Source organism: Centruroides sculpturatus, unplaced genomic scaffold, assembly GCF_000671375.1.
Source record: "Centruroides sculpturatus isolate CEXI.00-Female unplaced genomic scaffold, Cexi_2.0 scaffold237, whole genome shotgun sequence".
Taxonomy (NCBI): Eukaryota; Metazoa; Arthropoda; class Arachnida; order Scorpiones; family Buthidae; genus Centruroides; species Centruroides sculpturatus.
This window is the reverse complement of record NW_019384532.1, coordinates 715,265-787,353: the sequence shown is the minus strand read 5'-3', so window position 1 is coordinate 787,353 and position 72,089 is coordinate 715,265. Positions and strand designations below refer to the sequence as shown.

Sequence of the window (72,089 nt, the reverse complement as noted above, 5' to 3'; positions counted from 1 at the left end):
TGCTACATTTTGAAATTGTTTGTTTTTTATATCATTTTTAATGTTACTTTGAAAAACCAAAGTAAAAATAATCCATAATTTCAATGTTAATCTTCATTTTTTCTTTTAAACATGTCAACTATCAGGCCAGTCCATAAGTTCGTGTGCATTTTTATCTACAAAAAAAAGCAACAAAAAATTTTAATTAAATTTTATTTCAATCTATAATGTATTCACCATTATTTTGTACAATTTCTTGCCATCTTGATGGTAGCTTTTTAATCCCGTCTTTGTAAAATGATTTCGGTTTTGAATCAAAATATTCAGAAATAGCCTTTTTTACATTGTTCTCATCCTCAAAAGTTTTTCCTTTTAAAAAATTCTGCAAACTCCGAAAAAGATGATAATCACTGGGAGCAATATCTGGCAAATATGGTGGATGAGGTAAAATTTCCCAGTTGAAGCTTTTGAGTTGAGCAGTTGACGTTGTTGTCAGTTAGCTATTGACAGTTCATGTGGTATCCATTTTCCTAGCTTTGAAACTTTTCCGATTTGTTGTAGATGTCTATGAACAGTTCCATGGGATGAATTTAAACGTTCCGCAATTTCATCAACTGTTAAAGATGGTTCTGCTTCAACTAGTGCAGAGAGAGCATCATCATCAAAGTCAACAGGTCTTCCAGTACGAGCCTTATCCTCCACACTAAAATCATTATTTCTAAATCTTTCAAACCACTTCTGCGCAGTCCTTACACTAATTACAGTTTGATTATGAACAGTATTTAATTTTTTGGCTGCATTTGTAGCATTCTCATCACTTAAAAATAAAAAGTATAAAACACGTCTCTTATATTCATCTGTTACTTCCATTTTAACGAAACTAAACAACTGAAATGTTCCCAATTCTGAACAGTATTATATGAATGAGATCCAATTTAACACTTCAGTGTAAAAAGTATCACATTAGACTGGCATTTTTAATAGCAAAACAAGATTTTTCTCAAGATCATAAAATACCCACGAACTTATGGACTGACCTGATACATATAGTACATCAGTGAGTATTGAATAATTATAAGTCTCAGGTTATCTAATGAGAACATTGAACATGTTTGAAAACTACATCTATTTTTGTTAGTTGGTTTTTTACAACAAACATTTGCTTTCATTGTGGCATTGACAAATTTAGTCCTTTTTCCTTTTGATTGTCTGTTAATAAAATACTTCTGTTTTATTTAACTTTGCATAAATTTGTTCCATTGTATTTTAAATAAATATTCATAAAGGTTAAAAAATTTCATACAAATGATGAGGAAATTAATTCTTAGTAGAGCAGTCTGTAATAAAACAGTTTACAGTGGTATATTTTAAAAGATGATAATTATATTTTTAAAGCAATATTGAAAGTAAATGGAAAATATTTTTTAAGTACTTTCAAAATATTCACATGACATTAGGTGTGAATCTTTTGAAAAGTATATAATAAAGATAAACTAAATTACTGGAAATTGAAGCGATATCAATTTAAATAGTAACAACAGCATAGCTAATTTTAGTTAGTTGTATATGATATAGATTACATGTTCTTAATAATTAATTGTTTTATTAATTTACTATTTCCAAAATGGAAGTAACTGAATGTGATGTTAAATGTGTTCTGTTTTCAGTAGAAGATTGGTTTGTAGGTAGTGACATCACAGATTCATTTACGGAAATGAACTTTTATTGTCACTTGAAAAAAAATTATTATGTAAATTTGTCTATAAAATACAGTTGAATAGGTTTGTAGAATATTATATAAATAAAAAGAAAAAGTTATGAGAAAGATGAAATTTGACATCATCATGAATTCAAACATAAATGTGTCTACAAAGTCCTCGTACATATATGATGCCATAAACATACAAACAAAATTTCCCTTTTATTTATATTAATAATTCCTTACTTAACTTTTTTATATTGTTTTTATTTTGAGGAATAATAAATTTTATTGTTGTTTATTAATTCTAGAATTGCTCTGACAAAATTGGATATTTTAGACACCTTTGAAGAAATTCAGATTTCTATTGCTTACAAATTAAATGGAAAAAGAATGCTTTTTCCTCCAGGTAAGCAAAGATCATCTGTTAATTTTTTTTACTAATTAAATGTTTGGATAATTTCTAGTAATAAATATTGTTGCCATCTATTGACAGTTAAATTTTACAAATAAGAATTAGGAATTTTATAATTATTTTCTTACTTTAATTTAGTGCTGCTATCTATTAGTATTCATAAAATCGAGTTGTCTAATTTATTACTTATCTCAAGTATAGATTTGATTTTTGATAAATTAACTTTTAAAATGTTTAAATTTATAAATCATTTAATTTTCATTAGAAATGGTGAAACATTGATTGATTTAACAGTAATTAATTCATTCTAAATTTAAAAGTAGAAAGTGTTTAGACTTTATATATTTTTTTAATTCATTCTAAATAAATCATTTAATTAGTAAATTATATTTGTATTCGTTCAATATTTTTCAAAATTATAGTATCAGGTATAGCAATTTTATTGTAAATAACCAAAAGATTTAATGAAATTGAACTTTAAATTTATAAAATTAAATTTGATGTAAAAAATAAGATGAAAATCCAATTTTAATAAGTTGTCTTTTTGTTTAGCATCTGCTGAAGAATTGGGCAGAGTGGATGTTGAATATCTGACACTTCCAGGTTGGAAAGAATGTACTGAAAATGTTAGAAAATTTACTGATCTTCCAGAAAATGCACAACAATATGTTAGAAAAATAGAAGAATTATTAGAAGTTCCTGGTAAGAATTATTATTATTTTTTTAAAATAAATATAACAGAACATATTAAACATGATCCAATATTGAATATGTTCATTAATTAATTCAATTAGCACATGCATGTGTATAGAACTTTCAATGCCATTATGAATATGAATTTAATGTCTTAATATATTTGCAATTTTTCAGCTATATATTGATATGATTGAGAGATTACAAATATAAATTTTGTAATATTCTACTGGTAGTTCTGTATAAAAGCAGCATGTCATGTAGTCACCTAAAATCAATGTTTAAGATTTGAGGCTGAACATCAATTTGGCACTATTTTTATGGAAAATTGTTTAAAATACAGAAAAATAAATTCAAATAATACCAAAATTGTTACTGTAAGTCAGGTATCTCCCAAACTTTTTGAGAGTAGGATAATCTGGCAGTTTCTAAAATGTTATGATGGTACAAGAAAATATAATTTATTAAATTATTACATAATCAAACATTTACCAGAAAGACAAAAAATATATATATAGGCCTAAAAAACAAAGGAACACAAATCTCAGTCAAACATAGATTAATGTAGATAGTAGGTCTGTTCACTGAGAGTTGATTTATTTTAAATAAACATTATTTATTTGCAGAAATACTTGTTCATAAGGATATTTTGGGAATTTTGTTTGATTTGATGTGTTTGATGATGATGACAAAAGAATGTACTTCCAAAATAGAGAGTAATTTTTAGAAAAACTTTATTACTAGAATTTGAATTTCCAAAATTCATTGGAGTTTCATTTTAACATGATTTGAATTAGTGGCTTATCCAAGGGTGGTACTATAGCAAAGCACCAATCAGTTTTATTACTTTAAAATAAAAATATATGTAGTAACATGTATCACTTGACTTCAATAACAGAAAGTAATCTTGTTCAAACAGAAAAAGCAGAAAAATTTAAACTGTTATTTCTCAGAAACAATGTCAAAAATTGTGGATCACAGACTGAAGATAATTATATAAATTCAAAATAAGTAATTTTGATGATTTTGAGTAGAAATAAGAAATGTAATGATTTTATACAGTTTCTATTTCTCCTGTAGAATCTTACCAAGTATAAATTATACTGTAATTTGTATAATTTATGATCAGTCTAACAAGCCAAATTATCAATTATCTATTTTTCATCATACGTTCAACAATTTTTAAGAAGGTAATGAGAAAAGAGTGATGTTAAAAGTTAGGTAACTAAGGTAATTAAGATAATTAAGTAACATTTCTCCAAAAACAATAGTGGACAAGTGCCTTGATGACCTGCTTGAATCTATTTTGAGCAGCATTTATATTCTCAAAATTCTGATATATCATCTGCTTTGAAATTTTGGATCAAATTAAAATTATATAACACTGATTTAGTCTTGTGAATTGTGTACTTAAATAAATTTTTGTATTTTGTTGTTTATTTAATAATTGGATTTGTTTGCAAAATTGTAATATGTAACAACTGTATAACAACTGAAGAGGGACAATATTAGTCCAAAATGCATTTTGTTAAAGGTACTTAAAAAGAATAAAAAAAGAGAGTTGTAACATACAAAAGTTGTTGTGATAAGTTTGAGAAAAACAACACTATTGGGTTGCTGAAATAATTTGAAGTTTTTTTTTCTAATTTTATGTTTGAAATATTTGTAATAACTAATGATGGCAACAAAAAATAGGGTTTCAAAACTGTTTTTGAACAAGCAATGAAATCAGTATGCATTCAGAGAACAGATTGTTTTATAAGCCAGTTCAAATTATCATTGTTTTTATTTCATCCTCTAATATTGAATGCAAAAATTATACAGAAACTTAATGTCAAGTGATTTTGTATTCATTTACGATACATACATGTAGTATTTTCCTATTACACATAATAGATAATGTAAAATAGAAAGTAATACAAATTTTTTATATCTATAGTATCCTAAATCATTGTTTAACTATTTGTAAAAATTTCCTTCCAGAGATGAAAAACTTGAATAACTTGTCTTACAATCCCATTCCTATTTATTAGAATTTATATAAGATGAAAAAAATTTATTTATACAATAAAATCTGTTTAAACCAGAATTGCACTATATCAAATTTTTTTCTGTTTGGCAGGGCTTTTGTTTTTTAACAAGTTTTTTTTTTTTTAATTTCAATTAAAGACTGGAATTAAAGCTAGTTGAAATTAAATTGGATGCAAGAATTCGGGAAGAATGAGAACCTTTGTTCTCGTTCTTCCCGAAGTTGAGAGTTGGTGGATCTTCCTGAAAAATTGTGTTAGGTATTTGAATATTTCTCGGATCCTATCTCAGTAAGCTCATACAACTAATAAGCCAATTGGAGTATCCAGAACAAGTCTTGTTCTGCCTCGGAAATTATAATCACGTTATGGGAATAGAGATTAAATTATTGTGATCTGAATTCTTGAGAAATTTCAATACTCCAATTAATTGTTATTTGATTCTCAGTTTTTAAAAAAATTACAATCTTCCCTGTGGGCACTAAGAGGGCCTTTTTAGCAAGCCCATTATGAATTTGGCCTGGTGAGATACAGAGCCTGAGATATCAGGATGGATAGAAAATTTCTGGGATTTTTGACCTGTCTGGATTCTGTATCTGATCCCCCACAGGGCTGTCAACTTAGTCACTTGGCCATTAGGCCATTGTTCTCTGTAATTATCAATACTAACAGTGTTAATCAACTTGTTCTCAGAAACTTATTCAATTCTGCTCCCAGTTAATTATAATAAAGACTAATGTAAAAAAAGACTGTCTATATCTCTTCTGGTCATGCTGATCTTCGTTTTTCTGAATAGTGTCATGCTCTGCAATTATACTTACTGTTATGCTTAGAGATGATTTTACTTATTTGTCTACAAGTGGAGTTAATTTTTTGCTTTATTCAGTTAAGTTACATTCTTTGCATCTTCCATTTTCGCATAAGACAGGTTCTGGCCTATAGTAAAATTTAACTGAAAATCACTCAATTCCGACATTTTTCTGTTTAGATAAATTTGTTTTATTTGGGTTTTACCATATTAAAAAAGAAGTATTTAAAAAACAATGTGCATTATTTTCTGAATTATAGGAAAAAAAATTAATCCATGATATGGATTACGTAATTTATCTAATTGGCGATAAATCATGTAATCAGTTTCTCGGCCTGTTTATTTAAGATAAATATTTTTTCTACATAATTTATTTTTTAACATATGATTGAAATTGAATTTCTGATTGTTTTTACATCTCTTTTCCCCATATTAGAGTTAGGTTAAATCTCAAGTTATTGATAAATTGCTGTTCACCAACTCTAAATCTTGAGTCAAACACTATTAGTGTTGGTAAATAGCAATTTACCAATAAAATGCAATTTTTAACTATTCTAAATTATTTTATCTCTTCTTAAATATTTCTTAAAAATTATAAATGTATTTTCGATATTTCCCATAGCAAAGTGTGATACAATTAGTTCAATTTGTAAATTTAATTATTTAATCTAGGTCACTACAACCTGTTAGCTTTTTTACATTCTTATTAAAATTTCTATATATATATATATATTTAGCCTTAGAACAAATAGGGTTGGCGTCAGAAAGGACATCTGGCCATAAAACCTATGCCAAAATTACATGGAAGTAAGCTATAACTGTGTTAGGACATCCCCCTGAAGCAATGCATAGTCATGTCGCCCAAAAACTATGTCAAATGAGCTGGGGCTACCAAACTAAGAAAGGGTTCAGATAAAGAAGTTAGTCCGGATAAGTTGGAAGTTAGAGAAGAGGGAGAAGACAAATATAAGAATATCCAACGTTTAAAGTAAGAATACTTTAAATGTTGGAACATTGAATGGGAAGAGTTGAGAGTTGGTGGATCTTATGCAAAGAAGGAGAGTGAACATTTTGTGCCTGCAACAGACAAGATGGAAAGGAAATAAAGCTAAAGAACTTGGTGAAGGGTACAAGCTGTTTGTGAGTGGAGTGAATAAGGGAGGAAGGCATGGAGTTTATATCATAATTGATAAAGTTCTAAAAGACAGTGTCTGTGAGGTTAAACGAAGGTTTGATAGAATTACAAGCGTTAAGTTGGACATTGGTGGAATTTTCATTACACTTGTGTGTGTGTGCGTGTGCGTGTGCGTGTGCGTGTGCGTGCGTGCGTGCGCGCTTCTCAGCCAAGTAGTGGAGAAGAAGAAAAGACAGACTTTTGAACAGATTTGACCAAGTTATGATGTGTGTTCCTATGAACAAGAAATTAATCTGTGAGGGTGATTTAAATGGTCATGTTGGGAAGAGGAAGAATGCAGAAAGAAGAGTTCTTGGGAGGTGGAATGTGGGAAAAAGGAATGGAGAGGGAGAAAGACTAGTTGATTATGCTGTGGCTTTTAACCTTGCGCTAAGTTAACACCTACTTTGAGAAGAAAATGAACCAACTGGTTACATACATGAATGGAGGTAGATCTAGCCGGATTCTTGTGCTGCAGGAGACATCTGAGAGAAGTGAGAAACAGCAAGGTGTTAAATGGAGAAAGTGTTGCTGCACAACATAAAGTTTGCCTGGTGGATTGTGACTTTCTTATGGGCCATTGTAAGAATTGTGTTAGCCAGATTGAACAAAGGATCAAATGGTGGAGATTGAAAGAGGAGGAATTAAGGAAAGAGTTTAAGGTAAAAGTGTTAAAAGAAATCCAGTTTCTGGATGATGTGCAAAAATGGCGGTTGCTGAATGATGATTGAATCTTGAAAGTTGGAGAAGAGGTTTGGGAAAAACTTCAGGGAAGAGATCGCCAGAAGGAAAGGAACTTTGGTGGTGGAATGCTGAGGTACAATCTACATTAAACAAAAGAAAGCAAAAGCAAAGAAAAAGGTGGGATTCGATGGGAAGGCCTGAAGATAAAGAAATTTACCATTTGGCAAATAAAATGACTAAAAAGGCAGTGGCTATTGCGAAAGCAAAGGCTTTTGAAGAGGCTTATAAAGTTTTCGAAAGGAAAGGTGGTGAAAGGCAGTTGATGAGAATTGCCAAAGAAAGAGATAATGCATTAAAAGATTTTATCTCTATTAAACTATTAAAGATGATAAAGGAGTGGTATTACAAGATTATGAAAGGGCCAAGGAAAGATGGAAAGAATATTTTAGGAATTTATTGAATGAAGAAAACCCCAGAACATTATACAAGAATGGAGAGACAAATGAAGGAGTGGTGCAAGATATTAGCAGAGAAGAAGTGAGTGGATAGTGTGCTTAGGAAAATGAAGATGGGGAAAGCAGTAGGCACTGATCAGATTCCAGTTGAGACTTGGAGAGGTTTGGGTAAGGAGAGAATTGATATCCTCTGGGACCTTATGAAGAAACTCTGGCAGCAGGAGAAGATCCCAGATGAATGGAGGAAGAGCATTCTGGTGTCAATCTTTAAAGGTAAAGGAGATATACAGAATTGCAGAAATTACAGAGGTATAAAGATATTGTTCCATACTATGAAGATTTGGGAGAAAATTGTAGAAAGAAGGATTAGGCAGGAATCTGAGATTGGAGAGGAACAGTTTGGCTTTTTGCTGGGAAGGAGTACGACTGATGCTATCTTTGCTCTAAAACAGCTGATGGAAAAGCACAGAGAAATGCAGGAAGATTTACACATGGTGTACATAGATCTACAAAAGGCATATGATAGGGTACCAAGGCAAGAGGTATGGAGATGTTTGAGGGAAAAGAATGTTCCAGAGAAATATGTTAGGCTAATTATATCTCTAACTGCATTACTATTTAAAAAACTCCACCAATATAATAGACTGCATTTTAAAGGTATGGTGGAGTTTTTATGTTATGCCCAAGTTAAGAGCAGTGTGGGCACTACAGAAGGGTTCTTTGTTAATGTTGGTTTACATCAGGGATCGGCCCTTAGTCCTTATTTGTTTGACTTGATAATGGACGTGATGTTGTGTGATGTGAAGTGTGAGGCTCCATGGAATATGCTGTCTGCAGATGATATTGTGCTGTGTGAACTTTTCCAAACCAAGGCTGAGAAGAAACTGAAAGATTGGAGGAAAGTTTTGGAAGAAAGGGGCATGAAGATTAGCAGAACTAAAACAGCTTATATGACTCTGAATGGTAGAGACGAGTGTAATATTTAAATCCAAAATGTGCTGCTCCCTTTGGTTCCGAGTTTTAAATATCTTGGGACATTTGTCGAGATAGGAGGAGGATTGAACTCTGAGGTGCAGCATAGAATTCAATGTGGATGGATGAACTGGAAGAAGCTGAGCAGTGTGTTATGTGATAAGAAAGTTAGCTGCAATCTGAAAGGAAAATTGTATAAATCAGTTGTTAGACCTGCAATATTATATGAAGCAGAGACATGGACAATAACAAGAGCCCAAGAAAGAAAGATGGAGGTGGTGGAAATGAGAATGTTGAGATTGATGTGTGGAGTGTCAAGGAAGGATAGGATAAGGAATGATTTTATTAGAGGTTCTTTAAGATGGGCCCCTTGAGCAAAAAGATGTAAGAATGCAGAACATAGAGTGAAGAAGCAACAATTATGTTGAAAGAAGATCGGAAAACTGGTAATAAAAGGAAAGAGGAAAAGAGGAAGACTAAAGATGCATTGGAAAGAAAAGGTGGAAGAAGATTTGAACCAGAGGTTGACTTCAGAGAGAATAAGCCCTTGATAGGGAGAAATGGAAGAAATGTATTAGAAAAGGAAACACTGACCCTATATAATGGGAAAAGGCAAGGATGAAGAAAAGATTAAAATTTAAAATAAAATTTGATCTGAACCTCTACTTTTCATGTTTTGTTTCTATTCAACTTCATATCTAGTTAAAGTTTAAAATTTTAAACGTGGCTTCTGATACTGATGCCATATAAACTTTATTTCATTGATTAAATGGTAAAAAGATTCATACATTTGCTCTCCTTGTTTTTAGCATTAAATACCAATTCTCTAAAAGTAGTAGCCTATAATTCCTAGCCTATAAAGCTATAATTCCAGGATCCTGGGGATAAAGACATTTTATCCCATAAACCCGGGATTGACAAAATGACTCAAAACGATAATCCATGATGTTTAGTTAGCACATAAGATGTATTTCAGCAAAATCACAAAGGTTTTGACATAAGCTCACCCATTCAGTCCAAGAATTTCATAATTCTATGATAAGATTAGTGGTGAATATGAAAATGAAAGTAATTCTTAAGCTAGAGTTAAAAGTTTCAAATATTTATATGATTCTTGATTTGAAACGATGTTGGAGAACAAGGCTGTAAGAAATTAGATGTAATGAAATAGAGAAATTTGAAAGACTTGGTACCGTTTATATTTCTCGAAAGTAAATCCCTTACTGAAATGTTTCATTTACATCCGATTCAGATTTTTGTGACTCTTTTGTAGCTGGATACTTCTTTTTAAAAGTATATCTATTTTATTGAGAATTTTTTTTATTTATGACATTTAATTGTAATACTGTTTTTAATTATTTTCTCTGAATTATATAAAAAAAAATCGAATCCTTCTTCTGTAACTGAGTTTGAGTTTTCTGATGAAAATATTTCTAATATTAATTTAGCAAGCCAAGTAATTTTGCATTAATTTCTTGTTCTGTCCTTTTACAAACACACCAAAACCAATGTTTATATTTGGTTTGTGCTTGTAAAAAGAAGTTTGGAATTTCAGTTTGTAAACAATCTCTTTTTAAATGTTTTCAAATACTACTGTTTCTCGTTCTTTGATTTATATATATATATATATATATTTATTTGTGATTTTTTTCCTCCCCTTCAGAACATCACAAATACGAAATGTTTAATTTCTGTAATATATCGTAAAAATTCTGTAAAATATTTCTTCTATAAAAAGTCATTTACTAGTATTTATTGCATCGGAAAATACTATTAGAATATTTTCCAATGGACAAGTGCGCTACACCTAGATGACACGAAGCTAAAGTGATTGTTTCTGACAAAGAACTTGCCAGTAAGAACCGCCGAAAAATTGATCATAGTTACCTCGAAAATCTTGTGAATGTACGAACGAGGAACAGTGACCTGACTGGGTCTGGTTTCTCTCGTCTAGGATAAACACATCATAAAACTTTGATTAAAAATCTCGAGTTACATTTAAAAATTAATAGAGATTTTTAAGATGTCTTATTTACTTTTTACTTTTAATTTTTATTTACACTCGCTAAAATCAAAATGAAAAGGATTGCGTGGATATTGAAAGTTCAAAGATAATTGCTGTATAGATTATACTGGTNTTTTAAGTTGTTTTTAACGTATTTTTCGTCCTAAACTACACACCCATTTATCCAAAAGAATTTTTTTTTAGTAGCGAATATTATATTGATCAGTCGATGTGTTATGTCCTTTCGGAATATTTTATATGCTTATATTTTTTAATTTTAGCGGCATTGAAATACGCTGTTTTTTTATTTTTGGTAAATTTTTAAAAATTAAAAATAATTTATTTTTTTTCCAGTTTGATTATATTAAAATCATTAATAAGATATGAAATTAATTTAAAAAATATGTATTCGTGATATAGAATAAAGTCCCGTTTTTATCTGTCTGCAGATAACATAATTGACCGGTTTTGCTCTTAATAATTACTACTTCCGCAACATTTTCTCCGTCTAAAGCTGCCCCTTAAATGATATTAAGTTAGTTATTTTAAATGATTATTCTACGTTAATGAATGATTTATATCGTTATATATATAAAAATGTTTTTTCCTTTCAATTCTTATAATAAAAGTAAGGGTTAAAATTGGGTTGTTTTCTTATTGTGGTCGTCTTTGTGTATCATCCCACGCCAAGACGGGTTATGTGATGGAAATTCTGCATTGAACTCTTGTGAGGTCGAGTGACGTGTCGGAAATAATTCCCAGGAAGTGAATGATTTGCTATTCTTTGACTCATCATCTGAGTGATATCGCCACGATTTTCGAGGTAGGAAGTACGTGGAAGCGATGTAAGCGTTTAAAATGGATGCCGAAGATGATGATCTCAAAAAATCAAGTTACTCACTCAAGAACGATTTCTAGTAGATGAATTGAAGTGTACCGAACAAATATAAACTAGATATATTTATTATGATAACATATCTTGTGTTAATATAATTTTCCAACATTTATATCAAATAATATTTGAAAACAGTCATGCGATTTTTATCGTTTAGTGTAATATATATATATATATACATACTGTATATGGAAGTTACATATTAGCATGTACTGTACTGTATGTAACCTTGATTGACGTTAATGCTTCCTCGGTCTAATTTGATATGGTCGGTCTAGTGTTTTCTTAAATTTAGTTGTAACTTCAATATTGGAATTAACTATCAAGGTCTTGCGTTTATATGAAATGCGTTTTCATGATGTACAGTACATGATAATTATTCCTACTGTGTTTTAAAGCCCATATTTGCCAACGTTCTAATAATAGCTAATAATAAAATTGAAGTTTGTTAATAGTGCATCGAAATTTTTACAGTTAATTGAAGGTTTGTAAATGGGTTTATTATGAGTAAAACTCCGTATGACCTGGTTAACGGAAACTTTTAAGAAATATTGATTCACAGCCTGTTCAGTTATCTACCCACGTTGACCTGGTTTCAGTTTGAGAAATTTCGTTTTATTATATTATATTTTTCAGTAACTTTTATTGTCATATTTATATTAGAGAGACGCTTATATAATTTAAGATAAGATCCTTCATCGATTTAACTGTTGCTGCGTGATAAGTAAAATTTAATCCTGGAAACTTTAATTATATAATTTCGAATCATGACATTTACGAAATTTTAGCAATTTAATTTCAGAATTTGAATAAACCGAAAATATTATTATAAATTTATGGAGATAATTTTTTCTGTTCGTGTTAACTTTTTTTTGCTTCGTTCATTAAAGTATGAAATTATATCGTAAAGATCGAAGTTTGTCCAACCGCATCCATTATCTCATTGCGATGACAAACTGTTGCCAGACGAGCAGGTTTGATGGTGAATCTGTTATGCTTTGTTGATCATTTGAAAGAGGCGATTTGTCTTATCTGAGATATAATGATGTAGATCAGCTTTATTAATCTAATTTTTCTTGCTCAGTTTTAAGCAGGTGGAGCTTCATCGTGTTGAGTCAGTCATGTGACTAATAAGACCATATTTCCTCATTTGTACACGAGGAAGTTAATATTTTAATAATTTCTTTTTCTAGTACGCTGGATCGGAGTTGGAAAAGATAGAAATTCTCTGATAGAAGTATTTTGACCAATTTACCGTGTTTTGAAGTATTGTACTTAAAAATTGTTACTCAGAATTAATATTGTGTTAATCATTATTTTCATTATCATATTTTATTGAGGATGTTTCATTTTATTAAATCGTGGGATTGATGAAAATGATTCTATTTTATCTTTATCGCACATTTCAACTTATAGTCAGGTTTTTCATTTAAATTGTCCGTTATTGACATAGGACAAATTCGATTAATTTATCATTTATAATATAATAAAAATTCATTTTTAGGACCAAATAAAAATATTGAACTTGCCACGAATAAGTAAAAATATACATGTTATCGTTTTTTTTTTTTTTGTGTTAGTTGTAAAGTTCGAATCGCTCAGTTTTATGATAAAATCCTGTGTATGTAAATTTAGATTACGGTTCAGAAAAAACAATGTAGATGTACACAATCTCTATTAAAACGAACATAATTTTAAAAGTATTTTGAAGCTTATAAAAGTTTGTAGAAGAAAAAAGGAGAAATGTCTCCTTAAACGTATGTATAAAGTTTTGGAATGTTTAGATCATTTATAGTTTTAAATCAATAAAACGAGAAATAAGTTTCGAGAAATTTGAGCCGATCTTTAATTATACTGTATTAAAAAACTTCGTCACAAACTTTTTTGTAACAAAATATTTTACATTCTGTTAATTTTAAAATGTGCCTTAAGCAAAATTTTATAATAATAATAAAAAGAAAAGTACCGAAAATGTTTCTTGCCTTTTGTAACAACAACTAAATTACATGATGGTTCTAATGTACCGTACTCCCGATATTGTGACTGTGATTGATATAAGTATTGTAACCACTCCAAAATAATTAAACAATTTGCATTTACGGATCAGTTTGTTGATTCTTTGCTTTTATATGTATGAGTATGTACTGTACACACACGCAGACACACGCACATACGCGCACACAAATTTCTTGTTATAAATATTGAATTCTTGACATAAATTCAATCCAAATTATAAAGTATAATACGTATTTTGGAAATTATATTCACTGTCACGCTTTAGATTAACTGTTCGATCGTTATCTTGTTAATCAGTAATGCCAATTCATGTTAAATTATTAAAGCCAAAATTACAGATGTGATGAATAAAATGAGAAATTCTCTTCGGCATCCAATAAATTTCTGTCTAACGTATTATTAGATACATCATCTGAAATGAGAGCAGTCTGCACAGAATCGTCTTTAAATTCGCAAAACACATTCAAATCGATTTTCCTAAAGGACTTAAAACGGTTTTTTAAAATTTTGATTGGCCCCGAAGCCAATAGAATCGCTACTACAATCAGCAATCCAGGCAAAAGAGAATAAACTGCAATCATCTCAACAGAACTGTTTGATTCGTATTGATATGACGGATGTAATTTATACTCGAACTGATAATCTATATGAGTGGATTGTAAATCGACTCTGTTTGCATGAGTTTCGTTGTAAAAGTCGTCCTCTTTTAAATAATCTATTCTTTTCCCTTTCAACTCTTTCGGGCTAGAACACACTACTTTTTCTCGGTTCTGAAAGAGGACTTTTGGCGAATTCATCCATACAGTTAACCATAAGATAGATTTACTACAATGCCATTTGTTAGAACTTAAATTTATATGTCTGAGATGACTTAAATACGAGGACATATTTTTAGGCAGTTTAATTAGATTATTATGAGAAATATCCATGAATATAATCCCGTTCAAATACTTGAATAAAATTTCAGGATTGAGTAAACTCTTGGTAAAAGTTGGATTGTGGCTTATAAAAATCGATTTCAGGCCTCTTAAAGGCAACAAAACTTCCTCTTCGTATTGAATTTCCTCCGGGTTATGTGCAATTTCCAAACGGCTCAATTTTTCTAATCCATTAAAACATCCAATTTCTAGTTTTTTGATTCGATTGTTCGATAATTCCAAAGAAAATAAAGATGTTAAATTTAAGAAAACGTTCATCTTTAACACTTCGATTTTGTTATTTTGTAAATTTAGATGACGAAGTCTGAATAATCCGCAAAAAGAACAAACAGATATATCTTTTATCTGGTTATTGTTCAAAGAAAGTATGATCAGGCTGGATCCTTTTAGAGTATTATCTTGTAAAACGGAAATTTGATTATAAGATAAGAATAAATATCTCAGAAAAAACGGCAGACCCGACGGAATATCTTTCAATTGATTATAACTGAGAATTAAATCGAGCAATGAAGGAAACAATCTTTTGAACAAATTTGATTCGATTTGTTGAATCTGATTATGACCAAAATTCAAAACTTGTATAGAGGAATAGTAAGCCGATAACTTCTCGATATCCTTCCGAGTAATTTCTGTAATATTATTATAAGAGAGGATCAACTGATAAATAGATGCAAAAGTATTCCTCGGTAAAGTAGGAATCGTATCGATTCCAATCTGAGATAAATTTAATTTGACCACGTTTTGTGGCAGACTTAAGAACGTGACATTACTCAAAGGATTACTGCTCAAGACTAATAGAGTAACAGAGGTCATACGATCGAACGAACCCGCATCGATCCTAGAAATTTGATTATAATCCAGACTGATATAACTTACTTGATCGATTCCAATGAACGTAGTATTAGTGATCTGAGAAATCTTGTTCCAAGATAAATCTAAAACTTTCAAAGTTGACAAATTTAAAAATGCTCCATCAATCGATTCCAGTTGATTATTACGTAGACTCAGATCCCACAATTTATCGAGTCCTTCGAAAATATTCTCTTTTAATTCCTTTAAATCATTTTCAGATATTCTCAATACTTCCAGATTCTTCAGAACGGAGAAAATTCCCGATTCTATTCTTTCAATTCCTACTTTTCGTAGAGTCAACCATCTGGTTTCGTTGGATTCCTTGATGTGTTGAGCAGTTAAAGTCTTGTTTGGTAGCGAGTAATCACGAAAAATAATCTCTTCTGTATCCCAAGCGAAATTATCTGGGAGATTGGTCTTCCCATTTCCTCTGCACCAAATTTGTATACGGTTACATTTACAGGTGTTGGGACAATGCTCCGTTGCGTCTACAATTGCACTTAACAAGTGATAAATATAAAATAAAAACCAAATCGCGCTCATTTTTTGGTATTAACTAAAGTAAAAATCCAGTAAGACTGCGTTGGTCTGTATCTTATAATAGCATTATTAGCAGGAAAAACTAATTTGTTCTTATTTTCCAGATGTTATTATATAATTTATAATCTAAATTTGTTTAGCGGAGAATTGCCACTGATTTGATATTTCCTCTACAGAGATGTGGGTAAGTAAATGTTTTGAAATTTAACTAGCTAACAAATTCAAGAATTTTTTAAATGTTATTTCGTATTAACTCACTCTCTTCTATACGTATCTGTTGTCGATATAACTTACTTAGCTATGCAGTAACTGAAGTGTATAGATGAATTTTAAACGATTCTTGATGATTACACGACATATGGGTAACTTACATACTTGTAAAAGATGTTAAGTTTAACTAGATCATCTGCTCTACATTTAAATTAAAAAGGAAACCGAATATTTTTGGATTTAAAATAGAAAGGAAATTGCATAATAAAATGTTAGTTTAATACAATTTAGATCTTTATTCTCGGAATATGTTTTCTGAACAAAATATAAACTGTTATGAATGTCAAAACTTAAGTTTAATACGCGAACATAGAGCTTTAATTGATACTTTTTTCCTTTTTTTTACGGGACAAATAGTCATATTAATTAAACGAATTTATCAACAATTTTTTTGTTTCTATTTTTAATTTTCATAATCAGGTGTTAAGTCAGTAAACTTTCTAATCGTACCAATGAAGCAGGTGAGATCAGTTTATTACTGAAAATTCCAAAATCGTTACATGGGCGAACTAATAAATTCAAAGAAAACTGTCACATACGAGTATAAAAAATTATATCATGAAAAATAATATACATTATATTAAAAATCATTTAAAAAACACGTTTTATTAACTTTGTAACAGACCAATGAAAGGCTTATCCAAAAGGCGTCATATTTAAGTTTGTTTATAGTGTCAAATGCTCTCTCCACGGCCCTGACATAATTTGTATTTATGAATCAATGTAATGTTTTGGTAACACAAAATGCATAGAAACAGATTTATAAATTCAGTTTAAAAAATCGCTTTTTGCATAATTGCATACTTATTACCGGTATTTCTTTTGTAATATTGTCTTTTGTTGTTATAGCTTTCGTGTTAATTTTGTCTAAAAATTAAAATAAATACAAGTAAATGCATTCGAACTCGGTTCTCTCCGTTTTATAATTATTTTAAGTTGTAATATAAGCTGGCAATTTAAAAACAAAAAAAATTGAACCACTTTTCAGTCAGATGCAGGAGTAATGATGATAAATAACTGATGAACAGCAATTATTATTCAATTGTTTATTGGTATCGCATTCTCTTTTCTCTGATTTTCTGTCCTTTAGGCCTAATAGTTTGCTGTATTTGAGAATAAGGCTAAAGCTACGTATTGAACACATTATGTTGTATGTGATCAAAAGATCTATTTCTATTGTTTATAGAAAATTTATATAAAGTAATTAGAACAGGTTATGAATAAATTAACAAAATAAAATGGTTTGAATGATGTACTCCTATCTCGAACAATTGCACTTAAAAATCAGATTTTTGCCGGGTGCTGAAGCCAAAACCGGAGCCATTGATCAGCACCCCTGCTCCAAATCCCGGTTGCGAGTAATTGGAATGAAAAAAGTAAAAAGAAAAATTGGTCCATAGATACATAAGATTGAGAAGCATTGGTCTCGAGTATGTGTAAAATGTTTTTAAAGCATTAATTTTAACTTTATATCAATTTGACAAAATAGTATTTACATAGAATTAGATACTTTTTTTTTACAACTTTTAAAATATTTTATCTAAATCAATACAAAAGCTTTTGACTATAATTCAATTTTTAAAAATTCCACCAACGAGTTGCTTAACTTTCCCAGCAACATTTAAAACTGCATATGGCCAAAAATCATAATTTTGAGGGTAGGGATGGGTTTTTATAAAAAAAACTTTTAAATGCGAATAACGAGTAAAATCGTCTAAGTCCGATCCCCTTGAGATATGACACGATTCCCCTTTATCTCTCCATCCCTCGATCTTTAAACCATCAAAATTTAAAAGCATCAAATCCTCCTAATACAGAAACCTCCCTGTAAAATTTAGAAATTTTCGACAAAATGTATAGGAGTTATTAAGCTTCAGTGAGGGTGAACAAAATCGTGTGCCCCCATACACTAACATCCATACATATAGAAAAAAAAACCCGAATTTTTTCGCATTTCTCGATGTTTCGAGATCCCCGGGAGTTCAAAAATGTAAAACTCTTGCGGGGTCATTTTTTGACTGATTGCCATACCATCTCTCTGTATATAACAGAGATAGTAAAGTAATAATTTCATCTAGAAGATACACAGGTGGTCATCGTTTAATGCGGCTAGCTATAACCAGTTTACGTAAAGAAGGAATCATAAATTCATAGAAAATCATAAGAAAAATGTTTAATTAGGTCGTAAATAAAACAAAAGCAGATGAAAAACGTGAAAGAAATCTTTATTATCCATATTTATGCATATGTAAAATATTTTTGGGCTGCAATTTGAAAAAAAAATTGTAGACCTATAAATTCCCACTGTCGTCAATTGTCTGATAAATCAAGCTCTACGTGGGAGTAATATAAAAGTACAGGGTTAAATTATACAAATTCCACATTTAAAATTAAGTAATATTATGCTTGTGTTGTTTATAATTTTGAAACAACTGCTTTTCAACAAATTTTCGTTATATTGCATCACGAAAATCAAACGAAATGTAATATATTACAAATAAGAAATATAATCTTCCTTTTTAGAAAATATTACAATTTTTAATTTTTATTTTGGTTTTCTTTACTTTTATTGCCACATTCTCCATTTGTATTAACTTCTTCCTCTTCGTCAATATTTTCATCGGAATCGAGTATAAAATCGTCGGAAAAATCTGTTATGTTAGATTCGGAATCTACGGATGCATTGTGTTTAGTACAATATTCTTCTATTGAGGATGGAATCACGACTTTATCTATTTCAGCATCTGTTGTACTGTCTAAGCTTGTTTTTAATGATTTCTTCGTATTCTTTCTCCGATCCTTATTCTTATTATTCTTTCCATTTTCGATACATGACAAGAAGCACTTACATTAGCTGATGAACTAATATTTGGTTGGTTCGAAAGTGAAATAACACTCAGTAAGATTGTTCTCACATTTTGGGTTGGATTCCATCGTTCGCAGGAGTTCTCCGCTTTGAAGATCATCCCCTGGAGGATGAAGAATCGATATGTAGATGTTTCCATTAGGATATACATTTGGACGCAAAAATTTTCTAATAAAACGAATAGTTGGAGGAGCGAAAGGATAATTGGTATTTTAAAATATCCCCTTTCATATGTAGTGTTAGATAGTCCGAAAATGGTCCCTTCCCATTCAGATTGAACACTTTTGTAGACTAACTTCACTAGAAAATCTTCGACGTGTTCTTTTTGTAATCTTTTAAATTCCAGCTTCAGTGCATTTAACGCACTCTGGGTCATTTGGGATGCCATTAATGACCTCCGTTTATTTTTATAGTATCTTGATTTGTTAAAAAAATATGGTGTTTATAATAATACAGATAATTAAATATGAGTAATAATGAAACAAACAATGAAAACATCTCTAAAATTAATTATTAATTTATTTAATATTTCGCATATATGAAGAAGTTTGATACTGTGTTTAAACTTCTTTATTTTAAATAAAAATTAACATACAATTTTCTCATAAATTACTAACATACTCCTTCTAAGTTTATGATAAGACTATAATTAAATTTCCGCGGAAAAATCACGTGATTTAAAGTTGTGTTTGTAAACATTCCATAGCCATATTACTTGCCATTTAACCTAATTCTTTTCATCTACAGTATATCTTTTGTGAATTAAATAAAACAATATTATTGTTCCTTAACCCGGTGTTAGGCATATATAATTTTGCTTATGAATATTTATTTTTTACTACATTATGTATACGTTTATTTATTATTCTCTTTAATTTTCAATTTTAAAATTATTTGAATTTACTTCTTGGAGTTTTCTATATCGATACATTTCGTAATGCAGATTATTAGTTGTATCAATTAAGTTCTGAAAGAAATATATATATATATATATTTTAATAGGTAAGCTACTTATTGCCTTTGTATATAACAGACTATTTTTGACTGAATATATTATTTTTCATTACCTCACAAACAATTTCCTCAAAACCATCACAATGTTCTAAATTTTCAACTAGAAAGACAATAACATTACACATTTTAATACACAAAATCAATAAACATTAGTCATTAATCATCATTTTATTAATCATAAAACTACTCACTTTCTGCGGTTTCCCAAACATATTTTCTTCCTCTCTTTCGCCGCATACGTTCTCTAAACGCATGCTTCCCATAATGGCGAAGGAAACTCTTTCCTTCAACGAAATCATTCGAGTCAATTTAGGGTAAACTTGCCTAATTCGTACCACTTCAGGAAAAACCATCATATTATCGAAATTAATAAACACAAATTATTTTTTATTTTAAGTAACTTTTATTTGGGAAATATTTTATCACTACCATAATCAAATTTAGCATAAATCTTATAAACTTCTGAGAAATAAACAATTTAAAAAAACACTAAAAAAGTACGATTTAGGAACATTCGTCTTAAATCGTACCGATATATTCTTAAATCGTACTTTGAGATCCTATCATTGGTTTGCAGTCTTAAGAATAAAAATCTTTATCAATAATGTACGTGTGTATCAATACGTGTGTATATTAACTCTTAGCAAATTCGGCAGCTGGTCTTTGCCAATTTTTGGCAGTCATCGCAGTTGTAATCCATTGTCTTTTTATTGGTTCCTGCGCGAAGTTCATGTACCCATATCTCACATTGTGTGCATTTGATCATACTTTCTTTTACGTCTTCTTGGCATAATTTACAGTACCAACTGTTATTTTCATCTTCCTGTTTTTTTTAATTCTCTTTTTGTGATATTTTAGTAGTTTTGCTTTTCTTCGCACCAAGATTCTTTCATACGTTTTTCTTCTTGCAATTCCAAGAATACCACGTAGTGGAGATATTATTTCAAATGTCGCTCGAACTGTCTCTGTATTAGAAATGTTTACTTTCATACCTAAAGAACATTCCTTCGCTTTCTCTTCCAGACACTGATCTTGCTGTTTTTCCGAAGGGTGAGTTGTCGGTACCTCAGGAAGTTGTGGGTACTCAACTTCTTCAGTCTGTTCTCAGTAGTCTGATTGGATTGTGCCACACACGTTAAAGTATCTGTTTGTTCTTGCTGCCTTTCAGTTGCCAGATTCTGGGAGACTTCCGCCGTTTCACTTAGATTAGCATCTTCGTCAAGAACGACATATTCCTCATCCCCGATCTTAAAGCGATTGCGAGGCCACAATCCGCAAGATTCGAAGTCATGCATGCCTGTGTCCATACAAACGGCTCGAAGATATGCTTTATTAAGGAACCAGGATGGTTTGCATCCACGATGCGCAAGCAGCACTAAAATTCAGTTTTAGTGATTTAAAAAATGACCTATCTAGTCTATTCATTGATGTATATTCAGTCCTTGTAACTATCGTCTAAATGTCAATTACGGTACATTATATACACTACAAACTTCGTTAAATTATAAGGTCTCGTCATTATATTTTTTAATCGCTTCTTTCATATTTTCTTTACTTCAAGAATTATATTTTCTTTTTGACACGTTGTTCTAAAATTAAAGACGATTAAGTTTTAATTTGTTTTGAACTTTTGCGGTTATTTTTTAAATCAGAAACTTAGAAAAAAAATAAGTTTACGAATCGGTAATAGCTTATTGTGACATTCATCTAAAATGGTTTTCCTAAATCGTACCAGTACGTTTTAAGAACATGCCTCGAGTACGAAATAGGCGCAAGAGTCGAACAAACTTTACATTAGTCGCCAAAAAATTTGACAACAGATACGCATGTTTCATCACTTCAGATGAAATCACAAAAATACGCACTAATACATCACAGATAGTTAAAAAACTTACACACGATCCAATTTGAAGAAATTTCTTACGAAATGTGCAAAAATATTACAGAAAAGGTTGAAAAAAACTTTCCTTTTCAATATTTTTGTCGGGAGCAGAGTAACAGCGTGTTGTCTGTCAGATGGTAATATGACCGATTGTTATTTACTTTTTTTGCTACTAGAGACACTAATAACTATTACCGGAGTCGAGATATAAGCGAAGTACGAATTAGGCGCAAGTACGAATTAGGCAAGTTTCCCCTAATTAATTAAATTACAAAGATTTCTAATTTACTACATATGATCTTAATTATCGACTAATGATCAAAATGCAAATAAACCCGGCCGTACAATGCTAATACAATTACAATTAAGAGATACTGATGAATAGTGTAATCATTGTACTTACCTTAAGATTATTTAGATTTTCGTTATCTCCGTGAACTTTGGATGGAAAATCATATATGTTAATGCTGTGGTGTGCAATTTGATTCATTATCTGCGGAGTATCGATATTGTGTGATATGTAATTATTATTATTTTTATTTTATTTATTTATTTTTTTGTAAAATTTATTTACGAATTGACGAAGATCGACTTTATAGTATAAGATAACTTACGATTTTCTTGAAAGCTGCATACACTTCTAGTGTAAATGAATCAGCCTTTGCAATAAGTGAAATGTTGACTTTGTCGTGCAAATTTTTCATTACTTCTATATCCAAGTGTCGTAACCTGGAAATATAAATAATAAAACACATTCAATAATAATAAAAAAAGCAATTTAAAGGTCTATACATCAACGGTCCAGGCACGTGATTTTTCGGTTTTTTTTTCACCTGTCTAACATCTAAATAGGGGCCAGTTTTGCATAGAAAGTACTATCGGAAGGCACCTCCCTTTGTCACGTCGTTTTTGTGTTGCGTTGCCTTGCCTATCAATCCAATATAATTCAATTCATTCAGTTTTATATACATTTCGTATTTTAATTAAAGACGTGGGCATATTCAATCTTTCAGATATGAAGTAACAACTTGATAACATGGTTTTATAAATGTGGCATTACAGTAGAACCTCGAAAACTCGGTTCTCGATAACCCGGCACTCCGGATAACTCGGCCACACCCTGGCAGGGCAAAAAAATCCTTAGTTAATTNTAAAATGTAAAATATTGAAAAGAATGCCTTCTGAAAATGGTTATTATCGAAAAAAAAATTAAAAGGTAAGATAATCATATAATAAAAAAATAGCTCATTAATTTGTTAAATACATATTAGACAAAAGACTTGTAAATTTAATGGCAGAAATCTAGGACAAATGCCACGTGATTGGGATTGGAAGAGCTATATATGCTGTGACGTCACATACATAGATCCAAGGTCACGCTAATAAATAATCCTTGTAATATATAGTCTTTGGGCCATACCAGTTTCTAAATGGCCAACGCCCATAGACTTAAAAATTTATAAAACAATGAAACATATACTAACGTCTACTAAAAATATAGTTAATCTAACCTAACTTAACCGAAGCGCCGCCATCTTGGACTACCTAGGAACACATTAACCCATAAAACGTTTACCTGACATCTAATCCCGTTTTTAATGGAATAATTGGTTCTTCAAACTCATTTTCCGTCAAATATAAATCAGAAGAGGAACTGTCAATCGACTCGACAGCATTTAATTCATCCATATCTATACTATATTGGCTATATAAAACTTCTAGGCGACAGGAAGTACAGGACAAACAACTTTGAATTACGAACGAATTTTAATCGTCTTTCGCTAAGTGTTGCCAATTCTACCTAAATTTTTATTTTAAAATTACTGTAATATTAAAAAATAATAATAATAAATAAATTTGACGATTTTGCGAACTTTCATTATTTTTATTTAATTTTATAACGAACAGTCAACATTTTTAACACTGTAACTTTATTAAACTCTTTCTGGCCTGAGGTTTGGTTTTCGATTAACCGCTCAGCCATTTCGGCGTTAAATGCTTGAGTCAATTAAGGCGTAAGACTACAACTTTTTGAAATTACCGTCGTGTGGGAGCTGAGAGAACTTTTTCCCCAGGATCATCGTAAGTTTCGCAAGACTCTCAATGAAAATGGCGAGTTGGTGAGGGTCGGGGCCAGACATATCCAGAACAGACTGCACATGAAAAAAATTTCTGGAGTTGTTCGCTCGGATTCGATCCCGAGTCCCCAGGGTGTCGGGCTGACGTCTTAACTGCCTCGCATTTAAATAACACACTTCAATATACCCAATAACTTGCAGTTGCGATCAATGGTTTAAACTTCTGTTGAGTTCATTAAGGTTACCAGTTATCCAGTTTTTATAGGAAATTCCCTGTCTCATTAAGACGAATTTCTGACTTAAAACTCTTCATTTTTTCCACATTTTTGTTGTTTGTTAAGTTATTTATTGTTTTGTTTTGTTTATACTGGCACAATGAAGTGACCGTTTAATCAACACTTGGCAAGTTTTCAATCTTTATTTAGTTAGAACGCCGTGCTACACATTTGCGTTTCGGGTATTCTCCCCTCTTCAGCTAACTAAACAAGTATAAAATAACATATTTAACTATAACCGAACATAAAAACTAAAATTATACAATAATATTGCTTTTTAACCAGTGAAACATACCTCACTCCAATACAGACACCCAACTAGTACATAGCAGAACTTTAGACGACCTAAAGGTTTACATGACGACTACCATAAATGCCGTCTTTTTACTTTTTTACAATGACACAATCGGTTTTCTTAATTTTTAACACGCAGACAAAGCGATTGATAAATAGTACTAATTAAAACTGTTACATAAAATCATGCCCTTCGTCTTCGTTCTTCCAAGCATATCTTGTAGGCCATCTTTTCATCTAGTCAGCCAATTTGCATATATCACGATTTACCTTGATTTAATGAGCTGACAGGGCAATTAATAGACATTTATTATCTTGAAAAAAATATAAAATCTATCTATATTACACTCACTCAGCACTTGCTTGTAAACTCAAAAAAACACAACACCTTAATTTGCTGAGAAAACTTTTAATGAAAAGCTAACGTTTTCAGCCAACTCTATTGGCCATCATCAGGCTAAGNAACATTTCTAACATTGTAACTTTATTAAACTCTTTCTGGCCTGAGGTTTGGTTTTCGATTAACCGCTCAGCCATTTCGGCGTTAAATGCTTGAGTCAATTAAGGCGTAAGACTACTTCTTTTTGAAATTACCGTCGTGTGGGAACTGAGAGAACTTCTCCCCCAGGATCATCGTAAGTTTCGCAAGACTCGCAATGAGAATGGCGAGTTGGTGAGGGTCGGGGCCAGACATATCCAGAACAGACTGCACATGAAAAAAATTTCTGGAGTTGCTCGCTCGGATTCGATCCTGAGTCTTCAGAGTGTCGGGCTGACGTCTTAAGTGCCTTGCATTTAAATAATACACTTCAATATATTCAATAACTTGCAGTTGCGATCAACGGTTCAAACTTCTGTTGAGTTCAGCGGCTGATTACTCCATTGTTAAGGGGTTAAGGTTACCAGTTATCCAGTTTTTATAGGAAATTCCGTCTCATTAAGACGAATTTCTGACTTAAAATTCTTCATTTTCTTTTCACATTTCTGTTGTTTGTTAAGTTATGGCAAAGCAACACTTGGGCGATCTGCCTTCCAGGATGTCTTTTTAAGGAAAACTGACCACAATTTAGGCGTTTCAGACGTGGAGAAAACCCGAAAAACTCCACGTGGCCAGCCCGTCCGAGCGAGACGCGAACCCACGACCGAACTCCCAGTGTTTAGGGTACGAAGACCGCTTGGTCACTGGTGGGCGGTTAGCGTCTATCTTTTCTTCTTCTTTGTGGTGAATCATGTTGATGTTTGTTTGCGGTGTTGTTGTTAGTATCTAATACATTCTGGATCTCATTTCTCTTTTTTATTACTTGGATTCGAGTAATCGGCATTGATTCGCTGTTAGTTTGGTCATTTTGTGTTGGGAGTTCGGTTTCTTGTGAATTCTTGTCGATGTTGAGTCGATCCGGGTGTTTTACGGTTTGGTCCTCGGATGCATTTCTTTTCCGTATTTCTGGTAAATATTGAAACATCTTTTCGTAATATATGGTTTTGTTGTATCGTTGCTGTGTTTTACAACCAGAGAAAGTATTACACAGGATCGTAGTACTTATTGATAAAAAAAAATTATTTTAACTTTTCAAGAGAAATATTTCAAATCCATTAAAGTTTTGACGTAACGCGTGACGTATTTATCCGAATGTTGAACGTTCGAAACAAACTAATTGTTCGAATTTTCTATTGTTGGGCGCCATCTTGAAATGGAAATTTCATCGTTCTTCCTGCTTTCTATGAGATTTTCCGAAAGAATTTTCAATATAAATGAACTTCAGTAAGTAAGTAAATTGTTATTTATGATTTATATGAAATCAAAATGGAATTATTGCCGATAAGACGTTAAATCGGAACATATTTATAGTTTAAGATATCGAATTTCATTTCAAACCTGAGACTTTCTGAAATTAATTTATCAGATAACATAAAAAATTTGATTGGGAATAGTCATACATCAGTTTAAATATTATATAAACATAGGTTCAATACGTTCTGTGCATGTTGAAGTTGTCTTTTGCTTTCTTATAATGTCGTTTTTATGTACAGTAAAACCTGGCTAAGACGAACTTCGTTAAGTCCAAGTTGTCACACAATACAAGGGTTTTCCATACTATCGCTTGTTGGTAATTTTAATTAGAACCCATTTTCCCACGCGCCCTCCACTCTTTCGTAGCTTTATAATCTTCAATTTCAACTATATTCCACGTAAATGCAAACCTCTGTATCCAGAAACCTGATTATCTCGACTGCGACTGAAAGGGAAGATATCCCGACGGGAGTCGGAGCTTTAATATCGACCCTCGCTGCGCTGAACCTCCCGATGTTCCGACGGGAGTCGGGACGCTATATCGTCTCTCGCTGCGACCGAAAGGGAAGATATCCCGACGGGAGTCGGGGCTTTAACTCTTTCCTACCTGTGGGCACCAAGAAGTCCTGTTTTTAGCAAACCCGATATGAGTTCGGCCAGACCCACAATGGGGCGAGCGGGTGGTAAGAGACGGAGGCCCGATACATCCGGTCAGACTACCCCCCGAAAAAATCCTACTGTGTAGTTTGAAGTTTTAACATCTTGCGCACACGAATATCTGTCTTCACGTTCGTGACAGTTATTTTAGATCCACAATGGAAGCTGCCGGGAGTCGAGTGGCCAGGCTCGACACAACCGATTTGAATTTATGACAATTTTCGAATCTCGACAGAATTCGAGCACGAGTCTCTCACAGAGATAGGATAACGTTATTTCCACTTTGGTCAATCGGCCGCCATTTTGAAAGTACTGTATCAGTTAATACATTCTAAGATAAGTCGTGTGATTACACTATTGCATTTACGTAGGGAAGTTTTTGAGACGATGGGGAATACTCATCAGTCGTTCCCATAGTCTTTGGTTTTTATTAGAAAACGGAACTGGATTTCTCATTACAGATGCGTTATGGACGGAACAGTTCTTTATCTGGTACTGGGTATCGCCGGCATTTTAACAAATTCATGAAATTTTATAGCAATTTTGTGATTTATTGAAGGTGTGCGAGTCCACTTTTAACACAAACAATAAAAACAAATTTCTTTGACATACCCTTAACAAATAAATTGTTACTAGCGTTAATTTTATTTTAAAAAAATTCTGTTAATCTTCTAAAAATATGTTAATTTGATCGTTCGGATTGTCAATTCATATAGAAACTCATTTAATCGCCATTTTGTAAAGTAACTTTCACAAATGAAAACTTCTCGCTCTCCACGAAACTTTGATTTTATATTTAACAAGGAACTATATCAATTTCTAATTTTTTTTTTAATTTTAGTTTTACGATTTTACATAACAAAAGTATGGGAATTTGTTAATTAATCGTGATAATATCTCTACAAAACAATCAACGTGGATACATAATTTGATAAACTCTTCTTCAAGACATCGCCTTCAGGATATATTATGGAACATCTATAATATGAAAAATTCATCCCCATAGAGCCTATACTGTCGTATTTTTCTTTGCTCTTCGTATATAAAGTATGTAGATATACGATATACAGTCTTGGCGTAATTAAAAGAATTTAATTTTAAACTCGTGTCGACGTCCCGAGTCTAAACGTCTCTTGACGTCGTTCGTGACGTCAGTTTTAGAACGAGCATTTCGAACAATAGTTAAGGGATTAACAATGGAACGGAATTATTGCAGTCTTTCCGTAGAATTACGGTTTTGCGGAGTGACAACAACGATATACTAAAGAAGAAACATTTTACAATAAGAAATGATAATTCAAAAAAACTTCGACGAAAAAGGTATTTCGAAAAATTATTCGAAGAATATCATAGGAAAACTAAATACAGCAACGAGTTGCATAACTTTCCCGACTATTATGAGATCTTATTTAGAAAATTATAAAAGTTATTGAAATTATTACTTAACAGATGGCGCCACATACAATTTTATTCAGAGATTTATTTATAAAAACTTTTTATATTTTTTATTTTTATAAAATGGCAAAAAGCTTAATTTTAAAGATAGGGATGAGTTTTTTGAAAAAGTATAAATGTTAATGTCAAGTTTACTCGTTATCAAGTCTGACCCTACTGGAGATACACACGACCTTTTGTATCTCCCCACCGCTTTTACCTTTAACCACCAAAATTTACTAGCATCAATGCTCCTCGTATACAAGTCACCGTGTCAAATTTCATTACTAAAAATTTACCCCATCCTGATATATTAAACGAAATATACTCCAACACACATACACAAACACACACATTCGCGGAATTTTTTGCGGCTTATTTTTTACTTTTCGTCTTTCTAATGTCAGGACATTTTGCTGAATAGTCGCAAACTCATTCCAGCAAAAGATATAATCAAAATAATATATATTTATGCAGTGTATGTTTTTTGGAATTAAGATAAATTCAGAAGAATGAAGTAGGGGAGAATGGGGTAAGGGCTCCAGCCTTCTTGACTGGTACTTTGTACGAACTATCGTTATCATCCAACGACATATAATTACTAGACTCCGAACTGGACCGTTATCTTTGAAGCGAATTCAGGCAGAACCGCCATGACACTTTCAGCAGAAAGCTGCACACCTGCAAGAAATACTGATACAGATACTACGACTGTTCATCACAAAAATACAGAATTTTCGTGACTAATTTGCAGAACTTATAAATAATAAACAAAATAGTGAAAAAGCTCTGAAAAAATATTAAACTATTCTTTATTAATAGTAAATACAGTACCAATCGTTAACGGAGAAATTTCATGTATTTACGTGTATTTTGAAGTTCTCGTAATCTGCATGTATTTTGATATTAGGTATATATTTATTAAATACTTTCGTGTTTATAGTTCGAGACGAAAATTATTCCTGTGGTGGCACATTCGGTTCCGTGATTTGCTGTTGACATAAAAAGTATTATGTATTAAACTAAAAAAATTATCCAGTTCTTATCCAGATAACAAAACCATCGAGTTTTTGGAAGGTCTATAATCATTTTTTTTTCTAGAATTATTAATTAAAAATAATTGTGCCTTCGAAATTAACTGAAAGATACATTCTCGTGCTTAATACTTCGATTAGATGCTTGGCTATGGAATATTTATGAGAGTTACTTAATAATAAATAAGAAGTCATTTAATAGAGTTGATATTCTGTATTAGCATAACTTGTTTAATGCATTCAACACGAATCTATGATCGATTAACAGAGGAAAAGTCGAGCGTATGAATATTTAATAAGAGAAAATACCCGATATCGTTACGTTTCGGAAATGCTTTGAAAACGTTGAGTTCTTAACAATAGCTTCCTACAAATACCTCATCAATTCCCCGACCACGTTTCTAACACCTAAATAGGGGGCAGTTTCCCGTAGAAAAAGCTTTCGGGAGGCGTCAGATTATCCGCCGTGTACAGCGTTGCCTTAAACCACGACTCGATTATATTTAAATTGGCACAGATTAAAAGATAAAACGAAATGGTTTGGTTAGACGTGGCAGAATTGTTTCCACGCTTTATCTCAAATAGGTTTTAACATTTCCTCTTTATTTTGTTCTCATCCCCGCCAGAATATGATGAAATTAATAAAAACGCAAACTCCGTTTCGCTGTTGAATCATCTTGATAATTAATAATAGTTACTTGAAATATGTCATTATTTAATCGTGAGGAATAATTAAATTTATCACCAGCATTATTAAAAGAATGTAATTAAATAATTTCTACAGTGTCTTATCACTTTTTCTCATAGAAGAAACATTTTCCTCGCGAAAAACTTCATGTTTCATGCCTTCGATGGAGAATAGAAGAGCGCACTTTTCTGATTTCAGACTTAGTCCTTGCATTTTTCTTTAATGTTGTGTTGTATTTTTTAAATGACTGAAAACGATTATAACATAAAAAAAAATTATGAACCGCCCCCGGTTGGGATTGAACCAACAACCTTTCGGTTAACAGCCGAACGCGCTAACCGATTGCGCCACGGAGGCTTGATTACCGAATCTATCTAATCGCCTTATATCATTGTCTATTGAAGTAATATTGTCCAATAATATATTTATTTATATATATAAGTTAATTCTTGTTGGTTTGTCCTGTATATAAATCTTTATTCTTAAACGGATCTGAATCTAAGTTTGTATGACTATTACTTAGACCCTAAATTAAACACTAAGCTATATACTACCCCCAATATTTTGGGGTAGTATATAGTTTCTGTATCCGACTCGCTGTCTATTGGCAAAAATCATAAATGCCGATTGTAGTTGGTTTGTTGATAATAGATTGTTGGTTTGCTTGCCGACACCTGTCTGCAAGCAAACCAACTTAATGTCTGCCTAAAGGCATCATCACTGTGTAATTGCGTTAAACAGCACAGCATTAAAACAAAAGCTCATGAAATTACTTTCTTTTTTATTTATTTTGCATTTATTATTGCTACAATGTTTAGCAACTGTTTAGTTACATCGGCAGTTGCACTGTAGCAACAGTGGATGCGAAATTTTGATTGCGTAGCCTGTACATGTTATTGTTTGATTCGGTGTTTTGTTTCTCCTGTATAAAATGTTTGCAACTGCATCGAAAAAGACCAGAAAATCGCCATCTTAAGTAAAACAAATTTATTTGGAAAAGTGGGGCCAGAGCTACTCCACCGAAAGATAAATAATTAACAAGATGTTACATATGTGATTTTCACTTGTATGGAAGATTTGTTAGCACACAATAATTAATAAAGGACAACACCTTTCCTACATTGCTCACAAATTTACCAAATTTTCCCGAGTATTTGATAAAAGCTTTACCACTTTGGGAAGATCCAGCCAGGTTAAAAACGAAAACAATAGACAAATGATATTTTGTTTGTTACTGTATTTATATTTCTTCTTTTTAATGTTATTTGTTTTTCCTACTTCGTAACTGCTTTATAAAACAAATTATAAAAGGACGATATCATTGTATGATGTTTACTTTTCGGCGAAATGTCCTGCCACTTGCGAAATCTGTAAGAAAGTGCCTTCCCGGAAGACTTTCTAAGAGAAATTAACGTCTATTTATGTATTAGACACGAGAAATTAATCGAAAATATGTAAAGAATTTCCAAGATTATTTTACTTTAATTCGTATAGTAACAGTGATGGTGCATCTCCGGATACTCTAGAGCAGTGATTTTCTAGCGGTGTACCGCGAAAAGTTTTGAACATATATATATATGTATAAAATAGTAAAAAATATATATTCAGAAGCAAAGTTATATGTGCATAACACAGGGTTGTTTCATTTAAAAATAAAATGAAATTTTCTTGATAAACAAATGAAGCAACGTAACATCGATTTGTCGAGTCATTCTTCTCGTTTAGTAACTTATTAACCCTGGGTGATGGTGATTTCGTTACTGGAAGTATTGCTTAATACAAGTTTTCTCGACTCGTTAATTGATTTCGATTTATAATCTTCGTCTTTATTTTTCAATAAATAATTTTTTGAAATTATTCAGACATTTAGAACTTGGCTCTAAGTTGAATTCTCTTAATAGATAGATTAGCTTGGGCAAACATTACTAATAAACCTATTAGTTCTGTTCAGGTTTGATTTCATGTAGTGAGGAAGAGTGGTAACTAGCGTGGTATGCCAAATTCTTGTCTACGTGGATGGTTCGGACTCATAATGCGTGGATAAACGACATATCTTGATATATTATGACGACTTAGATGGGATCCGAATCCGGATCCTCCGTAGTAGTAGCTGATTTCTCTTATCGTACGGTTATTTGTTTCATTTATATGTCAATTTACGATGACAACTAAATTTTTATAAACAATTAAATAATCGCTCGACGAAATATCTTTAAAATCGCAAAGAATTGAATTGGTTAGATCAGATTGCACTCGAATTTTTTCTCTATTTAGGGATTTATGTTACGATGAAATGCTATGATTTTGTTAACACGATACAACACATTTTGTCATTTTAAAATCCAATAACAATTGTGAAATTGGGTCTGTCAAATCCATGATTTATATCGGAAATACTAAAATTGCAATTTTGTAGTTAAAAAATTATGACGACATATTTTGTAATTTTGCTGTTATGTAAATTAAATTAATTGCGAAGAAAAATCTGACGAAAGTTCGGTCGCGCAATTAAATTGTCTAATTTTCGGCAGAGACTACTTCCGGTGCCAAAATTGGAGAATTGGCTCCAAACTTACCTCCAGATTTCATGGAATACGGCAACCCTGGAAAGACTTTCTATGGGGAAATTTACGTGGAGAAAATCCAAAAACTTACACGGCCATCCCGGTTGTGAGGCGCTTACCCGCCATCAGTTTTAGTCGTTGGATTGTTTCGTCTATTCGGCACCGATAGACCAAGAAAAGTGATGTTATAAGCTAGTACTTGTCTAGAATTTGCTGCCAAATTATAAACGTATTTTTATTAAATGTTAGACTTGTTGTGAGTCTGATTAACCGACTTCCGTGAAAGACCATAGATCCAAACGGAATAACGGGCCTAGTAGTGGTAGATGGGACCCTTTGTATTTGGGACAAAAACCTGGTAAAAATTTCAGTCTTCGAATCCTAGTGCTCCAGAACAGTTCCTAAATGATTTCTAGAACTTCTTTGACCATTCAATAGTTACATTTATACAATATATATTTTTCCTTTTATTTAGGGTGTAAATTTATAATCGTTTTATTTATTTTCAATAATAAATTTCGAATTTTCGTAATTAATATTACAATTAATTCTTAAATCTAGATCCAGACAATAATCACTATCGTCTAGATTTTACATCCATATGTATTTTTTTTATTATTATTATTATATCGAGAGAACTGATGCAATTTCAACAAAGAATTTGCTCTTTCCTTGTCTTTATCATTAGATAAAAGTATTAAAAATGTGATTAAAAAGACTAGTTTCAGATTTTAAATTCTTGTTCTCTGTCCTTTTCCAGATAAAACTGTTTGTAACGATAAATCTACACAATTATATCTATAACTTTATCTACAACATCGTATCGACTACATTACTATTTCCTAAGTAACTATTCAGTAATTTCTGGTTAATTTACGTGTCAAAGGTTGGTTTGTTGGTATATGGAGGGAATGCCTCCCGGAAGGATTTTTTACGGGAAACTGATCCCTCTTTACGCCAAGAAAACCCAGAAAACTCCAAGTCCTTGGCCTGTTGATCGGGCGCCAACCCGCGAACAACTACCGGTGTTCCATAGTTTTATTCACTAGGCTACTGGTGGGCTTCGAAGTTTGGAGATTAACCTTATCACATGATAATGAGTTTCGATATTAAAGATATTGCGATAATTTGATAAAATATTTAACTGTAAGACAACGATAATTTGAATGACGATGATAAACTTTACATAACTGACACATATGCTAAAAAAGTATAAAATAACAATTATTAAAATGTTTTGTTTATACAGTACATAATTGTATGAAGTGGTAGAAATAATTTAATAGCTAGGAATTTCATTTTGATTAAGGCAGATGAATTGCAACTTCTAAAGATAAACAACTGTTTAAATTTGAAATTTCGTCTGAAAATAATTCTTTTTCTTTATGCCGTTATCTCTCATCAATTTAATCTTACTTTTTCTCGACCATATCAGTCGATAATGATTTAATTAGTTGATGATGCGGTCAATGGGTTTCAAATTTAGTTTCTAACGATGAAAATAGACAATAATTTCTTGTGAAATCTAATAAATTTACTGTTTAAATGTTCACGTTTGTATTATTAATTTCCCTAACCGTAATTTTCGTACTTTTGTGAACGTATTGCATTAATTTATAGAGTAATCAACGAGCTAGAATAGAGTATTATAACAATTAATATCGAATAAAACTTTATGAATTGATTTTAGTCCAGTTCTTCGTCTATGCTATTAAATTAATCTGTACTAAGTCCATTGTAATATAATGTTTACGTCACGAATCTATGCTTAATTTTCAATTTATTATACATAACTGTAATGCATGAGCACGTAAAGGAGGATAGGCCTATGCTAAGCTTGCAGAACATAGTACCATTTATGTTTCATAATTTATAATTCGGGCGTATTAGTAGGAGTTCTTATCTAGAAGGTTTTCCGATGATAGATTACCATGTTTAATTGTAGTGTAACCATCCTAAATAATACATCTAATATACTTTTATAGCCATATAAGACTGTGTATCATATGCAATAATGAACTTCCTTCACAAGATAAATCTCTAGATTTAAATTCTTGTGTTTTCTTTTGTTTTTAAATTATTTAAAACATTTTATATTATTTTCCACGATGTAAAAGACATAATTAAATATTTAAAGATTTAACTGAGAAATACAATACAAATATTCATAAGTCAATAATATTACTTGTCTGTGTGAGTGTAACGTTGAGTAAAAGTTAAGAATTTCTCATAACGTTATTTGAATTATCGAATGTATTTAAATAAGAACTTCCTGATGTTAAGGAATTATAATAATAATTTCCTCATGATATTTCCTGTATTATAGATAAACCTAATAAAGGAATTCTTATGTATTTCCTATAAACCGGGATAGATATTATATCTAGCAAATTTCCTTAATATTGTCGTTAATCCTTTCTACCTTCATTAAAAACTAAGCAATTTATTGGTTTAACGAGGAAACCGAGAGCAATCCTCTTAACATCGTCCCGAAACGCTTCAACTACCAAAATAATGTTTTAAAATGAGAACATTTCTCGTTTAATTATGTTAGAGTTTGCAAGTCATCCCAAATAACGGAGTCATTAAAAGTTTGTTAAACGTGAAATTAATTGCCGTAAAATTTGAAGCGGTGATTCGGCAATAACGTAAAGAGCATAATACATCATAAGTCAGGTATTTGACTCCAAAAATACTTCAAGAATTTTTTACACGAATAATTAAAATTTTAATCAATACATTTACACATTAAATTTTTTTAATAGTATAAATTTCTAATTATCATTTCTCGCCGTGGCGTAAAATTATTTTTAAAAAAAATTTATTAATAACCGACAGAGGGATTTAATGATTATGTGCGCCACCTAAGAAAATTGAATTTATTAATTAAATTATTATTAATTATTTTATTTTTAAGTTATAATTCTAACGAAAATAATTACTTTTTAAAAACAATAAATTATCTTTACGAGTTGTTCTTCTAGATATATCGATATGCACTATTTATTATAATACAATTGGCTTTTTTTTAAAAAATATTTCTTATATAAAATAATATTGCGTTACAAAAAGTAATAGCGATATTTTAGCGAATTTTCACTTGTCGGAAACTAGAAATAACGGTTTGGTATTACTGTTTTTCGCATCAAATTACCCGTTTTAGACACGTTTAATAATGATTTACAAGGAAAAAAATTGATGTATAATTTGTGTTACGAAATATCAATAAGGAAAATTTCTTCCGACCGACCTCTAAATGCTAATTTGTTCTATTTTTCGCTTCTTGGATAATTATCTGATGTGCCGAATAAAGACGTGACTACCGATTTGTTAAAATAAAACGTTCTAATTCTTTTTACATAAATAAAACCATAAAGAAAATCAGAGCGGGACTAGGTTATATTCGAAAACATTTCAAATAAGTTAACTTTCTCCAACCCATTTCGTCATCCAAATGTAAAATAATATGGTTTGTTTTTTGTCGTTCGAGCGAAATTTATTAGAAAATTTCTAATTTAGGAGATTTTATGGCTTTTGAAATGTCTAGACAAACTTCTCGGGATGATTATTATTTAAGCTTATATACGCGCGATAAATTAGATAAGAAAAAATAATTTGACATTTAGTTGTAGATGAAATTTCTTCAACGTTACTCAATGGGCGGTATCTATTAGTGTGGCCCGTAGTTCGCGAGCTATTGATTGGGAAGAGGCACTCTAGACGACTGTCATTCTGCGATAGAAATATTCACGACGAAAATTTTATTTTATTCATTCAAACATAGCAAATATTAGTTTCAATGATAATTTTTCCCCCCAAGTTATATAATTTTGAGTTTAATCGAAGAGTGCAACGTACAAAATTTAATCTGGATGAAGTTGGGCAGGAGCCAAGTTCGAAATAACAACGCCATCATTCGCGTTTTATATATATTACATTTAAGCGTTTATTATATAATTTCGATATAGAATTATTTTTTATTAATTTTATTGACTTAAACAATTTGGCAAATATTTTAATTATTTTCAGCCTTTTAAAAAATGAAGAATATTATTATTATTATTTTTATTTTGTGCATGTTATAAGTTATATATAAATATAAACAAACAACATTAACCCGACAACATTAAATCTAAATACCAAAATGATNTTATTATTATTATTATTTTTATTTTTAATTTAAAATATAAAATAAATAATTCGATTATAAAGTGTTTAAGGATTGTTGTAATAATTTAATAAATAAATAAATATATTTTTACTATAATAATATCTCGAAATTTTAATCTTTCGAGTAATCGTAACTTATAATGTCGATGGACGGATTCGACCAATGGGAGAGGTCGGTGCAACGATGTCGAGTTGTTATCGTCGTGTTTATTTTCCGCCGCGCCAGTTAGAGCTTTGGGCATCGTCGGTGTAGGTTGTTGTCATCGTTGCGGAAGAAAGTAATTAAATTTTGCTAAAAATGAATCGCGATAAGGCTGCGGAACAGTTGAGCGAATATAAGGAGAAAAATCCCGTAAGTACTGGTGCTATTTATGATATTACGTGTAATTTTATACGTAATTTAACTGCAAAAGTCATCGTCGTCGTCACGTCTGTGGTGTGTAGTGTTGTTGGAAACTTTGTACATGTTACTTTAAATCGTTTGTTAATTAATGTCACTTTATGTGTATGCATATAAAATATATACACATAAAGTTACTTCTACCACAATTTTTTTCTTTTTATATTTAAAATTCTCTTAACAATTATTTTCTTTTTTTCTTTTTATATTCTTTTTTAAAAAAAAGGACAAGGAAATTTGATGATAAACATGTATAGAAATTGTATATGTGTTTTACTTGATGTGATGCGCATCAAATATTTACAGTAGTAAACCTAATAAATATACTTTCTTATTTGCTATTCACTTATTTTAGAACTTCTATTAAAAGATTTATTGGAGAGATCTTCCCAAATATAAGTGGGTGGACTCTGATCTATTTTGGCACGGGCTGGCGGGTGTCGGCGACTGGATGGCTGGACGGTAATGGATCCTCGAGTCAAGGCCGTGACTTTAATACTATCCACAGTCGCGTCAGGCTCCGTCTCTCTTTGCCAAGTTACTTCCTCTTGGGGTGTTAGCTTTGTGGTGGCACTGTCCATCTGCTTGCCCAAAACTTGCGTTCGGTCAGTGCCCGGCCTTTTGCCTTCGAAATGCTTTGCATTTATGTTTTGCATAGAGTCCCACCTGGTGTGGAATTAGTTCTGGCTTAATTAACCTGTAATAGATGTGGGAAAAAAATGCCTACGAGGTGGAAAGTTACGAAAAATACAAATACTAATTGCTCGTGAACTCTGGTCTGTGGGAACTCTTAAGATACAAGTAAACACTGGCTGTGTGATAAGGAATTCTTATCGTATAACCAATATTTGTTTGTCTCTCTGCTGTCCCGTATTATGTGGGTTGGATCTAATCCGGATCTTTGAGGTTTTTTGTGAATGTTTTCGGTTGGGACTGCTATGTGCTAGCCTAACCGTCGTAGATTGGACCTTGTGACGAATAAAATGGGGCCGACTGTATAAGTTGCATGTTAGTGCTTTGTGTCTTTGAATCTAAATATTTAGGGCTTTGCACGCAAACAGGCACTAAATGCAAAATAAACAATTTTATATAACTTATTAAATTTATAATTAAATGTCCCACAAACTCAACGTATTAATAATCAATCGACCATAGTTACCACTTTAGTTAAGAGATGGCGTGTAATATTTACCTCTAGTTATCGTGTAATTTCTAAATATTTGTAGTATAATTTCTGCCCAATTTAATTTGGCTGATGTTTGGTTGTTTATTAAATTTTTTTCCTCAAACAATTTCAATTGAGGATTTTGCTAGCCCTAAAGCTATAAAAAGACAAAGTGTGCACAAATTCTTTATCATGAAATCCTTTTGACTTTGAATGATTTTAAACGTATTTATTTAAAGGAAGGAAAACTGTTGACCACTCAGACGGGATGTCCGATTGGAGACAAGCTCAATTCTCTTACTGCAGGACCCCGAGGTCCCATGCTGTTGCAAGATGTGGTATATTTGGAAGAGATGGCTCATTTTGACAGGTTAGAAATTTTATCACCTTATAAAAAGTGTGTTATAAAATAAATTAACTAACTTGTTAGGTTGTTCTTTGGATTGTTTCCCTTTTAAAAAATTGATTTTTTAAAATATTTCAGAGAGAGAATACCCGAACGAGTGGTTCATGCAAAAGGAGCGGGAGCATTTGGCACTTTTGTGGTGACTCACGACATTACAAAATATTGCAAGGCAAAGCTTTTTGAAAAAATTGGAAAGGAAACTCCAATCGCCGTTAGGTTTTCAACTGTCGGTCAGTGTGATTATGAATATTTATAAATGAAATTATTAATATAAATTAAATATTTATAAATTCATATTTTTATATGATGTAATACTTACTATATTGTTCAAAATACAGCAGATAGCAGTGGTGCCTTCAGATTCTAAAAAAGTGAGCCACAAACTATAAGAAAGAGCATTGTATGTACATTATGCAAGATGTGTGTGCGTGTGTATATATACACAGTATCTCTTGATTAACACAATTAATCCCTCAATGCTACTGTGTATATCAAAATCAATTTAATTATTCAAATATAGTGGTACCTTGGTACTAGACTAATCACAACTTGCTTGAACAAATTTTTGGTTAACAATAAATATTTGTTATTTTGTCATCTAAAAAATGTACTAAATTTTATCACAGAAAACATTTTTAACTAATTTAAAAATAAAATGAAACTTTAGAGCTTCCTTGATTATTAAGAAACATGCTACCCGATGACAAAGAAGGCATGTGCCCAATATACAGGTGCCCCTGAAATATAGTATGACCGTAAGTTTCAAGGAACATTTTGTAAGAAATAAAAATTAGGATTAAATACAACCTTTATTTTTTTACATCTGCAGAATTGCCTACAAAATAGTTGGTTATTTTTACCTGTTCCCTGTTTGCTTTCATTATTCCAAATTTCTGCATTATCTACCAATTATTGTGGTTCTGAGCATATTTCAGAACTGTGCATTTGAAATTTGAGTCAAATTACTTTGTAATTTCCTTGCTTGGCTGCCAAGATGTCAAACTTCATTTTTCAACGCAATCTGCATTGGCCATTTTTTTCTTGCCTAAAGACTATGTAAAAGAAATATCACATTGGCAACAAGTGAACAAAATATATGTCTATTTGTAAAATGTAATAATTTATAAGGGTTGTACTTATATGCAAGTTAGAAAAGAACTTACTTACATTTAGTGCTTTTTTTACCTTTCAAAAGCAAAAGTTTAAAAAAGAAAGTCTCACTATATTTGGAACAATACAGTAGTTCCAATAAAACACACCAATGGCAAAGTGGCTAAAACCATTGAACATTTGTAGTTGGTTGTGGATTCATGCCCAACTGATGAACTGGTCATATGGAGTTTTCTGCTTTTCTTTATGTGTCTAACATCTTAATAGGTTCCCAGTTTCCCATAGAAAAATCCTCCTGGAAGGCAGATTGTCGTATCTCTTCAAACAAAGTTCCAGAAAAAACACTGTTGAGTTAGATGTTATAAATTTAACTCCAATGTTTTATAGGCTTAATATCAAACTATACTTCCAGAAACAGAATATTATGAGGGTAGGCTGAAAAGTTTTGTCATCCACATTAATAAGTCAGCAAGGGATGGCCACAGATTAGTAAAACAAAAGTGAAAGTAAAGTTTTAATATTTACAAATGTACTGAGCATACTTATTTTTCACCAATCTTTATTAACCTTGATATATTTTTGCCAAGTCCATCATTGAAAAGTTTGGGAGTTTTCTGTCAAATCCACTGATGTAACTGTTGATTTTACTTCATTGTCAGATTTGAAATGTTTCCCCTTCAAGTGTTCTTTCAGCTTTGGAAAGAGATAGAAGTCACTTGGAGTAAGATCAGGGCTATATGGGAGATGGGGAATAAAGGAAAATCCAATCTGATCAATGGCAGCAGCATTGTAATGCTGAAGCAATTTTTCATCAGCCTTTCTTCCTTTTCTCTTGATATGATTACATTCAAATGTTAAACAAATTTAATGCTGAGAATTGATTGTGATCCCGTTTTTCCAAAAAATTTGCTAATATAACTCCTTATATACAAGGTCTGTTCAAAAAGTATCGGACCTTTGGTCGGCAAAAATAAATTTATTGACTTTGAGGAACAAAACCCTAATCCCCTTCAAAGCAGTCTCCTTGGTAATGTATACACTTCTCCCAGCGTTCCTGCCATTGCTGGAAACACTGCTGGAACGCATTTTTTGGAATGGCCATCAGCCGGTTCGTCAGATTCCACACGATGTCTTCTCTCGACTAAATTCGGGTTCCTTTTAGCGGCATTTTCAGCTTGGGAAATAGCCAAAGGTCACACAGAGCCATGTGGAGAGAGTATGGAGCGTGACGAACCACAGGAGTATTGTGTTTGGCGACGAAAGCCCGAATCAGATGTGCAGAATGGGCGGATGCGTTATCAAGATGGAGCTGCCAAGTTTTGATCGACCACAGATCCGGTCGTTTGCGTCGCACTGTATCGGAAAGATGATGAAGGACCTCCTGGTAGTACTCCTTTGCGATGGTTTGGCCTTGTGGTGCGTACTCACGACACACCACCCCACGAGAGTCGAAAAAACTGTCAACATGACCTTTGATATTGCTGTGGACCTGCCGCGCTTTTTTTGGCCTCGAGGATCGTCCCCGAAAGCCTACTGAATCTTGCGAATGGTTTACACTCGGGTATCACCAAGCTTTTTGGCAAAATTTGATGTAATATCGCTGCTCACGTTGTTCAGTCATTTTCCAGCTTAGTGGAATCTGACGAGAACGTGCTACATGACCTCACTCATAGGCCGATTGCCAATGACTGACGCTTGCTGCAGGCGGGAAAAAATTCAGGGCTGTGCATGACTGTCCCCTCCACAACTCCACCGAAGGAGGCCTCTTGCGCATCATTGGTTTACGCAAAAAAAAAGGTCCGATACTTTTTGAACAGACCTTGTATTCCAAAATGCAGACTAAATAATCTTTCTTGCTGAGCTTTGTTTTTTGAATGTTCTTGGTTGCACTGACCCTGTATGAAAGTATTCTTTGGACTGCTTTTTGCTGTAAGTTATAGTGGTGGACCCATATTCATATTCAGTCACCAAATTGTCCCAAAAAGTTTTCACCTTTAGCCTCTGCTCTTCTCAAAGATTTTTTTTGAAATTTGGACTCATTCAGTGTGTTGTTGGATAAGATCTGTTTCATCCGACAACATGCTTGGCACTCATCTAGCACAGTGTTCCACAACCTTTTTCTACTTGCTGCACACCCATGACTCAACACGGCACACCAAAATGTTATTCCCCTCAAAAACGTATGATATGATACTATTAATAGAATTACGTAATGCCACTAACCTATTATTATTATTATTAAACAGACATCAACACCTGTGAGCAAATTTTTTTTACACATAATTTCTTAGAATACATAAAAATGCATGGCTTGTAATAAAGAATAAATAATCATCATCTTATTTCATCAGTGCTGCAGCAGAGAATGAAATACAAGCATAAGAAACACAACTGTGATAAAAATATATAAATAAAATTTGAAATTAACAGAATATGTAAAAGTTTACATCACACCATTCACCATGTGACGGCACATCAGTGTGCTGCGGCACACCAGTTGCAGAACACTGATCTAGCACATACTTTACGAAATTCAAGAATGCCAATTACATGGCCCACCTGTTCTAAAATGCCTGATTTAAAGGCGGTTTGTTTGAAGTGACGATTTTTATGAATTATTTCTTCAACTCTCTTTTGATGGAAGTTGTCTGTTGTGGTCACCGGTCTCCCTGACTGGGATTTGTTGGCCAATTCTTTTCCTGGTTTGCCGTTAAATTTCAATACCCAACATTTCACTGTTTGCTGCTTGAAATGCTTGTGTTGACTAGCTGGCATTTAAAAATGGCTAGATGGCATTTTAACTGTAAATAATCATTTCTAGCAGAAATAATACACAATTTTACAAGAATGGGCTGTAAGGTTTTATAAAGTACTATATACAGGGTTCCTATGCACCTGGAAAGTCAGGAAAAATCAGGGATGTTCAGAAAAAGTCATGGAAAGTCATGGAATTTGCCTCCTTGGCTGCCTTGTTGATTTTTTTCTGAAAATATGCTTGACTAAGTGTAGTTGTCTGCAGGAGCAAGAAGTTATATAGTGCAATACAACTTATGAAAAGGGTGCAGAATATTTTCAGGACCCAAAATTTCTAAGCATACATAAAAATTTACAAAATACAAAAAGTGATAATTTAATTTAAATACATTTTTTTCCAGTTTATTAATATTTTATAAAGTGCAGGAAATTTATTAAGATATAAATTTAATAAATAATATACTTTTGTATATGGATTATACAGGATTTGTTAATGAATAGTAAATAAATAATTGCTCTTTTTTCAAACTTATGTAGATTTATGATTGTGGATAAATAACAGAATAAACTGCTTTAATTTGATAAAATGTTTTATTTTTAGTTTTAATTATTCAGCAATTATAAAAACTATATAACTGTTAATTAGAAAAAATAATTAAATAAATAATTAAAAAGTTGGAGAAGCAATAGCATATGTGCACAGTAAGTCAAATGTAATTTTATTTTGTCAATGTGCCACACTAAGGGATGCGAGGGTCAGGGAATTTGTACAAAGTTGTCCAGGGAAAGTCATGGGATTTAAAACAAAAATTTGAATAGGAAACCTATATACATGATATATACCAGAGTATGCAGCAAGGAGATTAAAATGGTAAAACATGAAAGCAGGAGACAAACTGATGTTTGTCTCCTGCTTTCAAACCATCAGTTTGCTAATCACTCATTTTATTGTACATTAATGTATATACAGTATATATGTATGGCCACTTCAACTCATGACAGTTTGTCATGTCACATGGTAGGGATTCATATTTCAGTAGGTTTTTTCTTTCTATGCTTCCTCTGTCTAGGTATGGATTTCTTTGTAATATCTGAGAATTATTTCTGGAGCATGTTGCTAGTTCTTGCACTGATGACTTCAAAATAGTGTGTGAGGTGCCCTCTAATCTTCAAAATGTATTATGAGAGCCTTCTATCTTCATAAACAATGTGTGAAAATAAAAAGTATGTTTTTTTTCTTTGTAGGTGGAGAAAGTGGATCTGCGGATACTGTTAGAGATCCTCGTGGATTTGCTTTGAAGTTCTATACAGAAGAGGGCAATTGGGATCTGGTCGGAAACAATACACCCATTTTTTTCATTCGTGATCCCATGTTCTTTCCTAGTTTCATTCACACTCAGAAAAGGAACCCTGTCACTCATTTAAAAGTATTTTTTATTTATTTATTGTACTTTATTTTCAATTGTTATCTGTATTTAAATGGAAAAAATTCTAGGATGTCGACATGTTCTGGGATTTTCTGACCCTGAGACCCGAGAGCACCCATCAGGTCTGTTTTTTGTTTTCTGACCGTGGAATTCCAGATGGTTACAGGCACATGAACGGTTATGGTTCTCACACATTCAAGTTAGTCAACAGTAAGGGAGAAGCAGTGTATTGCAAGTTTCATTACAAGGTATTTTATTGTTATCTTATAAAATATTTTTTAATGAAAAACATTATTACATTGCTATTTTACTTAATAGACTAATCAGGGTATAAAGAATATTCCTGTCGACAAGGCCGGGGAACTGTCAGGTTCTGATCCAGATTATTCCATCAGAGACTTATATAATGCCATTAGAAGTGGGAACTATCCTTCTTGGACACTGTATATACAAGTTATGACTATAGAACAGGCAGAAAACTTTAGATGGAATCCATTTGATCTTACCAAAGTGAGTAATTTATTATTATTAAAGTCTGCCATTTAATGTCTTGTTATAAAAGAATCAAAATAAACCTTTGATATTGAACATTTTATTAAAGTTAAATGCAATGTATATTTATAAACTGTTTCTAGTAACAAAGTAAGCTCTTGTCAAGTGTATGTAAAATCTCATTATAACATTAATTTTGGAACATAGTAATATAGGCACCATTCATTAATTACATGTACAGTTTTTGAACCCCTTCTGTACAGTGATATAATCAACAGAGAGGGAGTTTGCCAAAAGTAAGTACAATTATTCATGGACCCCTCTGACATCAAAGAAATGGCAGTTTTCTGATTACTTATTGGTCATGTCAATAAACTGTCTTATAAGAACAAATTTGTATGTCATTAATACCACCAAAAGTCTACATAACCAATGTCTCGACTGTCTCTTTCTTCATATGTACAGTACATCAACATGCTTTTCCTCTCCCCATAAACCATAGAGATAATTAACAGATGGCTCTGTATCCCACTGGTCAAATTGTTGTTGACTGAGTGACAGTTCGGATAATAAGTTAACACATTTTTCATAAGTTCCCACAAGGCATTTCTCACCACTCTTATCACTATGAAAAATCTCAGAAACTTAGTTGCGTTTGCCTGCACCAATTAACAAATGTAGATAAGAGACCGGGTAAAGCGAGCACAGCTAAATTTCTAGGACATCTCTTATTGAATCGCGCATTTTTTTATTCAAGTAATAACTGCATCTACTGTTCATTTCTCCAAGTTTTAGGAAATCCTCAATGTAAAACTAATAAATCTAAACTACTGTCAACAGGTACCAAATTTATTAAACATTTCATTTCATATGTATTTTACTCAAACAAATTTTACTTTATATGGTATTATAACAATATATTTTAAGTGGCACCTGATTGTTTTATAAATGTTTGTTATTAATAAAACATTGAAATATCAAACAAGTATGCACAGACAAAATAATAGTAACTTCAGAGAAAATAATAAGCAGTTTAAAATAGCTACAGTTTTTGATTCACTACTTTTTATTCAAATATATTAAGTAATAGCATTTTTTTGTAAGGTTATAACAATGCTAGTATTTTTATATCACAACACATTCTGTCATGAATAATTTTACAATAATCAAATGGTGGTAATGTTGGACATCATTAATATCATGTTAGGCTATATTTCTGCATCGTTTCCCTTCAATTGTACAAAATATACAAATGTATGGTTGTAGAGCATTAATAATTACACTATCTTTTAGTGGTCTGCATTTTTCCAAAGAAAAATGATGTTGGAAAACATTACATTTTGTTGTTTACCGTAATGACTGGCCCTGGATATGACTTTAATAAATTTAAATCTACTATGAATTTACATGCACATGATTAAATTATATCTACGTATGCATATTTGGAGGCCAAAATTCCAATTTCTTGCATAAAGCAACAAAACTATTTTTTGACAGATTTATTTTATCAAATCTTGCAATTTATTAAAATTGCTCTTTAGTTTGATGCTTTAGGTAAGTTTGTGGCCTCTGTGAGTTTGATTTTCTAAGGCAGGGGTGTCCAACCTTTTTGTTTTTCTGGGCCACATTGGAAGAAGTCAAGGAGTTTTGGGCCACAAGTATTAATATATTATATATACTTGTGGCCCAATCTTTATTATATATACTTGTGGCCTTAAATATACAAGTATATTTAAGGATTACCATATCTAGATTATAGTAATAAGTATTAAAACTTTATTACGAAAAAGAATATTATAAAAAATTACCTCTACAGACACTTTCAATTTTTACTTAGAAATAGATAAATTCATTTATTATAAAGGAGATAAACGAAAATTTATTTTAAAAACACAAATATTTGTTTTATTTGGGTCTCTAATTAATAAAAAGCGACGAAACACCATTTTAAAGTGCATTTTTATTCGAGTAATATATTTATAAATAATATGTAGCCCAAAAGTAGCCAATGCGCCAAATGATATTTTTTACGCCAAACTAACAGAAGGGTAACCAAACTTGGTGCAAAGTAACGAAATCTTGCAACGCTGGAAGAAATACTAAATAAAGCTGGAGTTGGAACTCAAGGATTACAGACCCAAATGAGAGGACAAAGAGAAAAAACAAAAGATAAAATGAGGAAGGTTGGAAAATTAAGGGTCAATATTTGCATAACAGAACGTCTATTTAAGCTTTCTCACTACTTTTTATCTTTTGGCTTTTCTCTCCTTTCCCCGAATTTGGGACTATAATCTTTGAGTCACAACTCCAGCTTTATTTAGTATTCCTTCCTCATTCACACATTTCCAAATATTTGAAAATATTTCCTTTCCACTCAAAAATAAAATATGTGTAAACTTTGTGAAACTTCTTGTTCGAGTTTATGCCGTTGAAATAAATAAATAAATAAATTTGTCAGTTTTGTTTACACTTTTATTGGGCCGCATTGGCACTTGCCTTGGGCCACATGCGGGCCGCGGGTTGGACACCCCTGTTCTAAGGTTTGGTTACAATGTTATCACCATTGCTATCCAGTCTTTTACCTTTATCACTGCAGAAGAAATTATGGAAATTTTGAAATGTCATCAATGTTGAAAACAATGGACTGAAACAGTGACAAACTTTGCAAAGGCCACTGCCTTCGCAAAGTTCGTCACTGGGGTAAATAGTTGCAAGATCTGTCATCAACAATAAAAAAAAAATTAAATTCCTCGATCTGTAGGTCAAAGACGTGACCTTGGATTGAGAGGAATAAATATTGACTGGACTTTTCTTATTTTTGCTTTTAATTCTGTGTGGACGCATGGCACAATTTTCTAAGACAGGAAAGACTTTTTGTTTTTGTTTAGAAATTTCATTATCAATTTCTAAATCCACTTTTCAAAAAGTTCACTGGCTATCTGCAGTCTTTTATTTGATTTGCGGATGAGTTTTAACCCTGTTAGACATCAGACTTTCACCAAATGTGTACATTTTTTTTGGTACCATTGATGTCGGCAGCAGGCACATTAGTAGCCTTCTGTTTACCACTCTTCAGTCCAAAAGCACTCTTTTCCCTTATAGGCAAGCTTCATTTGGCAAATACTGGAAAGGCTGGTGGGTTTCATCCATACTAAAGACCTCTTTTAGCTCTTACTTTTCTAACATTTGAAGCAGTTTTTTGGATAAATCCTAGTTTATAAAATTGAAAATATTGTAGTCAAAATGACAGAATAGAGTGGTTGGGACATAATAATAAAGCATAGAAGTAAATTTGGCCCATAAAAACGGCCACTAAATAGTCTTTTATTTAGTACTTATCATGTTTGAATGGTTTTTAGTAGACTGTGACTAAAAAACATTTCAATAACTTATATAGATTTGGCCCCATTCGGAATACCCACTGATGCCGGTGGGCACCCTGACCCTGAATAGAAATCCAGAAGATTATTTCAAAGACGTGGAGCAGATCGCCTTCTGTCCAGCTCACATGGTTCCCGGGGTGGAACCCAGTCCCGACAAGATGCTACAGGTAATGCTTTTTTTACTCCGCCAATTTACCAATTTGTTAGAGTCTAACGCCGAAACAAAACCATAGGGTCGTCTATTTTCCTACTCGGACACCCACCGTCACAGACTGGGGCCCAATTTCCTGCAGATCCCTGTGAACTGTCCTTACCGTGCCAGGTGCCACCACTACCAACGGGACGGTCCACAGACTTTCAATGACAACCAGAGTTAGTGGAAATCGGTCCAGTTCCAAATAATCGTTGGTGGGTAAACTCCGTGGTAATAGCTTTTTGTATCACTAGGTGGTGCCCCCAATTACTATCCCAACAGCTTTAATGGACCCAAAGACAAAACCGTGTTCATGGAGTCACCCGTGGCCTGTTCGCCGGAAGCCAAACGATACAACAGCTCCGACGACGACAACTTCACTCAGCCTGGCACCTTCTGGAACAAGGTGATTCTTCCTTCCATTCGCAGAAAATGCCAATCCGATACCCGATAACCTCTGTTCCTCTAACCCTTTAGGTGTTGAACGAAGAAGAGAAGCAGCGTCTAGTGGATAACATTGTCAACCACATTGTATCGGCTCAAGTCTTCATCCAGGATCGGGCCGTGCGCAACTTTACGCAGGTGGATCCCAAGTTCGGCGCCAGGATCAAAGAAGGTTTGGAGAAACTCAGAAAGGTAAAGTCAAAAGTAACAGAACCCGTCGGCCATTTGACTTCCTCCGGACACGTCGACTTAATCTTTTCTTTTCTGCAGGAACAACCGCCTCACGGACGCCTGTAATTGTGCCCAAAGTGTCTTTCCGGGTTCAATGAATGGAGGTTTAGTTACTGGCAGTTTTTACGTTATAAAATTTGCCTACAATATTTTTGCTTTATAATACGATTTTGCTGGAATTTGATCCTTTGTCAATTTGGATGAAATACAGTTTTTTGTAATGTTACATTCCAATAAAAAGTTTTTAAGCAGTTAAAACTCGGTGCAAATTAGTGAAAGATCTTTTATTGCGCCTGTTCTCGGTGGCGGTATAAGAGCGGTCAATGAAAACAAATCTGGGGGCAAACAAAACAGTCTAGATTTAGATTTTAAAAAAAAAAGATAGATTCTAAAGTAACAATCCTGCCCAGCACGTGGTACAGTCTTCGATGTTTTGACTTAAAGTAAAATGGCGGTCTGAACTCTAGTAGAATTTTAGAACATGAATTTTGGAAAAAATATACTAGTCATCTGGAATCGATGTGTACAGTCCTGACCGAAGAAATAAAACCGGTGAATAATAAGTCGGAACAATCCTATTAATTATATTTTGCTGTTTTTTGCTTTCCCCTTTAATTTGTTGCAGTTAGATTTCGATTTTATTTTTTCCTCGTGTTTCTATCGACTGTTTTAAGACCAAATTAAGGTGCTTTGCAAAAGGTTAGGTCCACTCCATTCAGTTAAGCAAACGTATCTAAAGAAACCAACACATACATTGATTTGTGTAGGTAGCAGAAACATTAAAAATAATACGACATCATTAAACTAGCATATTATTAGACAACTGTAAATGCATAAACACATAAAGTGAGATAATTCATGTGTTGCAAAAGTATAGTTCCATCGTGTGGAATTGCACATTATCGTTCCAGAAACTGCCCTTTTTGCATCCCAATGTCAAAAACAGGACGAGGCATGTTGTCTACAAGTCGCTGGAGTACTGTACAGTACATCTTGACTTATCTCGTCCCATGCAGAATGGCTGTATTCAGTTCTGCTACAGTTGGAAACTGACGTTTGTTGGCGTACACCTTCCTAGCAAAGATTTCCCAGAGGTTCTCCATGGGGTTAAGGTTGGGAATTAGTAGGCCATTCCATTACATGCACACCATTGTGTAAGAACCACACTCATGTAGTGTGCACTGCATGGATTGGTGCATTGTCCTGTTGGAATGTCTGGACTGGTCCTCCAACTCTTTCTCCAAATGCCGTGAGGTGAATACCCAACAGTCCTTGATAGTGTGAGTGGGCCTTTGTACGCCCACTCAGAAATGCGTTGTTAGTCTTTCCGTTGTATCCGAATCCGTCCCAGACTATTATTGATCCTCCTTTCATTTGGCGTTTGGAAAAAATCTTCTCATCCTCTCTGATGTCATACCAGTAATAGCACCAGCCATCAGGGCCATCTAAATTAAATGTGTTTTCGTTGCTGAATACTATTCGTCTCCATCCTGTACTTCAACTTGAATGTTCTCTAGCCCATTTTACCAGTGCTATCTTAGGGCTGATGTTAATCTGGGCTGAAGTTCCTTCTTGTACTGTACAACAGTCATCCGTTGTGCCTTACAGCTCTTGATAGGGTTGACTTATAAACATTAACCATTGGATCACGTGCCAACTGTCCGAGTGATTATCCTGATTGTTTTAGGGTGTTAACCCATCGAAGTTGACGTTCACTGAGTGCCCGTAGAGTCCTAAACGGGGTTTTTGGTTGTACTTAGTTTGATTATGTACATAATTGTTCACCACGTTATGTGACTGATTAATTTTTTTTGCTATAGCCCTGTTGGACAGCCCTTGCTGTTTTAATGCATCAATCTTGCCTCTCTCATAGGCAGATAACACCTTGCCACGACCCACTTTTCTATAAACGTTATATCAAACAAATCACACGACTCACAGTTGCAGCAGTATGATGAGAGATTGGACAGTTAAACTTTCACCTTTCGTAAATAAACCCCGACGCAAAACTTAACAATTGCCGGTCCGACAGTCTCGCGAATACTATAAAAATTATTTGTTAGAAAAGTAAACAAAAAGCTGGAATTACAAGAGAGAGTTTCAAATTTAGGAGGAATACTATCTGATCGGTATCGGGTTGAGCGTCGATGTTGACGTCTCCCGCGCTCCGAAAGGTTTCGAATTGTTACCCGAAGACAAGGGAAAATCAATCGGTATTCGTTATTTTCCGTCGCATCTTTTTATGTTTGTTCAGTAAAGTGTTCGTTGTCCGATCATAAAAATCTTTCGCGAAAGTGTTCGTTATCCGATTTGTTCGCTATTCGAACTGTTCGTTAACCGATCACCCACTGTATATGTTTTTTAGTCGTGTCAAGCGACTGACCGACGTTACGTTTCAGACTCAGTTCCCTGTCAAGATTCGACAAAATCTCCAAGGCGAATTCTTACACTTTTCTTTTTTATCTGTTCTTTTCGTCAAATTTCTTCTTTTCTCGACAATAAATTACTTATAATCTTTCATTTATGACATATTACTGCTCAATCTGCTCGCCCAGACTAATTACATCCATAAACATCGACTCGAATTTCTCAATATCACCTATTTAGTATAATTTATTTTTCCAATGTTATTTCTGTGACGATTTTAAAAGGACCTTATAATTGACAGACCACCTAAATATTACCAAAACCACTGCTTTTAATATATATATACGAATAGACACAGATATATTATATTGCATTTCTAGGCATTTTTATGCAGGAAATTCAACTGAAAAGGTAAAAAAAGGTTTTGTTTTGGGATCGGAAACAGATAAAATGTAAAATTATTATTTTCTTTGTTAGTCTATTACTGATTTAACTTGTGGCGTAGATGATCGTCCATCGGCCGCACTTTTCCACGAAATTGTTTGGGTTTTCAAAAATAGAGATGACCAGAATCAATATTGCAAATGTAGGAAATACTGCTAGATCACATTCAGAATAGACAAGTACTGCATACATACATATATTGTAAAAATCAATGAACTACAATATGGCAAAATACTTTTTGCGTATTAAATTCTACACATTTAAATTTCTGCAAACGGAACTGGAGTAGAGCATGCAAATTCATTTTTTATTTAAATAGTAAGGCCCCGCTTAACGCTGACTCGATATAACACGGTGTGCTCGAAGCCTAAAAAGGCTCAAAATTTACGCCGATTCAAATTATCGCGGCATTTCATTGATTCGTTTATATTCCCAAACACGAACCAGTCGGCAAAAAGTGACAATTCGTCGTAGCGCTGTACTTTCTTTAAATCTATGTCTGTCTGGTGCAATTTTGAAAAAAAAAAAAAAAATATATATATATCATGGATGGATGCCATAAGCAATATCGACTTAGATTCGCAGGAATTAAGGAAAGAAAAAAGAGACAAATGGAACTACACAACTTTATTGCAAAAAAACAAGAAATTCAGAAAAGTCAGGACCTCGGTCACAAAAAATGAACTTTACATTTCTGTGTGCATGTTTGTGTGTTATTTAATATATATTATTATACAAATTAATATAAAAATATCTTAAAATTAAAGTAAAATCTGTTTATTTTTGGTCGCCTGTTCCCCTTTTCCCTATTTACTGTGTTAAAATCTCGTTTAATTGATTTAGTCATATACGGTTTGGAAGATGGAAAATGGATTAATATTTAGTATTTCTTCAAAGAGTATTAGATAAAATTTGAAACAAGTGTTTGTTTAGTAATATAAATGAAACGAAAGTATCGTTTAATTTATATTACTAAAGTAAGTAAAATAAAAGTAAGTACAGTAATAGCCCGACTTACGCTACCCTGACATACGCGAACCTCCCCAACTTACGCTACCCTGACTTAGGCGGTTAAACTCAGTAGATTTTCACTTAATAACGATTTGTTAAATATAAATATAAGGAAAAATTCGCCGCTGAACCCATGCCGCTGCGGCCGGGTCAGTTGCGCTCCACCCTTATGCTTGCGTTGCAGCGTGCATTCTGCCTTCGCACCACTGGCAGCCTTTTTTTTTTCCAACTCAAACGCTCCGCCATCAGGCTTGNTTGAAACAAGTCTTTGTTTAGTAATATAAATTAAACGATACTTTCGTTTAATTTATATTACTAATGTAAGTAATATAAAGTAAGTAAAATAAAAGTAAGTATGGTAATACCCCGACTTACGCGGTTAAACACAGTAGATATTCACTTAACAACGATTTGTTAAATATAAATACAAGGAAAAATTCACTGCTGAACCCATACCGCTGGGGCCGGGTCAGTTGCGCTCTGCCCTTATGCTTGCGTTGCAGCGTGCAGTCTGGCTTCGCACCACTGGCAGCCTTTTTTTTTTTCCAACTCAAACGCTCCGCCACCAGGCTTGCGTTGCAGCGTGCAGATTGAGTTCGAATCACCGTTCGCCTTTTTCTTTGTTTTTTCTCTCAAACGCCCCTCCATCAGGCTTGCGTTGCGGCAATGAAAGTCCTGGGTTCGCGCCTCCACTCGCCTTTCTTTTTTTTTTCCTCTTTAAAATATCATTCATCTCGGCAGTTACGTCCACACACAGCTAATTTAAATAATTTCGAACATCGCATTCTTAAATAACTATTGGGTTTCTGTAAATCAATTGATTTATATCCTCATCCGTAGTGCCCGTTTTAATGTATCGCCATCTATTGGCAGGAAATTTAACGAACCGATAAAACTAAATATAATTTTTTAATAAAAAGAATATAACTTTAAAATATATATATTATATTCANGCAACGGAGCAGCGCGTATTCACTGGCTGTCCAAACGAGTGAACATTTTGTTTGTTGCATATTACATGGCGTAGAACTCTCGTCTGTCACCGCCTTAGAAAGCTAGCGACTAGAGAGTAAACACATCGGTTTGCATCGTTCTATTGCTAGCGGTGGGGCAGGGGTTCATTTTGGTTATGACTATTATATAATAAAAAATTACAATAATAAAGTGACACTCAAGGCAAATTCAGAGAAAAGTAATACAGATTATTATTATTATTATTTAGAAAGAAATACAAAAGGATTAAAATAATTGTTAAAATATAGTTTGTCTTAGGTACTTGTGGAATAAGATCTATTCCTACCAGGAACTAATTCCGCGATTGAAACGCATTTTTACCGTAAATAAAGTGTGGACATCTGATAAATTACAATTAAGTGTTGACACTTTGAAAGCCGTAATTTATCTTGCGGAAAGTTTCATGACATTTTAAACAACGATAGCAATCTAATAAAAAAATTCATTCAAATGAGATATATGCGAAAGAATAGAGTTCTTAAAGATTTATAATAGTATATATATTTATTATATTTGTAAATTTTGCATATGTTGAAATTAAAAAAATATATATAATACAAAACAATTTTTGAGTTCTACGATAATAAAATTTTGTTGCTTTAGAACAATTTTTTTTCAATAAGACCACTCCCCCCGTCAGTTTTGTCCCGCTTCATCAGCGTTAAAATCTGGTCATCTTACCATAGAGCTAATTCAGTTTACGGCTTAATTTTATACTTATAAGGATAAAATTAAATTTTATTCAAAATGTTACTCAGAATTACAAAAGCTCAAATTTATGCGGATTAAAACTTTTTATATCGATTTTTCTAAACGAAACGCGCAACACCAAAATGAATATTGAAAGCGTTCGGTTTGCAGCGCATTTGATCTTCGGTCGCCGACCGATACTGTGTTGACGTAAAATAATACAATTATTAAATAAAAACATCTGAGATGTAGAAAAATTATGCCAAGTAAAAATTTATGACAATTTAGACGCGGTGAAAAATTTTCTTTGGTAAAGATAAGCTTGGTGCTTGGAATCGTTGCCCACAAGATTTTTACCTGTATTTACCTTACATTTCGCCTCCAAACGCTAAGCTTATCTTTAGTAAAGAAAACTTGCTAAGAAAAATTTTAACCGTCGCGACGGTTAAAAATTTACAATTTAGACGACGCGTCCTCTAAATTGTAAATTTTTACTGGGCGAAATTTTTTCATACCGAATTTGGAATACAGTAATTTCTAAGGAATTATTCCGATATCGTATTACTCTCTCTCTTCGTATTTGTCGAGATAAATAATTTTAATTATTTTTCTTTATTTCCATAAAAATGTTTTCGTAATTACTAAATTTGACTTGTTTGTTTAACAGAACATTCTGACAAGGGGATTATATGATGCCGAAATGCATTAACGTTTTATAACCGACAAGGTCTTCAGAGCAACAGGCTGGCATCATTACTGCCTGTCATCTGACCTTCAAAAAATAAATCTCTCAAGTGCTTTTGTGGTAGCAGAAATACTCATATTGGAATGTAAGTTTTATCTACTAAAAGGATAATCTAAACTATTTTCTGATGGCTTTGAATGTATAGAGTGATCATAATTGAAGTTGTATAGTTTCAGCATATTTTTCAGTTGTTGAAGGATATACATAAAACTATGGATGATGAAATATACAAGATAACATGATGCAAAACACAAATTCTTGGCATGTCATGTATAGTAAATTCATATTAATGTCTCAAGTATTGGATTTTTTTTTTTGCAGTGATTGATGAATTGTTCCATGTTTCTGCTTCATAAATTGATCTGCATTCTTTGTAGGTTCAGTTGTCCAAATTTTCTCTGTCTACATACACTATATTCTTCAAATTCCTCTTTTCTCTATGATAGATCCATCTAGTTTTGACTCCCACATGCACTTGACTTCCAGCTATTTGTGGTATATGTGGGTACTAGTCCAGAGAGAAAAGTTTTGCTTGTTTGATGAATAAGGATCCTTGACTGGAAACCACTGAATTGTTGGTTCCTGGGTTAGGAGAAAGAATCTAACGATCCTTTCTCCTAACCCGTTTTTCCCATCCTTTAGACAAGCGAGACCGGACCTCAAGGTCTTGAGTCGAGTAAGTGGTAGGAGAGGGACATCCTCGTAAACATCCTACCCCCGATTAGTCTCACATATATTTATTATATTTGTAAATTTTGCATATGTTGAAATTAAAAAAATATATATAATACAAAACAATTTTTGAGTTCTACGATAATAAAATTTTGTTGCTTTAGAACAATTTTTTTTCAATAAGACCACTCCCCCCGTCAGTTTTGTCCCGCTTCATCAGCGTTAAAATCTGGTCATCTTACCATAGAGCTAATTCAGTTTACGGCTTAATTTTATACTTATAAGGATAAAATTAAATTTTATTCAAAATGTTACTCAGAATTACAAAAGCTCAAATTTATGCGGATTAAAACTTTTTATATCGATTTTTCTAAACGAAACGCGCAACACCAAAATGAATATTGAAAGCGTTCGGTTTGCAGCGCATTTGGTCTTCGGTCGCCGACCGATACTGTGTTGACGTAAAATAATACAATTATTAAATAAAAACATCTGAGATGTAGAAAAATTATGCCAAGTAAAAATTTATGACAATTTAGACGCAGTGAAAAATTTTCTTTGGTAAAGATAAGCTTGGTGCTTGGAAGCGTTGCCCACAAGATTTTTACCTGTATTTACCTTACATTTCGCCTCCAAACGCTAAGCTTATCTTTAGTAAAGAAAACTTGCTAAGAAAAATTTTAACCGTCGCGACGGTTAAAAATTTACAATTTAGACGACGCGTCCTCTAAATTGTAAATTTTTACTGGGCGAAATTTTTTCATACCGAATTTGGAATACAGTAATTTCTAAGGAATTATTCCGATATCGTATTACTCTCTCTCTTCGTATTTGTCGAGATAAATAATTTTAATTATTTTTCTTTATTTCCATAAAAATGTTTTCGTAATTACTAAATTTGACTTGTTTGTTTAACAGAACATTCTGACAAGGGAATTATATGATGCCGAAATGCATTAACGTTTTATAACTGACAAGGTCTTCAGAGCAACAGGCTGGCATCATTACTGCTTGTCATCTGACCTTCAAAAAATAAATCTCTCAAGTGCTTTTGTGGTAGCAGAAATACTCATATTGGAATGTAAGTTTTATCTACTAAAAGGATAATCTAAACTATTTTCTGATGGCTTTGAATGTATAGAGTGATCATAATTGAAGTTGTATAGTTTCAGCATATTTTTCAGTTGTTGAAGGATATACATAAAACTATGGATGATGAAATATACAAGATAACATGATGCAAAACACAAATTCTTGGCATGTCATGTATAGTAAATTCATATTAATGTCTCAAGTATTGGATTTTTTTTTTTGCAGTGATTGATGAATTGTTCCATGTTTCTGCTTCATAAATTGATCTGCATTCTTTGTAGGTTCAGTTGTCCAAATTTTCTCTGTCTACATACACTATATTCTTCAAATTCCTCTTTTCTCTATGATAGATCCATCTAGTTTTGACTCCCACATGCACTTGACTTCCAGCTATTTGTGGTATATGTGGGTACTAGTCCAGAGAGAAAAGTTTTGCTTGTTTGATGAATAAGGATCCTTGACTGGAAACCACTGAATTGTTGGTTCCTGGTTAAGGATGTGTGTCATCTGAAGATAATTCCATGTCAAAAACGGACTATCTGTTTTTGAAGGAAGTGTTTCCTTTTGGTTGGAGAATGCTTTAGTATAAAAAATTTGCACTTATAAAGAGAACTTACAAATTTAGCATTAAAAAATAGAGACATCCATCAAAATTAAGAATTCATTTTATAAAATGTTTAATAACAATAAATGTAAAACTACTCTAATGTACATAGTACATAGCATTTGCATACAAAAAATGTTTAAAGTATTTTTCCCATATACAATAAACAATTATAAAAATAATTAAAACCTTATTTTAATTGTTATTCAAATGGAAAGGATTAGTTATTGTCAAAAATCAATTTACAATGATTTAATTAAATTAGTATAACTTTATTTTATATTTATTATAGTCTTTAAATTTGATTTTAAAATTTTGCATTTTTTCAAGTTACAAATATATTTTCATATAAATATATTTTACCAGTTTATTTTTTCTTTGTGTCATATTTATTTCTTAATAAAAGAAAATGTGGATACTTTAATAGAAAAAAAACCATTAAATATTCTTTTAATAAACAGTATTTGAGTTTTGATAGAATAATTGATTTTATCTTTTATAATAATTACAATAATATACATCTATTAGTTTAAAAGAATGATTTTCAAAAAAATTTTAAACAACATTTAAAAAATTTTTTACAAGAATAAAACTTGTAAACAAATGTGCAAAAACTTGAGATCATAAAAACAAATTCTTATTTTAAAAATGTTTACATAGGTAGATACATTAACAGTAAAATCAAATAAGAAATTTTAAGTAGCTTAGAATAAGAATTTATACTTTAAGTTCTAAGAAATTAAGTGTTATAATTCATCTTTTGTTTTTTCTGATTGTTTATCTTCACCAAGATTTTTATTGACAAATTTTGTTAAGTCATCTAATTCTCTACTACCTTCGTATGCAATTAAATTTTCTTTATTGGAAGCTGGAATGTAATAAATCGTTGGATAACCTTTAATTTGATATTTTTCTGGATAATCATTAGCAGTAGCATCAATTTTTGCAATCATTAAATTTTTGTTATTTACAAATTTCTTGGCTAATTTTTTATAGACAGGCTCTAATTTTTTGCAATGTTGACACCAAGGTGCATAAAATTGCAAAAGAATATCTTTCTCAGTTTTGGTTACTAATGAATCAAATGTTGAGCCAACAACTGTAATTACTGGTCCTTTATTATTCTTTGGTGCAGGTAGGGATTTGATATGGGGACTGACATTTCCTGAAAAAAGTTTTATTGGTAAAATTTAATTAACTTGAAAATTATTATATTTCAATATAATAAATTTGTTAATACTATCTTTGCCAAATAATACATGGTTCATAAAAAAAAACCAGAATTATTTTTTAGCACATCATTTAATATTTTTCAAAATATTACCTCTGCAGTTAAGACAAGTATCCCACCATTTCACAAATTTTTTAAAATTCTCTTTTCATAAAAGTGGCTTGATTGCTTGTGAACCTATTCTATGACCATCTCTCAAATGTCATTTGATTTCTACAGTCTGACATCATGCATTATTGAATATGACAAGCCATGACTAATCTATAAATGGTTGGCAACTTCATTGACAATGATGAACTGGTTACTCTGGATTAAGACGTTTGTAGTAGCAATGTCGGTTGTACTGAATGTTGCATCTAAGTATGCCAATGCATCTAAGTATCTGCCAAATTCTGTTTTCCAGCCCAAATGTTTTATTTTTAACAAAATAATTCTGGTTCCTTTTTGACTGAACCAAGTATATCATTTTATACTAACTGTAATAAAGATAAGCTTTTGTGAGATGAGAGGTTTACAAGAGGGAAAACACACTGTAAAGACAGATACTAATAGTTTCTGAAAAATTATTATTTTCTTAATTATAAACAATAATAATAAATCAATATACATCAAAATTACTATATAATTGTATGTGCAAACATATGGTTATGTAGGTCTCATGCTTGCTGGACGGACATATTATTATTGTAGCCCAATTAAAATCTAGTGGTATTTGATTATTTAATTATAAATCAAATTTGAAATGGATAAATGAAGCAATGCTAAAATTGTAAGCTGTTTTAAATCTGAGCACTATTTTTAAAAATAAGATATTTGATTGACATCCGTTTCCTTTTTAATGCTTTCTTTACTTGAACAATCAGTATGACTAGGAATAATGATCAAAAAATTATCTCCCATAATACACATGAAATGCATTATACAAGGTTCCTATTCAAATTTTTGTTTTAATTTCCATGACTTCCCTGACCAACTTTGTACAAATTCCCTGACCCTCATGTCCCTCACAGTATAGCACATTGATAAAATAAAACAGCATTTGACTTACTATGCACATATGTTTTTCTTCTCTAACATTTTAATTAATTATTTTTTCTAATTAGCAGTTATATATTTTTTATAATTGCTGAATTATTAAAGTTAAAAATAAAATGTATTATTAAATTTCTGTTATTAATCAACAACCATGAATCTACATGACTTTGAAAAAAAAAAATCAATTTTTTAGTATTCATTAACAAGTTCTATATAATCCATGTACAGTACAAATGTATGTATTTATTAAATTTATCTCTTAATAAATTTCCTGAATTTTATAAAATATTAATAAACTGGAAAAAAAAATCAAAAATTGTTTTGTTATGCAATCAAAATTATTAAAATGAAAAATGATAAATAATTTAAACTATTTATCATAAAGAGCTTCTTGTCTTGAAAATTGTTGAAATTAATCTCTCAAATACTATAGTAGAGATAAGTAGAGAATATTATAAGTCTCTGTTATCTCTACTACAGTATTTGATATATTAGTTTAAACTATTTATCATTTTGTGCACTTTATAAATTTTTAGAAAATTTTGTGTATGCTTGGGAGAAATTTTGGGTCCTGAAAATATTCTGCACCTCTTTTCATAAGTTGTATTGCACCACATTACTTCTTGCTGCCTGCAGATGGCTGTGCTTAGTCAAGCATATTGTCAGCAAAAAATTAACAAGGCAGCCAAGGAAGCAAATTCCCTGACTTTTTGACAATTTTTTAACAAATTCCCTGACATTCCATGACTTTTTCTGAGTACTAATGAAAATCCCTAACTTTCCAGGTGTGTGGGAACTTTGATTAATATAAAAGATTTTGGACTGATTATTTAATTTATAATAATGGAATATTATAATATTAATATAAATAAAAATAACTGCACTAATTGAGTGATTCAAATACTTTAAAGAAGCCACTCCTCATAGTTTTACAATGATAAATGCTATTGTAAATTATTACAAAACATAACTATTTAATCAAGTGAAAAATTAAATTGGTGTAACTTTAAGACTAGGAATACTAAAATAACATTTAAAATAGTGTATAACAAGATATTGCTGATATTTGTAAAGAAAGATGATTACTTTAATAATCTATTTCTATAAATTAATGTAATTTATATTCTTAAAACATAAATTTAAATACCTTCTTTTACATCATTTATAAATTGTTGTAAGATATCAGAAGAAAAATCATCATCTGGTTGAAGCTGATACCGAACATTTCTTGATTGAAAGTATCCAACGTTAACATCTTCTCCACTATCATCCAGACCCAAGTCAACAAGTTCATCTTCAAATTCTTCTTCATTAGATATACAAAATGTAATTTTTCCTTTATACTTAGCAGCTGCTTTTACAACTTCTTGCCTAATTAATTGAGTCTCTACAATTTAAAACATTTAAATTTATTAATGAAAATTTATAAAAGTTACTTGTTCTTAATAAAAAATTAATCTTTCACATTTAAAAGATTGAAAGACTGTGTGGTTTGTAATTAATGTGCTTATTAAAAATCAATTTAAAATCCTTAGAACCCAGGAATTTACTGGTAACTACCATCAATAAAGTAATAATTACATACAAAACCTACACTGACTTATAGTAATAATCAAATGATAAATAAATTAATACATCATACAATATTTAATATATCTTATAGACTAACTTATAGTAATGATCAAGAGAAATAAATAAATGAAATATTCTTGAAGAAAAGATTGATCCAGCATGGAATTCAGATTTATTTCTAATTATTGAGGTGGAGCATTAGCAATGCCTCTTCTATGTGGCTTACAGAATTGTGTTCATTCTCAAAATCTCTTTGATTGATTTTGATTAAAGTTTAATAATCAAACTTTACCATTTTCCATCAATTGTGATGAGGAATCCAACAATGTAATAAAAATGTGGGGCCCACGACTTTGATTTTGAAATATAAGGTTTTAGCACAAGTGCACGTGACAAAACAATGTCGTGATGTTCTACAGTCACTAGCATGCCTTCTATGGACTTATAGAATTGAGCTCATTCTCAAAATTTAATATTCCAATTTTGATTAAACTTTCTCATTTTCCATTAATTGCAATAAGGAATCCAAAAATGTAATGAGGGTCCATTTAAATATAAAAAATAGGAGTCCGTAAACATGTTTCTCAATAGATAGAGTTATTAAAGTAATATCATCTGAGCTTTCTGATGTGACTGAGTGCACTTGATGGAATTTTGGCCTAGGGTCAAAAATAAAATCAGCATTGCATGTACTTAATAAAAAATAGGCTCAAAAAACAAACAAAACACAAGAACAAAGCAATCAATGGCAAGTGTTTTGTTTTTGGATTGCATCTCTGTGTTGATAGTGAAAGAATAGCCTCTCCTGTGGCCAGCAGGTGCAAAGTTCATTTGTCCACATACATCAGGTACAACGATTCTCTCTTCTATGCCTAACAGATACAGGTATCGCTTTTTTCCTGCCAACTCCATCTCAATTCTATTGCAGTACAACAAAGTACACAATGTTCTAGTTAAAAATTTAATGCAAGATGGATTAATGTCCTATCTTCCAATTGGGTTATTACATAATTTAAAGGTAGAAGGTAGGTCTTCATAATTAATTAACCATATTAAAGCCAAATAAAATCCAGTAATATCATTTGGTTAATAATAATAAATTAATATAAAAATTTTGATACATTTAGATTTGAGTTTTGAAACAATTTAATTTTTAAATTTTAAATACTTTATAAAAGAAGTTGAACATACATAATAACGCATATAATTCTAGTTCTAAAGTTATATTATATACTTACGAACTCTATGTTCAAAACTAAAATCTACATCATAGTATACAACAATAAGTGGAAATCTTTCTGAATATCTCCACATATTAGATCTAGTTCTTTGTCCAACTAATGGAAGAACATTTTTATTAAGAAATTCCATAATTTCTTGACTGGAACCATCCTTCTAAAATATAATAACTGTTAATTTGGATATAGGGAGGAAAAATTTCCCTTGAATAATTTTTTAAAAACTTACCTCAGAAAATATATACTTTGGTTTTTCATACTTAGAATGGAATATTTCAGGTTGATATAAAACAACTGTTTCTTCTGAAGCATGAAAATGTTTTATAGCATTTTTGTCAAATGTATGATAAAAATTAAATTTGCCTCGAAGATTATTTGCTGGAATATACAAGATATGTATATATAATTTCCATAAATGGATTTAAATNCAAGGTCACTCTATGTATTTTATTTTAAAAATTTACCAAAAATCAAATTTTTATCATAGAGATACAAAAACATCACATATATTTATTAATTTATGTAATTTTCGGTACAATAGTGTATAATTATTCAGAATAAAAATTACAAAAACAAGTGTTAAATTATGACCTAAATTTCTGATGTTATAGATTACTTTGACAAAGAATAAAATTGTTTGATTTCATTATTTGTTTTCTGAATTTTCTAATGGTAGCTGTTTTATATGTTGATTAAGTAACAACATATCATTATTTGATAATGATATGTTGATACCACAATAATGATGTAGACTACCTCATTATTGTGAGGTAGTCTACCGGAAGTTTTTTTTTTTCAGATTGAAGAGACATTACTTAATCATTATTTGTTTTTTGGCATCAAGCCAGCATGAAAGAGAATATTGTTTTGTACATGACGATATAAGATTTAGGCATATTTATCTATTTTTCATGAACACTATCACTTTATCTGAAACAGTCCATATATACTAGTTTTCTGTCTCTCTTCAATTTGTAGGTTAGTAGGATGTTTCATTTTAGGCAGTAAGCAACTTTAGGCAGTAAATGGAAAATACCGAAACTATAGAACAATAAAACACACTACATAAAGAAAATTGATTAGTGAACGTGTTTTATTTGTTTGAGAAAATAAGTAAATAAAATAAAACTTAATTTGTTATAAGAAAAATAATAAATAATTAGTTACTTTTCATTTACTTCTTTTTTAAATGGAAGAATATTTCAAATAGTAACATTACATGTTAAATATATGAAAGGATGCATCTAGAAGTTTGTTTTGACAGATATATCTAAAAGTACTTCTCATGACAAACATGATAAAACATATTCACAGATCAACAAACAAGATTGGATGATGTCAAAAGAACAGAGGACAATAAGAAATCAAAGAAATGAAAGACAACAGATAACTACAAAGAGAGAATTAAAAGGAGTGGGAAAACTGCATTGCCATCAACAGCCTTAAAAGGTCATTGTGTAAAAGAAAAAGAATGAATTAATTCAAAAATCTTCTAATTGAATACCGGTATTCAGATTAGAAGATAGAAACCACCTATAGAGGTCTGATGCAACAATACATCAACGATATGGAATGCGAGCCGATTAACGACGAATACGTTTACAAACTACAGGCTCAAGTCAAACACTTTACAAAAACATCACTTGCCAGGGAGCTAAAATTGAAAGGGACGATAGTGGCATCACCAGATACACCTAAATTATTCGCCTTTGTGAAAACACAGAAACAAACACCTTCTCTTAGACCCATTTTGGACAAGGCCAGGTCTCCAACCCAACTTCTTGAAAAAGCAGTTCATAACATTGCATCAGACCATATGAAGAATTATGATCTAAACATCAAGAGCCCCAGAGAACTTATAAAAATATTAAAGCAAACACGTGTAACGGAGTTGGCCCACATCACAGTATGTGATTTTGAATCATTATACCCTTCGATCAAATTGCAACCTTGCTTTTGCACTCTAAGGGATCTCCTAATGAACAAATTTAGAACACCTAAATATCGAAAACAGATCTTGGAATTAGCGCATCTTATGTGTTACAACTCCATAATCCAATTTAACAACAAGACCTATTTACAAAAACGAGGGGTACCCATGGGCAGCCCACTGTCTAGCAACTTATGTGAGTTGGTATTATGTAGATTGGAAGAAACAGTCATACCAAAGTATAGTTCTAATATAATTATCTATAAGAGATATGTGGACGATGTCTTTATCCTGTGGAAAACGAAACCACACATCAATGAGTTTTTGAGCCACATGAACAACAATCCATACGGGCTGACCCTGAAACTAGATCAATTAACTACCACCAATGCACACTTCTTGGACATCAACATCATGCTCAACAGTGGAAGTATTGATACGGGTATATATTATAAACCCAGCTACATCCCATGGTTTATACCGGCAAACTCAGCGGACCCGTACAATTATAAAATCGCAGCATTCCGAGCGTTGGTTAGAAGAGCATTTACACACCCTTCTAAGTGGAGTGGCACGATAACTGAGTTACAAAATATAGAACACATTGCAGTCGCACACGGATACAGAAAAGAACTAATACGAGGACTGGCAAATGCCTATTTACGAACACATGAAACACAAGAGGCACCCATTACTCAAAATGCTAATCAAGATTCAAACAGAAGACGCAACATCGTTGAATACAGCAAACAATTTCAAGCATTATATAGAGAAATTGCAACTAAAACGAACACCAGGGTAGCGTACCAAAGAACTCCCAATATATATCAATTACTACATAATGCAAAAGACAAACAGAACAATCTTAGAGCTCCGGGGGTATATAGTATTCCTGTAAAAGATGATCGATTTAAACAAGAAATGGTATACATTGGCTCCACGAAGCGTTCAATCCAACAGAGAATTAAGGAGCACAAATATGACATAGAATATGCTCGTTACACCACTGCACTATCCACCTATGCAACCGACCTGGATATTCACGCAGAACTATCAAGAGCCAGATTAATAAATAGAGCTTTTCATACGGACCACATCAGAGCCCTTGAAGCCCTGGAAATCTACAAAGCCGAACAAACGGGGAGATGTATAAACACCAAAGACGGCAACACGCTTTCTTATGATTGGCGTTACGTATGCGAATAACAACAAAACGATGACGATACATAACACACGCATGAATTCGATTATATTTTAAAACTAAACATTCATTCTAAGAATGGAATCCAATTATTTTAACCTGAGGACCTCGTCTGAGGCCGAAAACGTTTGTTTTTACAAATAGTTTACAAGTACCAGACAATAAAGGTTTAATAAGTGCGATTTTAATGATTAATTGTATGCCATTGGAATGATAATTTTTTTTATAATTCTTAACTGATTTTAAATTACTTTTCTAATAATTTCTTCATTGAATTAAAACCTTAAAATTACAAATATGACAATCTTTACCCTTTCATTTTTCTACTTTTAAATTTAACAATTTTTTTATAAATTATAATTAATACCATATTTACTCATGTATAAGATGAAGTTTCCATTCATTTTTCACTGCTTCAAAAACCTAGGTTGTCCTATATGCGCGAGCAAAGGATTCTTTGCAATTTTTGCAATAATTTTTGTGAACTGTGTATTCACATTTTTTACCGGATGCTCACCCTCTGGTGTTTAAAGACAAAAGTATTTTATCTTGGTCGTTTGAATCGTTCTTGTGTATTGTCAGGAGTAAAGATGAATAGCAATAGGAAAAGCAAAGCTTTTGAATTGAATTCCAAATTGAAATTCCAAAATCACATGGGAACCCAATATAAGTTTTAATCCATTCCCACGTGAAAATAGATGATTATTTGGAAATCAGAGTTTGGAGAAACTCATAAGTGTAATTAACTGAGAGTGGATTTGACTGTTAAGCATTGGCATAAAAAGGTTCCCGAAAGCTTTACATGAATTATGTTGTCGATTTTACAAGATTTTTCCTTAAAGTTTAAATGTCAGTAATTTTTGTGGGACAATGTGTGCATTTACATGAACTTGATGTTTCATTTGTGATTAAATGAAATAAAATTCAATTGTATTAATAAATCTAATTTTCTTTATTTTGATCTTTAAAGTCACACCTATATGTGAGATTGTCTTATACAAGAGTAAATAGGTATATTGTCTAGCCTGTACATAATATTAATACTTTAATTACAGAGTAGTAAGCTATTCAGTTTTTAATAAAATAATAAATATATTCAGGAATTTATAACCTGCAGAACAAATCATAAAATGGTATCAAATATAAATCAAACAGAATTATTTAAAAAAAAAAAATGTCAGAATTTTTGTAATTCCATTGTCAAATTGGAAAATGAAACAATTAAATATTAAATTATTGAGAAAAAATAGTTGGAATAATTATTTTTAATTTTTTAATTAATAATGAGCACACATAAAATTTGTATTTTTTTTTTTCCTTACAAATTTTCAGTATTTCAAAAATCTTTTTATTAGAAAAAAATAGTGAAATGTTATTTATTATTGAATGCTTTATTAATTTGTTAAATTATTTATTAAAATTCCTTCTTTAAAGAAATGAAAAAATGTCAAAAATATTTTATTCTTTATACAAAAATGAATGTCTTACCTGCTTCTATATATTCTTTGTAGAAATGATCTTGGTCTTTAAAATATCCAACAACAACTGGATCATTTTTCTTTAAATTATTTTCCAGAGATTTTATTGAGACAACTTCAGTACTAGGAGAACTTGCTTGTTCAATCATATGTTTCACAATTCCTAGAAATTTTTAATATTTTTGAAATTTTATTTAGTACAGTTTATTGAATAAGATAATATTTATCCTTACAGAAGCAATTGATTGTTATATTTTAATTGAAGAAAGCTATATCATTAATTTTTTATTACATCTACTTAAAATGTAGTATGTAATAACAATCATGTTAAATTTAAAGTAAAAATACATTTTGAATTTATCAATAAGAGTAGAAGTATCGATTATGATTTAAGAAAATGATGCAAAATGTTAACTTCTATTATTATTTGGTCACTGAAGATCATTAAATACAATACTGGCAAATAAATTTAAATAATGTTAAAAAATAATGAAGAGAAAAGTAAAAATCAATATTTCTGATTATACAAAATTAAATTTTGTTCATTAATAAATTTTTATCCTTTCAATAGTAAGAGATTTGAATATTCTTATTTCATATTCTCTTAAAGGAAATTAAACTGAACCAAAGTTAAAATCAATCTCTTGCTTAATTTATAGTATATTTATTTACACAATTAAATCTGATTAATTCAAGTTATTGGATAAATCAAATTCGCTATCATTTCCATTATAATTTGTATATAAAAAATAGTTAATTCAAGTTTTTAATACAATTTTTGACAATTTTAAGCTAGTACATTGCATATTTAAAAAATTAAACAAGAAATTAACATATAGTCAACAGACTTAAAGAATGCATTTTAGGAAACTCCTAAAATGCATATGTTCTGTAAACCTGTGAAGAATAAACAAAATAGTCAATGTTTTATAGTTTTAGTAGTATGAGAATCTAGATAGCATAGCTGTTTAGCTACATTTTTGCAACTTCTTAGCGTGGAATTTACACAAATCTGTCTTTACCTAAAAAGTTAAAGCAAATAAAAAAGTGGGAAAAAAGTAAAAATGTAGAACGCTGATAAACTTTACAAACTTGAAGAAACCTAGTTTACTTTTCAAAACTTAACTATTTTGAATTTTTGATAATTCAAAATTATTTTGATTTCCTTGATACAAACAACAACAATAAAATAAAATGATTAAGCTTATCAAAAACTGCTAGAATTTTTTATTACATTTGTTCCATTATCATATCTTTAAACAGAAGAATGAAAGAGTATTTCACTTCTGTTAGTAAAAACAATGAGAAGATTATTTCTTTAACACAATGATTATTGGAATGTTGTGAATACAGGAAAGTTACTCCATAAGATTGTTAGCACATATATAATACAGTAGAGCGTCAATTTTCTGAAAGTCAATCATCCAAAAGAATTCCAGTCGGCAAATTTAAATTTTCGCCAGTGCTGTGGCACTTCAATCTTTGGCTATGTCTTGGGCTACTCAAATATTTTATGTTTTTGATACTTAATTAACATCTGAAGTATAATTTTTTTATTGTTTTTATATTTTTCAATATATTTATTTTGTCTGTACAAAATAAAAAAATAATTTTTAACGATACAATAGTCTTTGTTAGGCTTAACATCGACGAAAATTCAACGCGAAGCGACACGCAACTGAGAAAAATTTCAACATTGGATACGTTAAACTATTTTTTCGTATATAAATCGGTCATCCCAAATATCAGTTATACGAACAACCCCAGTCCACAATTGATTTGGAAAATCGACGCTCTACTGTATTATCTAGATCAGCATTTCTCAATCTATGGGTCATGTTAAAATTTTAATGGACTGTGAAATGATATTACCTTCTGCAGAAATACTTGTTATTACTGAAATATCCTCTAAGAACTAGGAACAATAAAAGTATCTGTTACGTACTGAGAATTTTAACAACTTTTTCCTTGTAATTATTATCGTCATTTAGTAATAAAATTAAGATTATAGAATGCATTCATATGAAATTTATTTCTCTTTTCTATTTTGAATAGCATCAAAATAGATATTTTATGTAAGATAAAGCCATTTAAGTTGCAATGGTTTAGAACAGCGATTCCCAACCTGTGGTACGCGTACCCCTAGGGGTACGCGATAGGTTGTTTAGGGGTACAGAAAAAAGTTAGTTATTATGGCAGAAAAAATAATATATTATGTATCACAAACTAATAGTATTAAAAAATNATGTATCACAAACTAATAATATTAAAAAATCATTAGGTAAAATATGTTCCTTGCAACAATCACAACTTTATTATACATATTTTCATTTAAAGTTTTTTTCTTCAATTTAAAGTTACAATATGTAAAATTAACATTAAATGAGGGGTACAATCTGGAGATACGACATGTCACGGGGTACGCTAATGAAAAAAGGTTGGGAACCACTGGTTTAGAAAATATTTCCTTGTTTATTCAAACTTTTAAGCATATTGTCATACATAAAAATAAATTATAAAAAAATAAATAACAGATGAATTATGGCACAAGTGGATCAATAAATAATTTTTAAAGATGTTTTTTGTATGTACAAAATGAAACTGACAAAATCTTACAATCTGAAAACTACATTAAAAAAAGTTCATTAAGTTTATAAAAAAAAATTTGTAATATTTTTCAAAGTAAAATAGACTTCTCAATAATTCTGAAACAGTCTGTTTTATTTACAATCATTCTTCTCTGACTGCACTTAAATAATAACCAAACCTTGATACTAACCTTTAAACAGTTAAAGAATTAGGCACAGTAGTGGCCTTCTTTATATTAGCAGTTGTGTTAATGTATTTATTTATTTATCTTAGTTAGTTTATTTATTTATATATTTATTTATTCATGTATTATATGTATGTATAATATATGCATATATTTGTACAAGTAATCCATATATATTGTAATTCTTTATTTACGGGCCTGCAACATTAAACATCTAAAAGTTCAAATGTTTAAAAAGTTCCAGAACAAATCTTATTACAGAAATTTGGAATCATTTGATTTGTTGTTCCTGAAGAAAGCCATTCAAATGGCCAAAAACATTTGAAAAGTGAATAAAAAAGGCCACATTTTTAAAGGTTAGTGTTGAGGTTTGGTTATTATTTACAACCATCAGTCTTACATTTTTAATAATTAAATTTCGATAATAAACAGTTGTGAGAATACGAGTGGGGTAAACCCTCTAGTCGTTAGAACCATTAGTTCTACTCACTGGGTCACTGGATGGCATTTTAGGAGGGCTGATAGTCAAGTGGGGAGAGTTGCAGGTAAGTTCAATTGGAGCCCATTTAAACAAAAGAACAGGCAGGTAGATTAGCAAATAATAAACAAAATTTAATGAATATGATAATAAACTACATAAAGAAATAATCTATTGCTAAATCAAATATCAACTCTATACCCTTCTAACTACCAAGAGAGAGTTTACAATAATATATATATTAATACTTCTGTCTAGACTAGTGTATTTAGTCTAGTTTGATGTGTAGAGCTTCTCTTCTGATATGTTGATGGAGAAAGAATGGGAGACGAATGATGGAGAGCCAGAGCAGAACAATATACTCTTTATGGCATCCATACTTTCATGTGGCAGTGTTCATTCCTCCCTTGACTGCTGCCATTCTCTATGGCCGTCTGTGTTACTTTCCGTTGCTGCCCTGAGATTATGATTTCTCCCCCTTTTATTCTAAATTTCTCTCTAATTGGACTTTAATATTCTTAATATCTGATGGGATATTATTTCTGACGCAAATGAACAGATGTTCATTGGAGATGTGTGATAACATCTCTCCCAAAGGAAGTTTTACTTCCCTTCTTATGAATTTGACAGATGTGTTAAATTTGACATCAATTTAATACTTTAACAAATTCTTGATAACTTTAAATTATTCTGGATTGTCACACTGTGAAATTGAAGTAAGTTATTTGTTACAAATCAAAATCAGCCTGAACTAGTCTTTATAAATGTTCTCAATTTCTACATTTTACATGTAGAAGTTATTATCAATAATGCACAATTTTATTTCATTATACAGGGTGGGCCAACGAAAACGAAACGACAGAGTTATTGTGTTCGTCCAAGCAAATCGCTCGGACAGGTCGATTTTATTCTCAAGGGGGACATCTTCTGCAATAAAGTTTTTGCGATTCTGAATACAACAGATGACAAAAAATTTTAAACACTCATTCATTTTTTATTAAGTAAACAAACATTTATTTCGGAAAAAAGTAACACAAACTATTAACAAACATAAAAAAACCTTTTAAGCTAGACTGCATATGCAAGGAAAAAAAATCAATCATAAAATTAATACGGATAATGTGTTATCTGTTTTTAGATGTTCTTTTTTGTAGTGTTCACATTAAGCTTGATCACTTAGTGATTCAATCAGAATTTAAGATTATTATTTGTTTATTGTGAATTTTGTACAACATAATCGTTATGGTTTACACAATTGCTGAAAGGATGGAAATAGTAACTCTTCATTTCAGAAATGGCAAGAATGCTAATCTTACTGCAAATTTATTTAATCAACGCT

At 31.6% G+C, this 72,089-nt stretch overlaps 4 protein-coding genes, 1 non-coding gene and 1 pseudogene across 8 annotated transcripts in view; 1 reads left to right on the top strand and 5 right to left on the bottom strand.

Moving 5' to 3' along the window:
- Nucleotides 1-13,714: 13,714 nt before the first annotated feature.
- On the bottom strand, nt 13,715-16,225 carry LOC111623078 (insulin-like growth factor-binding protein complex acid labile subunit). Its single transcript, XM_023365562.1, has one exon. The coding sequence runs from the start codon at nt 16,153-16,155 to the stop codon at nt 14,155-14,157; it is 2,001 nt and encodes a 666-aa protein (XP_023221330.1). The 5' UTR covers nt 16,156-16,225; the 3' UTR covers nt 13,715-14,154.
- Nucleotides 16,226-18,663: 2,438 nt separating this feature from the next.
- Nucleotides 18,664-19,753, bottom strand: LOC111623058 (annotated as a pseudogene).
- A 72-nt stretch (nt 19,754-19,825) lies between these two features.
- On the bottom strand, nt 19,826-22,910 carry LOC111623057 (septin-7-like). Of its 2 annotated transcripts, XM_023365541.1 has the most exons (5): nt 22,799-22,910; nt 22,588-22,677; nt 20,494-20,586; nt 20,356-20,402; nt 19,826-20,255 (listed from the first exon to the last, which is right to left on the bottom strand). In XM_023365541.1, exons 1-4 carry the CDS (start codon nt 22,886-22,888, stop codon nt 20,391-20,393), a joined length of 285 nt encoding a protein of 94 aa, XP_023221309.1. In that variant the 5' UTR covers nt 22,889-22,910; the 3' UTR covers nt 19,826-20,255; nt 20,356-20,390. The 2 variants fall into 2 exon arrangements, 1 of the variants encoding a protein (XP_023221309.1); XR_002756381.1 differs by having other exon boundaries at nt 20,356-20,586.
- Nucleotides 22,911-26,466: 3,556 nt separating this feature from the next.
- LOC111623076 (catalase-like) lies at nt 26,467-49,433 on the top strand. 3 transcript variants are annotated; one of them, XM_023365560.1, is made up of 11 exons: nt 26,467-26,597; nt 38,975-39,105; nt 39,220-39,371; nt 44,251-44,432; nt 44,501-44,680; nt 44,751-44,942; nt 48,322-48,474; nt 48,541-48,679; nt 48,755-48,906; nt 48,978-49,136; nt 49,215-49,433. In XM_023365560.1, exons 2-11 carry the CDS (start codon nt 39,056-39,058, stop codon nt 49,239-49,241), a joined length of 1,386 nt encoding a protein of 461 aa, XP_023221328.1. In that variant the 5' UTR covers nt 26,467-26,597; nt 38,975-39,055; the 3' UTR covers nt 49,242-49,433. The 3 variants fall into 3 exon arrangements, with proteins under 3 accessions (XP_023221328.1, XP_023221329.1, XP_023221327.1); XM_023365561.1 differs by having other exon boundaries at nt 26,575-26,593; XM_023365559.1 differs by lacking the exon at nt 26,467-26,597 and adding an exon at nt 37,359-37,522.
- On the bottom strand, nt 30,720-30,793 carry Trnan-guu. Its single transcript has one exon. It is a non-coding gene; the product is annotated as a tRNA-Asn (tRNA).
- A 9,005-nt stretch (nt 49,434-58,438) lies between the features above and the next one.
- Nucleotides 58,439-72,089, bottom strand: part of LOC111623075 (protein disulfide-isomerase A4-like) — a 27,617-nt gene continuing 13,966 nt past the window's right edge. Inside the window, exons 6-10 of the mRNA XM_023365558.1 lie at nt 67,510-67,662; nt 63,120-63,268; nt 62,891-63,047; nt 61,228-61,467; nt 58,439-58,979 (exon numbers count right to left, since the gene is read on the bottom strand). Coding sequence (XP_023221326.1) covers nt 58,561-58,979; nt 61,228-61,467; nt 62,891-63,047; nt 63,120-63,268; nt 67,510-67,662 — 1,118 coding nt within the window. The 3' untranslated portion in view covers nt 58,439-58,560. The remainder of the gene's footprint in view (nt 58,980-61,227; nt 61,468-62,890; nt 63,048-63,119; nt 63,269-67,509; nt 67,663-72,089) is intronic.

Coding starts and splice junctions, on each gene's coding strand:
- LOC111623078 (XM_023365562.1), bottom strand. CDS start 16,155: ATGAGCGCGATTTGGTTTTTATTTTATATTTATCACTTGTTAAGTGCA.
- LOC111623057 (XM_023365541.1), bottom strand. CDS start 22,888: ATGAAAAATTTGCACGACAAAGTCAACATTTCACTTATTGCAAAGGCT. Junction 22,678..22,798: donor ATGCAGCTTTCAAGAAAATC/GTAAGTTATCTT, acceptor GATACTCCGCAG/ATAATGAATCAAATTGCACA. Junction 20,587..22,587: donor AAAATCTAAATAATCTTAAG/GTAAGTACAATG, acceptor ATTTCGTTGAAG/GAAAGAGTTTCCTTCGCCAT.
- LOC111623076 (XM_023365559.1), top strand. CDS start 37,469: ATGAATCGCGATAAGGCTGCGGAACAGTTGAGCGAATATAAGGAGAAA. Junction 39,106..39,219: donor GAGATGGCTCATTTTGACAG/GTTAGAAATTTT, acceptor AAAATATTTCAG/AGAGAGAATACCCGAACGAG. Junction 39,372..44,250: donor CGTTAGGTTTTCAACTGTCG/GTCAGTGTGATT, acceptor TTTTCTTTGTAG/GTGGAGAAAGTGGATCTGCG.